Below are 71,338 nucleotides of genomic sequence, written 5' to 3' on the forward strand. Positions count from 1 at the left end.
GCATGAACCACTTGATGGACAATGCGGAACCACATGCCGGGAATGCAGGAACCACATGTCAGATATGCCAGAACCTGGTGCTGGAAGTGCTGAAATCACCTGGACAGGCCTGAACCCACCTGCTGGACACGCATGAACGACCTGCCGGGCACACCGCAACCACCTGCTTGACTCGCTGGAACCATCAGCCAGATAGGCCAAAATTATCTGCCAGATATGCTGGAACCAGGCTCCTAGACGCTAGAACAACCCAACAGACATGCCAGAACCACCCGTCGGACACACTGGTACCACCACTCAGACATGCCAGAACCACCCACCAGACATGCCAGAGCTAACTGCCAGACACGCCAGAAGCACCCACCGGACACGCCAGAACCACCTTCCAAACATAACAGAACCATATGCCAGATACCCCTGCACCACATGCCAGACATGCCAGAACCACCTGTTGGATATGCCTGAACCAGGTGCCAGGTACACTGAAACCACCTGCCGAATATGCCAGAAACAGGTGCTGGACACGGCGGAACCTGGTGCCTTAAGTGCAGAGCCACCTGCTGGACACAACTGAACCACCTGCCAGACTTGTGCGAACCACCTGATGGACATGCTGGAATCACCTGCCAGATATGCTAGAAAAAGGTGTCGCACACGCTGAAACCAGGTGCCGGACATGAGTGAACAACCTGCCAGACACGTTGGAGCCATCTGATGGATACGCCAGAAACAGGTGTCACACATGCTGAAAGCAGGTGCTGCACACGACTGAACCAAGTGACGGAACAGCCTGAACCACCCGCTCGACACACCGTAACCAACTTCAGGATGCACTGGAACCATCTGCTAGACATGCCAGAAGCACCTGCTGAGCACGCTGGAACCAGGTGCTAGATACACTGGAACTGCCTACTGGACATGCCAGAAACACAGGCAAGACACAATTGAAGGACACACCAGACATGCCAAACCACTTGCCAGAAACACCCGGACCACCTGCCGGACACCCCCAAAGCACCTCCTGAATAGGACTGAATCAGATGCCGGACATGCCCAAACAACATTTCGGACACATAAGAACCATGTTTCAGAAATGTGTGGAACACGGGATGGCCATGCCAGGACCAAGTGCCAGATGCAACTGGACCACCTGACAGACATGCTTAAACAACCTGCCGGACACACTGGAACTACCCACCAGACATACTGGTAGCATCCACCAGAAAAACCTGAACTACCTGCCTGACACGCTGGAACCAACTGCTGGGCACATCGGAACCACCACCCAGACACTCTGGAACCATGCACTGGAGATGCCAGAATCAGGTCCTGGACATGCTGGTACCACCTGCAGGAACTGGCAGAATCAGCTGCTGGACACTGTGGACCACCTTCTGGAAACGCCAGAACCATCTGCTGGACACAATGGAACCACCTTCTTGACACACTGGAACCACCCCTGGATATGCTGCAACCAACCACTGGACATGACTGATCCACTTGCCGGACAGCACTGATCCACCTGGCAAACACGGCTGAACCACCAACCGGACACACCAGAACCACTTGCCTGACACCCTGGAAACACCTGCCTGACATGCCGGAACCACCTGTAGGATATGGCAGAACCAGGTGCCGGACACTGTAAAACCACCTGCGGGATACGCCAGAAGCAGATGCCGAACACACCACAACAACCTGCTTGACATGCCAGAACCACCTGCCAGACACGCTGAAACAACCTGCTGGACACACTGAAATCACCTGCTGGATATGCCAGAACCAGGTCCTGAATACGCCAGAACAAACTTCTGCACAGACTGGAAAAACCTGGCATACATGTCGAAATCAACTGCTGGACATGACAGAACCACCACACAGACATGGCTAAACCACCACCCGACATGACGGAATCAGGTCCTGGACGTGACGTAGCCACCTGCCAGACACGCTGGAATCACCCACCGGACATGTGGGAAACAACTGCTGGAAACCCCGTAAGCAACCACCAGACACATTGGAACCACCACACAGAAACGCCAGAACCACCAGCCACACTCGCTGGAACCAACTGCTGGACACCCTGGAAGCACCCTCTGGAAACGCCAGAACCACTTTCCTAATGTAAAAGAACCACTTGCCAGACATACCACAAACAGCTGCCAGACACACCGGAACCACCTATTGGATATGCCAGAAGCAGTTGCCGGACATGGTGGAATCTGGTGCCCTAAGGCCAGAACCACCTGCTGGACACGCCCGAAACACTTGCCAGACTTGCGTGTACCACCAGCCGGACAGACCGGAATCACCTGCCAGATACGCTAGAAAAAGGTGTCACACATGACGAAACCAGGTGCTGGACACGACTGAACCACCTGCCAGACACCCTGGAGCCACCTACTGGATACGCCAGAAACAGGTGTCACACATGCTGGAACCAGATCTTGGACACTACTGAACCAAGTGACAGACAAGCCTGAACCACCTGATGAATTCATCGTAACCACTTTTAGGATGCGCCAGAACCATCTGGTGGACATGCTGGAAGCATCTGCCAAACACACTAGAGCCAGGTGCCAGACACACTGGAACCGCCTGCTGGACACGCCAGAACCCCAGGCCAGACATACTCCAAGGACATGCCGGCCATGCCAAACCACTTCCTGGATACACCGGGACCACCTGCTGGACAACCCCAAAGCACCTCCCGGAGAGGATTGAATCACATGCCAGACACTCCCAAACCATCATTCAGACATGTCAGAACCACGTTTCAGAAATGCCTGGACCATGGGATGGCCATGCCTGGACCATCTGCTGGATGCACCTTGACCAGCTGACAGACACGCCTGACCCACCGGCCGTACATGCCAGAACCACCTGCTTGACTCGCCAGAACCACCTGCCCGACACGACAGAACCACCTTCTGGACACACTGCAACCACCCCGGGATATGCTGCAACCCACCACCCGACATGACTGATCCACCTGCTGGACAGCACTGATCCACCTGTGAAACACGGCAGAATCACCAGCCTGACACCCCAGAACCAACTGCCAGACATGCCAGAATCACCTCTCACATATGGCAGAATCTGGTACCGGATACCCTGAAACCACCTGCCGAATATGCCAGAACCAGTTGCCAGACATGGTGGAAACACCTGGTGGCCACGTCCAAATCACCTGCTGAATACACCAAACCATCTGCCAGACACAGCCAAGCCACCTCTTGGACGCGCTGGAACCATCTGCTGGTTACGCCAGAAACAAGTCCAGGGAAGGCCAGAACCAGGTGCTGGACAAGCCTGAAGCAGCTGCCATACCAGCCTGGACAACCTGCTGGACCAGCGAGGACCACTTTATGGACATTCCAGAACCACATGCCAGACGTGCTGGAACCAGGTACCCGACACACCGGAACCACCTGATGGACATGCCTGGACCACCAGCCAGGCTTGAGGGAAACACCTGCTGGACATGCCAGAAACAGGTGTTGCACATACCAGAAGCAGGTGCTGGACATGACTGAAGCACCTCCCGAACAAGACTGAACCAGCTGCTGGACATGAGTGAACCAACTGCCTGATGTTCCGTAACCATCTTCAGAATGCGCCAGAACCATCTGGTGGACATGCCGGAACCATCTGCCCAACACGCCGGAGCCAGGTGCCAGACACACCCGGACCACCTGCCGGGACCTGATTTTGGTGTCTCCGGCAGGTGTTTGCGGATTGTCCAGGTAGTGGTTCCGATTTTTACAGCGGTTGGTTCCAGAGTGTCTGGGAGGTGGTTCAGGCGTTTCTGGTGGACGCTGGGCGTATGTCCGGCGGGTAGTTTCAGAGTGTCCAGCAGGTTGTTCAGGCATGTTGGGCAACTGGTTCTGGATTGTCCGTAAAGTGGTTCAGGCTGGTTTAGCAGGTGGTTCATGCGTGTCTGCCAGCTGTTTCAGGCGTGTCCAGCACTTGGTTCTGGCCTGTGCTGGACCTGTTACTGGTGTATCCCTCACATGGTTCCGTCATGTCTCGCACATGGTTCTGGCATATTCGGCAGGTGGCTTCAGCGTACCGGGTGCCTGGTTCCAGCATATCTGACAGTTGGTTCCATGGTGTATGGCAGGTAGTTCCTGTGTGTCTGGCAGGTGGTTCTGGTACATTCTTAAGGTGGTACCGGCGTGTCCGGCAGGTCGCTGCTGTGTGTACAGGACCCGATGCCATTGTGTCGGGTTGGTGCTTTCAGAGTGTCTGGGTGTTGGTTCCGGTGTGTCTGGCAGTTGGTTCCCACATGTCCGGTGGGTGATTCCGGCGTGTCCGGCAGGTGTTTCCCGCATTTTATGGAAATTGGTTCTGGCATATCCAGGATGTGGTTCCAGTGTATCTGGCAGGTGATTTTGGTGTGTGCGGCAGATTGTTCCGACATGTTAGGCTGGTGGTTCCGGCTTGTGTGGCAGGTGTTTGTGGGGTGTCCGGCACCTGGTTCTGGCATCTTCGGCAGGAGGTTTCAGTGTATCTGGCACCTGGTTGCGTCATATCCAACAGGTGGTTCCGAAGTGTCTGGCAGGTGGTTCCTTGTGTCTGGCATGTGGTTCTGGTACGTTAGGAAGATGGTCCCAGCATGTCCATTGGGTGCTTCCGGCATGTGCAGGAGTTGGTTCTGGTGTGTCAGAGTCATGGTTCCAGTGTGTCCGGCGGGTGGTTCCAGGTGGATCTGGCGTGTCCAGTGGGTGCTTCATGTGTGTCTGGAGTGTCATTCAGGCATGTCTGTGTGGTGCTTCCAGAGTGTCCGGCGGGTGGTTCCCACGTGTCTGTCGGGTTTTTCTGGCGTCTAAGGGGCCTGGTTCCAGCGTATCCGGCAGGCAATTTTGTCATGTCCGGCAGGTGGTTCCAGCGAGTCAAGCACGTGGATTTGGCATGTTTGGCAGGTGGTTCAGGCATGTCCAGCAGTTGGTTCTGGCGTGTCCGGCACATGGTTCTGGCATATGTGAGAGGTGGTTCCGTCATGCCCTGCATGTGATTCCAGAGTGTCCATCAAGTGGTTCTGGCATATCCGGCAGGTGATTTCGGCATAAGTCAGGTGGTTCTGGCATGTCCTGCAGGTGATTCTGGCGCGTTCTGGACCTGATTCTCGCATCTGTGGTGGGTGGTTCCAGAATGTCCAGATGATGGTTCCGATGTGTCCAAAAGTTGGTTCCAGCCTGTCAGGTGGTTCTGCTGTGTCTGGAATGTCATTCCCTGTTGTCCTGCATTTCGTTCTGGTATGTATGATGATTTGTTCCGGAGTGTCCAGAATTTGGTTACATCGTGTCCGGCTTGTGGTTCCGGCATTTTAGTCACATGGTTCCGTCATGTCTGGAGCATGATTCTGTCTTGTCTGACCTGTGGTTCCAGCGTGTCTGTTGACTGGATCAGGGCTGTCTGTCGGCTTCTTTCTTCCTGTTCAACAGGTGTTTCTGGCATGCCCATGAACTGGTTCCTGTGTGTCTGGAAGGTGGTTGTAGTTTGTCCACCACATTGTTCCAGCACGTTTGGATGGTGGTTGTAGGGGGTCCGGCAGATGGCTCAGGTCTCTCCAGCAGGTGGTTCAGGTTGCCCGGCAGGTGGTTGAGTCGTGTCCAGCACCTGGTTCTGGCTTATCTGGCAGATAGTGCTGGCGTGCCCGGCAGGTGGTTCTGGACTGTCCACCAAGTGATTCAGGCATATCGGGCAAGTGCTTCATTCTTCTCTGACAGGTGGTTCAGGCCTGTCCAGAAGGTGGTTCTGGCGTGTCCAGCACCCAGTTCTGGCATATCTGACTGGTGGTTCTGGCATGCCCAAGCATGTAGTTCCAGAGTGTCTGTCAAATGTTTCAGGCGTATCCGGCAGGTGGTTCTGTCTTGTCTGGCAGGTGGTTCAGTTTTGTCTGGCAGGTGGCTCCAGCATGTCTGGCCAATGGTACTGATGTGTCATTCATGTGGTTCCAGTGAGTCCAGCAGGGGGTTCCTGTGTGTCTGGCATGAGTTGTCGGTATGTCTGTAAGGTGGTTCTGACGCGTCCGGTGGGTGCTTCCGGGGTGTCTGGCAGTTAGTTCCTGCATGTCTGGTGGGTGATTCAGCGTGTCCAGGAGCTGATTCTGTCATGTCTGGTTGGTGGTATCAATGTTTCCAGGTGGTGGTTCTGGCATGTCTGGCAGGTTTTTCTGGCCTGTCTGGAAGATGATTCTGGCGCATTCTAGACTTGATACCAGCTTGACCAGCAGGTGATTCACACAAGTCTGGCAGGTTGTTCAGGCTTGTCCAGCAGGTGGTTCTGGTGTTTCCGGCACCTGGGCCTAGCATATCCAACATGTGGTTCCAACGTGTCTGGTGTTTGCTTCTGGGGTGTCTGGCAGTGGATTCCTACATTTATGGTGGGTGATTCTGGCATGTCCGGCAAGTGGCTACAGCGTGTCCAAGACCTGATTGCATCGGGACGGGTTGGTAGTTTCGGCATGTCCAGGTGGTGGTTCCAGCATTTCTGGCAGGTATTTCCAGACTGTCTGGAATTTGGTTATGGCATATCTGGGACCTGGTCCTGGCACATCTGGCCGGTGATTTCAGTGTGTCCAGCAGGCTGCTGCAGCATGTCTGGCAGGTGGTTCTTGCTTTTCTGGCAGGTGGACCTACTGTGTCCGGCACCTGCTTCTGGCATATCCAACAGGTGGTTCCAGAGATTCCGGCAGGTGGATCCAGGGTGTCAGGCAGGTGATTCCGGCATGTCCAGCCGCTGGTTCAGCCGTGTTTGGTGGGTGGATCAGTGCTATCCAGCAGGTGGATCAGTCGTGTCCGGCGGTTGGTTTCTGCATATCCGGGGGTTGTTCCAGCCTGTCAGTCAGTTGTTTCCGGTGTGCCCAGAAGATGGTTCCGTTGTGTCTGGTGGGTGATTTTCCACTTCCTGTATGTAATTCCAGCGTGTCCAGAAGGTGCTTCCGGCCTGTCCAAGACCTGATTCTGGAGTCTCCAATGTCTGGTTCCAGAGTGTCTGGTTGGTGGTTCCGACATGTCTGGCATTTGGTTCTAGCGTGTCAGGCAGGTGGTTCACTGCCGGGAGCCATCAGCCTACAAGTTAAGCCTCTGCCTTGTGACACGGCCCAGGAGAGAGATGAGGGGACTCACAGCGACCCTCACGGGAATCTACCTGGCTGCCCTTACAACAAGTCTCCCTGGTACTTTTGACTTTCCTGCTTCTGCTTACTCTGTTCTACACCTGGTGTTACTTCAGGGGAATTCAGCCCGGCCCTGGGAATGAGAATGATACAATACAATATTCTAGGGAAAGTTCTGGGGAAAAACATCTTCTAGGGAAAGAACATTCTGACCCGTCCTTCGGTCAGGTGAAGCGATGGGAGTGGAGAGGGAACAAAGAAATCTGTGGCCCCCACAGATCTCTCTGGGAGGACGGTGGTTGCCACAGCCCATTGAGTCAGGAGGCCGCTGGGGGTAGCCTCCTTGAAGTACAGAATTACAGAAGCTTGACTCCCCCCGGGCCTGCACACAATCCATTGCTCTTAGGACTATTGTCTACCTTACAATCAATTACTCTTAGGACTATTGTCTACCTTGCAAAAACCCGCTTACGCAAGCCAAAGATATGTCCTGGGACTGTTTCATGAAATCATCCTTGCATACCCTGAGCCCTATATAAATCATACATACACAAAACTCCTTGTCTCACTGCCTGCTCCCTTGCCGACACCGTCCATCCCTCAGGAGACCCTGTTCGGCTGGGGCTGGACCCCGGCAGTTCACGTGTTTCTGTTGGATGGTTCCGGTGTGTCCAGTGGGTAGTTCTGGCATGTCCGGCAGGTTGTTCAGGCATGTCTGTCAGCTGGTCCAGGTGCATCAAGCACATGGTCAAGGAATGGCCCTTCTGAGGTCCACATATTTCTGAAACGTGGTTCTCATGTGTCCGAAAGGTGCGTTGGGCATGTCTGGCAGGTGATTCAGGCCTCTCTGGGCAGGGCATTCGGGTGTCAGGCAGGTGGTCCAGGTTGGTCTGGCATGTGGTTCCTGCATGTCTGGCATGTCGTTCCAGTATGTCTGGCCTGTGGTTCCAGTGTGTCCAGCAGGTGGTTCTGGAGTGTCCGGTACCTGGCTCTGGCGTGCTGTGCAGGTGATTCCGGCATGTCCAACTGATGGTTCCAGTGCACGATGAATGAGATTATGGTACATCAGGCAGTTGGTCCTGTCGTGCCCACCAGGTGGTTCAGGCTGGTCAGGCAGGTGGTTCAGTCGTGCTCAACACCTGGTTCTGGCATCTCTGACACCTGTATTTGGCATATCAGGCAGGTGGTCCCAGCGTGTCTGGCAGGTGGTTCATGCAAGGCTGTCAGGGGGTTCACGCTTTTCCAGCATGTGTTTCAGTAGCGTCCAGCACCTGGTTCTGGCATGCACGACACATGTTTCTGGTGTATAAGGCAGGTGGCTCCATCGTTTCTGGCAGGTCTTCAGTCGTGTCCGGCACCTGGGTTCAGCATGTGCAAAAACTGTTTCAGGCATATCCAGCATGTGGCTCCAGCATGTCCAGCAGGTGGTCACACTAGGATGTGAGGTGGTTCAGGTGTGTCCAGCAGGTGGTACTTGTGTGTCAGGCATCTGGTTCCAGCATGCCTGGAATGTCGATCTGGAATGTTGGAATCACCACACACACATGCCAGAACCACCCATCACACTTGCCAGAAACAACTGCTGGGCACGCAAGAAGCACCCCCTGGGAATGACGGAACCACCTTCCAAACGTACCAGAATCACATGCCAGACACACATTAGCCAACTGCCAGGCACACCAGAACCACCTGTTGGATAAGCTTGAACCAGGTGCCGGATACACTGAAACCACCTGACGAATATGCCAGAACCAGGTGCTGGATACAGTGGCACCTGGTGCCCTAAGGCCAGACCACCTGCTGGACAGGCTGGAACCACCTGCCAGACTTGTGTGAACCACCTGCCGGACACACCAGAATCACCTGCCAGATAGGCTAGAAAATGTGTCTCACATGCAGAAACCAGGTGCTGGACATGAGTGAACCACCTGCCAGACATGCTGGAGCCATCTAAGCGATATGCCAGAAACAGTTGTCGCACACACCGGAACCATGTGCTGCACACGACTGAACAAAGTGACGGACAAGCCTGAACCACCTGCTGGACATGACTGAACTACCTACCGGACATGCCAGACCCACCTGCTGGATATGCCAGAAACAGGTGTTGAACATGCCAGAAGCAGGTGCTGGACACGACTGAACCGCCTGCTGAGCAAGACTGAACCAGCTGCTGGACATGATTGAACCACCTGCTGGATATTCCATAACCACCTTCAGGATGCACCAGAAACATCTGGTGAACATGACCCAACCACCTGCTGAACACGCCGGAGCCAGGTGCCAAACACACCCGGACCACCTGCCAGACACCCCAAAGCACCTCCTGGAAACGCCTGAACCACCTGCCTGACATGCTGGAACCAATTGCCAGACACATCAGAACCACCACAAGGACACTCTGGAACCACCCACTGGAGACAGTAGAATAAGGTCCTGGCACGCCGCAAGCACCTGCCAGACATGCTGGAACCAGATGTGGGACCGCCAATATTGGGTTGGTGGTTTCAGCGTGTCCATCTGGTGGGTCCAGCGTGTCCGGCAGGTTTTTACAGGACCTGGTTCTGGCATATGCGGCAGGTCATTTGGGCACGTCGAGCAGATTGCTCCAGCGTGTCAGGCAGGTGGTTCTGGCTTGTCCGGCAGGTGGTTCTGGCATGTCTGAGAGGTGGTTCTGGTGTGTCCGGCATGTGATTCCAAAGTGTCCGTCAATTGGCTCTGGCACATCCAGCAGGTGACTTTGGCATGTGAGTCAGGTGGTTCTGGTGTGTCCTGCAGGTGCTTCTGGCACTTTCTAGACCTGATTCTCGCATCTGCGTTGGGTGGTCCAGAGTGTCCAGATGATGGTTACAACGTGTCCGCCAGTTGGTTCCAGCGTGTCAGGCAGGTGGGTCACACATGTCCGGTGGCTGGTTCCGGCATGTGCTACAGACGGTTCCGGCGCATCCGGAAGGTGCTTTCGGCATGTCCGGCAGATGGTTCAGTCTTGTATGGCAGGTGGATCAGTCGTGTGGGGCACCTGGTTCTGGTGTGTGCTGCGCCTGTTTCTGGTGTATCTGCCAGGTGGCTCTGGCGTGTCAGGCAGGTGGGTCCCTTACGTCTGGCACATGGTTACAGGGTATCATGCTGATGACTTACACCCGTCCTGTGGTTTTTCCAGGTGTATCGGACACCTGGTTCTGGTATGTCTGGCAGGTACTTTTCAGCGAATCAGGCGGCTGGTTCCGGTATAGCAAAAAGGTGATCCTGGCGTGTCTGGTAGGTGATTCCGGCATGTGTAGCACATGGTTCTGGCATATCCGGCAGGTGATTTCGAATTGTCCGGCAGGTGGTTCCAGTGTGTGCAGCAGCTGGTTCTGGCGTGTCTTGCAGGTGGTTCAGTCATGTCCGGCACCTGGTTTTGGAGTGTGCGACACCTGTTTCTGGTGTATCTGGCAGGTGATTCTCACTAGGCAGGCAGGTAGTTCAGGCATGTCCAGCAGGTGGTTCTGGCATGTTGGGCACCTGGTTCTGGTGTGCCTGGCATGTTGTTCTGGATTGTCCGTCAAGTGGTTCAGGCTGGTCTAGCAGGTGGTTCTTGTGTGTCCAGCAGCTGTTCCAGGCATGTCCGGCACCTGGTTCTGACCTGTGCTGGACCTGTTTCTGGTGTATCCATGACATGGTTCCGGCGTGTCTGGCACATGGTTCTGGCATATTTGGCATGTGGCTCTAGGGTACCAGGCGCCTGGTTCCGGCATATATGACAGTTGGTTCCCTGGTGTCTGGCAGGTGGTTCCTGTGTGTCTGGCATGTGGTTCTGGTAGGTTTGGAAGATGGTTATGGCATGTCTGTTGGGTGCTTCTGGCATGTCCGGGAGCTGGTTCTGGCATGTCAGAGTCATGGTCCCAGTGTGTCTGGTGGGTGGTTCCAGGTGGTTCTGGTGTGTCCGGTGGGTTGTTCCAGCATGTCTGTCAGGCTTTTCCAGCGTCTAAGGGGTCTGGTCCCAGCATATCTGGCAGGTGGTTCAGGCATGTCCAGCAGGTGGTTCAGGTGTGTCTGGGAGGTGGTTTGGCATGTCCAGCACATGGCTCTGGCATATCTGAGAGGTGGTTCAGGCATGCCTGGCATGTGCTTCCGGAATGTCCGTCAAGTGGTTCTGGCATATCTGGCAGGTGATTTTGGCATGTCTTGAAGTTGCTTCTGGCGCATTCTGGACTTGATTTTCGTGTCTGTGGTGGGTGGTTCTAGAGTGCCCAGATGATGGTCCTTATGTGTCTGACAGCTGGTTCCAGCTTGTCAGGCAAGTGCATCACACATGTCCGGTGGGTGGTTCCAGAGTGTGCCACAGATGGTTCAGGCACATCCAGAAGGTGGTTTCAGCATGTCCGGCAGATGGTTCAGTCTTGTCTGGCAGGTGGATCAGTCATCTGGGGCACCTGGTTCCTGCATGTGCTGTGCCTGTTTCTGGCATATCTGGCAGGTGGCTCTGGTGTGTCCAGCTGGTGGTTCCATTATGTCTGACACATGGTTCCGGGGTATCATGCAGGTGATTTTAACGTGTCATGTGGGTTGTCCAGGCATGTCTGACACCTGGTTCTGGCATGTCCGGCAGGTAGTTTCAACGAATCAGGCACCTGATTCTGGCATATCTAACAGGTGGTCCTGGCATGTCTGGTAGGTGATTCTGGCATGTGCGGCACATGGTTTCCCTGTATCCGGCAGGGGATTTTGACGCGTCCTGCAGGTGGTTTCAGCATGTCTGCCATCTGGTTCTCACATGTCTTTCAGGTGGTTCAGTCATGTCCAGCACCTCGTTTTGGCATGTGCAACACCTGTTTCCGGTGTATCCAGCAGGTGGTTCTCACAAGACTGAGTGGTGGTTCAGGAGTGTCGAGCAGGTGGTTCTGGCATGTTGGACAACTTGTTCTGGTGTGCCCGGCATGTGGTTCTAGATTGTCCATCACGTGGTTCAGGCTGGTCTAGAAGGTGGTTCAGGTGTGTCCGGCACCTGGTTCTGGACTGTGCTGGCCCTGTTTCTGGTGTACCCATCACATGGATCCAGCGTGTCCGGCACATGGTTCTGGTGTATTCAGCAGGTGGCTTCAGCGTACCGGGCCCCTGGTTCCAGCATATTTGACAGTTGTTTCCATGGTGTCTGGCAGGTAGTTCCTGTGTGTCTCGCATGTGGTTCTGGTACATTCTTAAGGTGGTTCTGGTGTGTCCGGCTGTGCCTGTTTCTGGCATTTCCAGCAGGTGGCTCCACCTGCTAGACATGCTGGAAGTCCCTGCTGCGCTCGTAGGAGCCAGGTACCAGAGACACTGTAACCACCTGCTGGACACGCCAGAAACACAGGCAAGACATAATTGAAGGACATGCCAGACATGCCAAACCACTTCCTGGAAACACCCAGACCACCTGCCGGACACCCCCAAAGCATTTCCTGAAGAGGAATGTATCAGATGCCAGACAGGCCAAAACCACATTTCGGACACATCAAAACCACGTTTCAGAAATGCCTGGAACATGGGACGGCCATGCCAGGACCAAGTGCCAGATGCAACTGGACCAGCTGACAGACATGCTTGAACAACCTGCCAGACACACCTGAACTACCCGCTGGACATACTGAAACAATCCACTGGAAAAACCTGAACTACCTGCCTGACATGCTGGAACCAACTGCTGGGCACCTCGGAACCACCACCCAGACAGTCTGGAACCATGCACTGGAGATGCCAGAATCAGGTCCTGGAGACGCTGGAATCACGTGCAGGAACTGGCAGAATCACCCATTGGACACAGTGGACCCACTTTCTGGAAATGCCAGAACCACCTGCTGGACACAACGGAACCACCTTCTTGACATGCTGGAACCACCCCTGGATGCTGCCACCAACCACCGGACATGACTGATCCACCTGCTGGACAGCACTGATCCACCTGCCAAACATAGCTGAACCATGAGCCGGACACACCAGAACCACCTGCCTGACATCCCAGAAACCCCTGCCTGACACACTGGAGCCACCTGTCGAACATGGCAGAACCAGGTGCCGGACACTGTAAAACCACATGCAGGATACGCCAGAAGCAGATGCCAAACACATCACAACCACCTGCCGGGCATGCCAGAACCACCTGCCAGACACGCCAGACAACAGGCAGGACAAGCTGAAATCACCTGCTGGATATGCCATAACCAGGTCCTGAATACACCAGAACCAACTTCAATGTCAAAATCAACTGATGGACATGCCAGAACCACCACCCAGACATGCTAAACCACCATCTGACATGACGAAATCAGGTCCTGGACACACCATAGCCACCTGCCAGACACGCTGGAATCACCTGCCAGACACGTGGGAATCAACTGCCAGACACCCCAGACGCACCAGCCAGGCACTTCAGAACCACCACACAGGCACACCAGAAGCACCAGCCACACACATCTGAACCAACTGCTGGACACCCTGGAGGCACCCACTGGAAATGCTGGAAACAGCTTACCAATGTAACAGAACCACTTGCCAGACACACCGCAAACACCTACCAGACATGCCGGAAACACCTGTTGGATATGCCAGAACCAGTTGCCGGACACGGCGGAATCTGGTGCCCTAAGGCCAGAAAAACCTGCTGGACATGCCCAAAACACTTGCCAGACATGCAAGTATCACCTGCCAGACATGCCAGAATCACCTGCCAGATGTGCTAGAAAAAGGTGTCACACACACCGAAACAAGGTGCCAGACAAAACTGAACCACCTGCAGGACACCCTGGAGCCACCTACTGGATACGCCAGAAACAGGTGTTGCACATCCTGGAACCAAGTCCTGGACACGACTGAACCAAGTGATGAACAAGCCTGAACCACCTGATGAACTCGTCGTAACCACCTTTAGGATGAGCTGGAACCATCTGGTGGACATGCTGGAAGCCGAACACGCTACATCCAGATGCAAGACACGCTGGAACCACCTGTGGGATATGCCAGAACCCCAGGCTAGACATTCTCAAAGGACACACCTGCTATGCCGAACCACTTCCTGGATACACCCGGACCACCTGCCGGACAACCCCAAAGCACCTCCCGGAGAGGACAGAATCACATGCAGGATATGCCCAAACATCATTTGGACACGTCAGAACCACATTTCAGAAATGCCTGGGCCAGGGGACAGCCATGCCTGGACCATCTGGCAGAGGCACCTCGACCAGCTGACAGACATGCCTGACCCACCTGCCGTACACGCTGGAACCACCTGCTTGACTCGGCAGAACCACATGCTGGACACGACGGAACGACCTTCTGGACACACTGCAACGACCCCTAGATATGCTGCAACCCACCACCAGACACAACTGATCCACGTGCTGGACAGCACTGATCCACCCATGAAACACGGCGGAAGCATGAGCCTGACATCCCGGAACCAACTGTCAGACATGCCGGAATCACCTCTCACATATGGCAGAATCAGGTACTGGATACCGTAAGCACGTTCTGGGCACACCGGAACCAGGTTATGGATTTTCTGTCAAGTGGTTCAGGCTGGTCTAGAAGGTGATTCAAGGGTGTCTGGCAGCTGTTTCAGGCGTGTCTGGCACCTGGATCTGGCCTGTGCTGGACCTGTTCCTGGCGTATCTATAACATGGTTCCTGCGTGTGTGGCACATGGTTCTGGCGTATTCAGCAGGTGGCTTCGGCATACCAGGCACCTGGTTCCGTATCTGACAGTTGGTTCCATGGTGTCTGACAGGTGTTTCCTGTGTGTCTGGCATGTGGTTCCGGTATGTTCTGAAGGTGGTTCCAGCGTGTCTGGCAGGTGGCTACTGTGTGTCCAGGACCTGATTCAGTTGTGTGTGGTTGGTGCGCTCACAGTGTCCAGGTGTTGATTCCGGCATGTCTGGCATTCGGTTCCCGCATGTGCAGTGGGGGATTCCAGCCTTTTCCAGAAATTGGTTCTGGTGTATCCAGGAGCTGGTTCTGGTGTATCTGGCAGGTGATTTTGTTATGTCTGGCAGGTTTTTCCAGCATGTTAGGATGGTGGTTCTGGCTTGTCTGACAGGTTTTTGTGGCATGTCCGGCACCTGGTTCTGGCGTATTCGCCATTGGTTTCAGTGTATCTGGCACGTGGTCTCAGCATATCCAACAGGTGTTTGCGAAGTGTCTGGCAGGTGGTTCCTGTGTGTCTGGCATGTGGTTCTGGTACGTTTGGAAGATGGTTCTGATGTGTCCGTTAGGTGCTTCTGGCATGTGCGGGAGTTGGTTCTGGTGTGTCAGAGTCATGTTTCAGGTGTGTCCGGCAGGTGTTTCCAGGTGTGTCTGGTGGGTGCTTCCGGTGTGTCTGGTGGGTCGTTCTGGCATGTCTGTGTGGTGGTTAAAGAGTGTGCAGAGGCTGGTTCCAGCATGGCTGTCGGGTTTTTCCAGCATCTAAGGGACCTGGTTCTAGTGTATCTGGCAGGTGATTTTGGCATGTCTCGCAGGTGGTTCTGGTGAGTCAAGCAGGTGGTTCTGGTGTTTTCGGCAGGTGGTTCAGGTCTGTCCAGAAAGTGGTTCCATCATGTCTGGCACGTGTTTCTGGCATATCTGAGAGGTGGTTCTGGCATGCCCTGCATGTGATTCCAGAGTGTCCGTCAAGTGGTTCTGGCATATTCGGCAGGTGATTTCGGCGTGTGAGTCAGGTGGTTCTGGCGTCTCCTGCAGGTGCTTCCGGCACGTTCTGGACCTGATTCTCACGACTGTGGTGAGTGGTTACAGAGTGTCCAGATGATGGTTCCAACATGTCCAACAGTTGGTTACAGCATGTCAGGCACATGGGTCACACTTGTGCAGCGGGTGGTTCAGGCGTGCACACAGATTGTTCCAGAGCACCCAGAAGGTGGTTTCGGCATGTCCGGCAGATGGTTGAGTCTTGTCCGGCAGGTGAATCAGTCGTGTGGGGCACCTGGTTCCGGCATGTACTGCGCCTGTTTCTGGTGTATCTGGCAGGTGGTTCCGTTATGTCTAGCACATGGTTCCAGGGTATCATGCAGGTGATTTTGACGTGTCCTGTGGGTTGTCCAGGCATGTCTGACACCTGGTTCTGGTGTGTCTGGCAGGTACTTTCAGTGAATCAGGCACCTGGTTCCAGCATGTCCAAGAGGTGGTCCCGGCATGTCTGGTAGATGATTCCGACGTTTGTGTCACAAGGTTCCGTCGTATCCAGCAGGGGATTTTGAGGTGTCTGGCAGGTGGTTCCAGTGTGTCTGGCACCTGGTTCCAGTGTGTCTGGCACCTGGTTCTGGCATGTCTTGCAGGTGGTCAGTCATGTCCATCACCTGGTTTCGGTGTGTGCGACACCTGTATCCGCTGTATCTGGCAGGTGGTTCTCACAAGACTTGTAGGTGGTTCAGACATGTCCAGAAGGTGGTTCTAGTGTGTGGGGCACCTGGTTCCGGTGTGCCTGGCATGTGGTTCAGGATTCTCCATCTAGTGGTTCAGACTGGTCTAACAGGTGGTTCAGGTGTGTCCGGCAGCTGTTTCAGGTATTTCTGGAACCTGGTTCTGGCCTGTGCTGGACCTGTTTCTGGTGTATCCATCATATGGATCTGGTATGTCCAGCACAGCGTTTGGGCGTGTTCAGCAGGTGGCTTCAGTGTACTGGGTGCCTGGTTCCATCGTATCTGACCATTGGTTCCGTGGTGTCTGGCAGGTAGTTCCTGTGTGTCTGGCATATGGTTCCAGTATGTTCTGAAAGTGGTTCTGGTGTGTCTGGCTGGTGGCTACCGTGTGTCCGGACGCTGATTCCTTCGTGTGTGGTTGGTGCGTTCAGTGTGTCCAGGTGTTGGTTCCGGCGTGTTTGACAGTTGGTTCCCGCATGCCTGGCAGGGGATTCCAGGCTGCCTGGCAGGTTGTTCTGGACTTTTCTGGAAATTAGTTCTGGCGTATCCAGGACCTGGTTCCAGTTTATCTGGCAGGTGATTTTGGCATGTCCGGCAGGTTGTGCTGGCGTGTTAGGCTGGTGGTTCTGGCTTGTCTGGCAGGTGTTTGTGGCATGGCCAGCACCTGGTTCTGGTGTATTCAGGAGCTGGTTTCAGTGTATCTGGCACGTGGTCTCGGCATATCCAACAGGTGGTTGCGAAGTGTCTGGCAGGTGGTTCCTGTGTGTCTGGCATGTGGTTCTGGTATGTTCGGAAGATGGTTCCAGCATGTCCTTTGGGTGCTTCTGGCATGTCTGCAAGGTGGTTCTGGCGTGTCAGTGTCATGGTTCCAGTGTGTCCGGCGGGTGGTTCCAGGTGGTTCTGGCGTGTCTGGTGGGTGCTTCTGGTGTGTATGGCGGGTCATTCAGGCATGTCTGTATCGTGGTTTCAGAGTGTGCGGCAGGTGCTTCTGGCATGTCTGTTGGCTTTTTCCGGCTTCTAAGGGGCCTGGTTCCAGTGCATCCAGCAGGTGATTTTGGCTTGTCCAGAAGGTGGTTCTGGCGAGTGAAGCAGATGGTTCAGGCGTGTCCAGCAGGTGGTTCATGTCTGTCAGTGATGTGGTTCTGGCGTTTCCAGCATATGGTTCTGGCACTCTGAGAGATGGTTCTTTCATGCCCGTCATGTGATTCTGGAGTGTCCATCAAGTGGTTCTTGTGTATCAGGCAGGTGATTTTGGCATTTGAGTCAGATGGTTCTGGTGTGTCCTGCAGGTGCTCTGGCACATTTTGGACCTGATTCTCACATCTGCGGTGGGTGGTTCCACCGTTTCCAGATGATGCTTCTGAAGTGTCCAGCAGTTGGTTCCAGCATTTAAGGCAGGTGGGTCACACAAGACCCGCCCGAATCATTCGGCTGAGGCATGAATGATTGTCCTTCTACATGCTTAGGAGGAGAGAGACAATAGGATTTTAACCAACCACTCTTTGGAAGTTAAGAAAAACTCGCTTTCCACAGTGCTCTTACAGCATACCGGCAACCTCTCATGCCGCCTTTGTGCATGGGTGGAGAGAGTGTTCAGAAAGCAGCTATGGAAGAAAGGCCAAGTTTGCTCAGCAGAGTCCTACATTGCCCTAAAACTGCAAGGCACAAAACACTGCCTCCAACCCTCAAGGGGAGATGAGCAATAATCCATCTTGCTTCCAGCTCTTTAGGAAGCTGAGAAAGAACTCACTTTCCACACTGTTCTTATAGTGTACCTTGAACATCTCATACAAAGGCACCTGAAATGCTGTTTATTTGGAGCCCTTAACTCATTGCTTTAGAACTTCTGCTTTTGGGGCATTTCCATCTTGCCAACCCGGCTCAGACAAAATGCCTACATCTTCTCCTTAAGCAAGGAGGCTGAGGCCCGAATGATTGTGCATCCACATGCTTAGGAGGAGAGAGACAATAGGCTTTTAACAAACCGCCCTTGTGCACTGGAGGAGAGAGTGTCAGAAAGCACCTATGGAAGAAAAGCCCCTTTGCTCTCAGCCGTGCCCTACATTGCTCTAGAGGTGGAAGGCACAAAGCACTGCCTCCATCCCTCAAGGGGAGACAAGACACGAACCATCTTGCTTCCAGCTCTTTAGGAAGCTGAGAAAGAAGTCGCTTTCCACAGTGCTCTTACGGCATACTGGGAACCTCTCACACACAGGCAGTTGAACGCCATTTCCTCCCAGCCCTTAACTCGCTGCTTTAGAACTTCTGCTTCTGCCACATTTCCCTCTTGCCAACCTGGCTCAGGGGTAATGGCTGCATCTTCCCCTTAAGCAATGGGGCCAAGGCCCGTATGATTGTGATTCCACAAGCTTAGGAGGATAGAGACAAGAGGCTTTTAACCAACCGCCCTTGTGCACTCGTGGAGAGAGTGTCAGAAAGACCCTATTTCAGAAAGGCCCATTTGCTCTCAACCATGCCCTATATTGCTCGAGAGGTGGATGGCACAAAGCACTGCCTCCATCCCTCAAGGGGAGACAAGCCACAAACTGTCTTGCTTCCAGCTCTTTAGGAAGCTGAGAAAGAACTCACCTGCTGGATATGCTCGAACCAGGCACCTTAGATGCTGGAAAAACCCGATAGGCATGCCAAAAGCACCCGCCGAACACTCTGGAACCACCACACAGACATCCCATAACGACCCACCAGACTCACCGGAAGCACCCACCGGACACACTGGAAACATGAGTCTGACACACCAGAACCAACTTCCAGACATGCTGGAAGCACCTAACGGACAGGCCGGAACCATCATCCGAACCTACCAGAACCACATGCCAGACACACAGGAACCACCTGCCACACACTTCGGAACCACCTGTTGGATATCCCAGAACCAAGTACCAGATACACTGAAACCACCTCCCAAATATGCCAGAACCAGGTGCCGGATATGCCACAAACACCTGCCACACAAGCTGGAACCACCATCCTAACACGCCAGAACAACCTGCCGGACACGCCAAAATCACCTGCCGGATACACCGGAACCAGGTCCTGGATACGCCAGTACCAATTTCTGGAAAAGGCTGGAAAATCTGCCAGACACGCCAGAATCACCCACCAGACATGCGGGAACTAATTGCAAGACAGGCCGGAAACAAAGCCAGGACACTCTGAAAGCATCAACCGGACAGGATGGAATCAGGTCCCAGACACACTGTTGCAACCTGCTGGACATGCCAGAACCACCTTTCGAATGTACCAGAACCATATGCCAGACACACAGGAACCACCTGCCAGACACCATGGAACCAACTGTCAGATACACTGGAAACGGGCTCCAGTTTCCTGCATTTATCAGTTCTAATAGGTGTGTAGAAGTATCTCATTGAGGTTTTATATGAAATTCCCGAATGACCTGTGGCGGTGGTCATCTGTCCTCAGGCTCGTTTGCCATCTGTATGTCTTCTTTGGTGAGGGATATATTCAGGTCTTTTGCCCATTTTTCAATAAGGTTGTTTATTTTTTTGTTATGGTTGACTTTTAAGAATTCTTTACATATATCTTGGACATAGTTTCTTTATCATATATCAGTTTTGCGAATATCGTCTGCCAGTCTGTAATTTGTCTTTTGACTCATCGATTTTGCCTTCCACAAAGCAGGAGTTTTTAATTTAATAAAGTCTAACTTGGGGCCGGCCCGCTGGCGCAGTGGTGAAGTTCACGCACTCCACTTCGGCAGCCTGGGGTTCACAGGTTCGGATCCTGGGTGTAGACCTACACAGCTTGTCAAGCCATGCCGTGACAGCATCCCACAGGCCAAATAGAGGAAAATCGGCGCAGATGTTAGCTCAGGGTCAACCTTCCTTACCAAAATAATAAATAAAGTCTAACATCAGTTTTTTTTCCTAGATTATATTTTCAGTTTGTATCTTAATAACATAATTCCAGATTCGAGTCCACTTAGAGTTTGTTGCATAATCTTTTTAGAAGTTGTATTGTTTTGCATTACATTTAGGTCTCTGTTCCATTTTCTAAAAGTTTGTGAAAGTGTAAATTCTATATCTAGGTTCATTTTTGTAAGAGCTTTAATGAGGTGCAATTGATAGAGAAAGAACCTGACATATCTAATATGTACTATCTGATGACTTCCCCCACATACCAACTGACATATAGGTATAAATTTCTCCTTTAGCCTATGACAGGGTGGATCACATTGATCTAATTTTGGAATGCTGATACAACCTTGCATACCTGAAAAAATTTCCTCTTTGTCCTGGTGTATGATTGTTTTACATTGTTGGCTTCAGTTTTCTAATATTTCGTAGAAAACGGTAACTGCTCATTTCTGAGACTTGTTGTTCTCAAGTTTTTCCTACTTTTAAACTCTAGTTTTGCTTTTAGGGTTCTTCTGGCCTCATAAGATGAGTTGGAAAGTGTTGTCTCTGGTGATATTTTCTGGAACAGATTGTTGGGAGCACTAGGTTTCTGGAGGGAGACCTGGCTGAGGCCCTAAAAGCTGCATCCCACAGCTTTCCCCTTGGATAGACAACAAGCAGGAAATGGTATTTGGAGTCAGGGACCCGAAGCCCAGGGGGATCCAGTCTAGGTCAGAGGTGAACAGGGAGCCCCTAGTGGGCCCGAGAAGGCAGAGTCCTGCCTGCCCATGGTCCATGTCCACAGGACCTTCCTCTGGCCTCATCCTCTCTATGTGCACGTTTTGAGCTTTTGACGGTATTTTCCCCACTTAGAGCTGAAGCCATTCTGGAGACTGAATCAGAAAACAAGGTCCTAATCTGTGTGCAAGAGAAACTGGGAAAATGTTCCCTCTTCCGGCAGAGTGTCGAAAGGCAGCCACTGTCCTGGGCAGGACGTGTGCTAGGGACAGGCACGTGCTAGTTTGACAGACACGCCCAGCTTAGTGGTTGTGGCTCTGCCCGAGAAAACGCCTCCAACCGCTTAGTCCCAAGAGGTCGGAGGGGCCATCTCTGCTCCTGGACAGGTTGAACCACACTGCAATGATCCTGTCCTTGGCGGGAGGGGGACTTGGGCATGTCCTTCAGTAGCCAGGGAGGGGACTGGCACTTCTCCCTTCTCCACATAAACTGAGCTGCTCACTCTGGGAGATTTCTAAATTTGAGGAGGAATGTGAGTTTCTGGATCTGGTTTCCATGAGCGCTGCGAGCGAAAGACTCACACCTCCACTCCCAGGATTAGAAAGAAGCAACAATTTAATATAATACTCAAACGGAGCATTTACCATTGACAACAAAATATGGCCCCGCCAAATAGGGAAATAGGTGCTGGGGAAAAGGGGGGAGGGAGAAGAGGGGTTGGTGCCTTCCCTCGTGGCCAACGGGACCCCAAGAAACAGATCACAAAGTTCTCCTCATCAGAATCAGGGGAGGTGGCCCTGTGCACCCTGAGTGTCAATGCTGTGTCCCCGCTGTAGCTCAGCTGGTCTCAGGAGGGTCATCAACCACCACCACTGGGCCCTTGGTGGAGGGTCTGGTGTCTGGAGAAAGAGAGGCATTTCCTGAGCCGCCTGCCCTGGAAACACAGTGCACACCCCATCCCGGTCCCCACTGCGCTCTGTGCTCCAGCCCTGTGCTCAGTGCTCAGTCAGCCAACAGCACCCCATCTGTCCCTGACACAGGGGCTGATATTTAGCGTCACCCACTTCACAGAGGAGGAAACCAATCCCAGGAACGTGAGTGCAACTTCCCAGGACAGGACTGCTCAGCAGTGGAGCTGGAACCCAGGGCCAGCTGTCTGCCTCCCCAGGCCCACACTCAGCCTGAATTTTTCCTGAGCCCATGGATTCAGCCACTGCCGGTCTAGACACTCACTCTGCCCTGAGCGGTCCTTCTTGTGTTTGAAGAAGAGTCGAATCTTTCTGACCCAGTGGTATCGGGGCTCCAGCTGGCAGGACAGGCTGTAGCTACAGGACAGAGCGGAGCTGGGAGCTCTCAGGAGCCACACATCACATGTGCATCCTGCAGCCTGCCAGCAGCTGGAGTCGAAGGACCCCAGGGGTCGCCATGCAACCAGATCTGAGGCTGACCATGGAGCCATGGCCATGGGCTCTGGAGCTGGTCAGCATAGAGAGTCTGCCCTGCCCTCCCCCAACTCATGACCCGACTCACCTCTCCTCCTCGCTCAGGGGCTCCACGGCCTGGAACCAGGCCCCAAAGTGCTCGTCGGGCTGCACGGTGTACAGATTTGCAGCCTCCTGGAGCAGCTCGATCTCCTCCATCAGTTTGAATTGCTAGGACAGAGCAAGCACAGGATGCTTACAGGGCCTGAGTGGGGGACCCTGCAGGGCTCGTGGAGGGGCTGAGGAAGGGGGCAAGGGGCCAGTCTGGGGCCTTTGCCCACTTGGGAACCCTCCCTCCCTGCTATTCCAGTCAGGACTTGCCTGCTCTCACACTTGGCCCAAAATAGCTCCTCCTCCAGGAAGGAGTCTTTGATGCCAGCCCTTCCCCCACCCACCAATGCCATAGGATCCCTAGCTCTGTATATCGAACTGTGCAAATAAATGTTCCACCCTGGGGATTGGGCCAGAGGGGGTGCTGCCCACTGCTGGGGGGTCTCTGATTTCCAACCCCCACCCTCCCCACCGGGAGGCCACAGCCGCTCACCTCATTCCATTTCCGACAGTTGAGCACATTGCCCTGGAAAGCAGACAGCCGCAGTCCATCAGAAACAGCCCCCTTGGCCAGCACTAGCCCCCGTCCACACCTCTTGCAATGCTGCACTACTGCCAGTGGGCAGGCCCATCCAGAGCCCAGACTTGGACCTGGGCCAGTCTCTGGGCTCCAGAGCAGGGGGCACAGAGCAACTGAGGCAAGAGACCTTGTAACCCAACCCTCTCTGATGACACGTGGGGAGACTCAGGCCTCAGGCAGGAAGAGACAGCTCAGCCACTGATGTGCTTCCTGACTGGGAGGGGCCCGACTTCTCTTCCCTCACTGGCAGGTCCAGAGGGAGACGCTGAATCCAGCTCAGACACCACCTCCTGCGGCCACACAGTCAGGCAGCTCTGAGCCTCAGCAGCCCAGGGAACCTGGACAGTGGCTTATGCAGAGCCTGAATCACCCACTGGGGAGATGGGCCTGACACCCCAACTCCCACACGAGGCTGGAGGCCCTGCTGAGAGGACCTTTGCCAAATGCAGAGAGCTCAGGGCTCAGGACAGGACTGTCTCCTCCCCAACCTCAGGAGCCTGAGCCCCTGGAGCCACCTCCGGGCTCACTCACCTCCACATAATCCTCCATTGTAGCATCCAGCAGCTCCAGGGAACAGAAGAACGTCACCAGGGAGGGGACGACACCCTGTGCCGCCATCAGGATGGGCATGGTGATGAGCTCCCGCTCTCAGGTGCCCCCATGAACCTTCCCCTGAAACCCTTCAGCCCAGCCTCCTGCCCACCCCACGCTCCCACACAGAGCAGCCTAGGATCCTCAGGACACCCCAACACACACAATTCCCTCCCCCGCTCCCCTCCAGGAACACCAAACTCCATCAGTCAAGTCCCAGGGATGGCTGTTGGCCCCTCCCAGGGGCAGTGGCCCCTGCCCTTCCCCACCCCAAATCTGCCCTGCTGCCAGCCCTTCCAGGCCTCCTCCTGCTCACTGCCACTGCAGGCCCGTCATGCTTGGCAGCCACAGCAGATTCGCCTGAGGAGGAAGGCCCCTCTTCTGAGGGAGGTCTCCAGCTGGGAGGGGGAGCCCCCTCTCCTCTGACTCCTACACCCCTCGCCCACAGTCACCCTCTCCTGCTGCTGCTGCCTCTCCTGGGCTCCCTGGCGGGCCCTCTCTGCAGTCTTTAACACAGAGGTCGCCTCCTGTTGGGGCCAAAGACAGGGTCAGTGTGCCCATACTCCCCTCCGCACGTCCCCCAAGGCCCCTGATCTCAGACCCTGGCCATCGGCTCCAGTCCCCTGCTGCCTCTGCTCCACCAAACTGCAGGGTGCTCTGATTCTAGACCAGTCCCAGCTCCAGGACTCAGTCCTATGTGACCTTGGGCCTGCCCAGGCCTCCCTGGCCCTCTTTCCTCAGCTGAAAAGTGTGAGGAGAAAGTCACCTGCTTCCAGGAGTCTCCTGAGGACTCAGAGTCATCTGTGTGTCATCACTGCTCTCCCCTCACCTCTCGAGGAGGAGCCGGCACAAATCTCCTTGCGTTCCTGTCCTCCCTTGGATGGTAGCACCCCGCTGGGAGGCCTGCGCCGCTGATCATCTCCCTCCACTTCCCAGAGGAGGAGACGGAGGCCCCCAGAGGGGCAGTGACTGGCTCAAGGACCCACTGGGAGAGGCTGCTCCCCGTGCCAGCTACAGGCCCTGTCCCCGCTGCCTTCACCCCAGCCCTGGCTCCAAATCTGACCAAGGCCCCGACCTCTGGACTCCAGGGTTGCGTCCAGACCCCAGCTGAACAGACAGGGAGGGGGAGGGCAGGTTGTCTTGGGGGACCTGGCCGAGTGTCCCCGGCCTACCCCACCCTCACAGGGCTCTCTGACCTCCAGCCTGGGCCGAGCCTTGCCATAGCCTCACCTCCTAGGATCCCCTCGGGATGTTCCCCTCCCCCCTCCTTCTGGCCTCCTTCCAGATCTCCAGCCTCCAGGTTACCTGCACTAGCAGCTCCCTGCTCACGCGTTTCTCTCTCCTGACCCACTTCTTCCAGGTTCGAGAACTCTCCCTGCAGGGTGGGGAAAGAAAGCAAGCAAGCAAGCAAGAAAAACTGTGGCATGCTTGAAGGCAAGTCCCATTTGTTTGAGAACCCAGCAGATCCAAACTGCCTGGGGCCTGGATGAGGGATTTCACTGGGGTGTTCTGAGCTCTGGGTCCCCATGGGACTGTGGAGGGGGCCTCTCCTCTTGTCCCTTGGGGCCTCCATTCCCAGATGTCCCAAACAGATCTCCTTGGAACAGTGTTGGTTTCAGCTGCATAGAGGCTTCTGTTGCTGCAAAGGAAACACCTGAGAATCTCCACCTGGGCTCAAGCCAGGATCTGGTCTGGAAGGAAATGAATCCCTGGGATGGAACTGCTGGCCTAAGGGCGCTGAGAGACTCAGAGACCCAGCACCCAGGTCAGTCCCTGTGCCCGGCGTTCGCTGCCTCCCAGGTGGTCTCAGCTGACTTTGGGGGACATGCCAGCCCAAATCAGGTTGCCTGGGCCACCTCACCCTCATGGTGCTTGGCTGGAGAGCAGACCACCCACTACCCACCTGGAAACTTGTTCCCAGGTGTCTTGGAGACGGGCAATGGCAGGGCTCTGCAGGGCAGAAAGGATTGTGTGGAGGGAACAGAAGTTCCCGAGGGCTCGGCACTCCTGGGGAAGCGAAGAGATGGAGCCGTGAGGGGGAGCTGAAGCTCTGCTGCCTCTGGTTTCTGTCACTTCACGGACTTCTCCTGTCCTGGAGGAGACAGATGCCCAGGGAAGCCAGGGAGGGCACACCTGCCACCCGATGAGTAACACTGCTCACAAGGAATTGAGCTTGTCCCCACTGGGACCTCAAGTCAAGGTCAACGTGGCCCTGGCATGAGGGTCAAGGAACAGTCCAGGGACTAAGACCCCAGACTTCAATCCTGAGAGCTGAGAAACAAGAGGCAATTCCCATGCATCCAGACAGGGCGTGCCAAGGCTTACCTCAGCCACCCTGATCCACAGCTCAACCACCCTGGCCGTGTCCTGCGCTGTCATGCTCGCGTCCCCAAGGCAGGTGACGAGGATGCAATTGGCCACGGTGTTGTCGTGCATCACAGTGTCATGGACGGTGGGTGCCAGGGACTCGCGTTCCCTGTTGTCGCGCTCAGACCAGATGGAGCCGAGGCAGTGGGTGGGCACCAACGTCTTGAACAGCTCCTGCAGAAGATGCGGAGTGTCACCCGGTCCTGCCGCACCCCAGCTCAGCATCCACAGTCCCCCATAGGCCCAGCAGGGTGAGATCAGAACTGGAGCTCAGGAAGCAGAGCATGTGGCCTGAGGCTTGTGGGAGTCCCTGGGTTTTGTCTGTGTCCACTGAATGCACCCAGTCCAGGATGACCCCGGATTCAGGAAAGGAGGGGAAGGGAGGGGACATTTGCTCCCAGCCCCGTCTCACTTCCTCCAAGCTCCAGAAGGCAGCCCACACATGCCCACCAGAAGGGCCATCATCGACCCATCCCAGTGCCCCTCGGGTCCCACTCCCCATTCCCATGCACATTCCCCCTGAGGCAGGGACAACCCCCAGCTTTGTTTGACTGTCTCCACTGGAGTCAATACACATCACCTTCCTGATAAGTGCTGAGGCTGTCCCGGCCACCTGCGCAGATGGGGGATCCACCCAAGGACCTGGCAGCACTTCAGTGAGTGCCCATCCCCCACCAAAGGGCCAGACTGCCCACCTTCCACTCTCTCCCACCTCATTCATCGGCACAGCCACCCTGTACAGCAGGTGCTGAGTGTCCGTCTCTACTGTCCCCTGTTCGCTAGGGGACAGCGAAGGCTTGGGGAGAAAGAAATCTGCCCAGGTCACAGTGTTGATAAGGGAGGGAGCAGGGATTTGGACCCAGATCATCGGAATCCGAGCAGGGAATGGCAGGTGTGGGGCTGCTCATGGCACCGGGAAGGCAGGGGCCACCCGCCCAGTGAGCTCCTCTGCTCACTGCAGCCATCCTCGTCAGCTGCTCTGCCACCAGCTGGGGAGGGAAGTCCAAGATGTTAGGCTTCTCCTCCCGCAGCTGGTCCTCGGTGGTCACGGCCCAGGGGCAGCTGGGCTCTGGGGCTGCCTTTACTGGTGGCCCTTGCTCTGGTCCTGGAGTGGCTGACTCAGGGGCTGCTGGCTCCAGCTCTACCACACGTGGTGAGACTGCAGGTGCAGCTGGCTCCAGCCCGGGGGCTGGCACTGGCTCTGGCTCTGGAAGTGGCAGGAGCTTTGGAGCTGGCTCTAGAGCAGGATAAAGAGAAAGTTTCATGCACACACCTGACAGTTTCTGTGCCTTTCCAAAGATAGAAAGGACTCCACTGCCTCTAAGGGAATGCTAGCCCGTGAACCTCAACACAGTCTTCCCAGACTGCAGTCCCCTCACCTTTCCATTCAGCCTCAATGGCCTTGAGATGCTCCAGGTGGCCTGGCAGAAGGTAGGCATGGCCCTCCACGTCGGAGCCACCAAAGCTGACGTGCAGAGTGGCCAGCTGCAGGGTCCAACAGGGAAACCACAGGGGCTCCCTGCAATCCTGCCCTTGGCCCAGCCAGGTTCCCAGCAGGAAATAGATAGCACTGCAGGGAGGCAGATGGGCCAGAGAGTCAGTGGCCTGGCCTTTCCTTAAACACCGGCCTCCCAAGGCAATCTTGTTAGCATCTGCGCACCTGTGCCAGACCCTCCCCCTCCAGAGGAGGGCCCCATCCCAGCCCTGAGCCCTGGCTGGCTGACCTGGCTGTGGCAGGCCTGCTCATCCAGCAGGCTGAACACAGAGTCTGTGAGAGTCTCTTGTTCCCACTGACATTCTCCTCCCCAAGGGTCTGGACAAAGCCCACTCAAGCCCTCCATGTATGTGGGCCACTGGAATGAAGACTCCAGCAGATTTGGGAGCAGCTTGCTCACACACCTCCTACTATGGACCTGGCGGTGGTGCTCACAAGGTGTGGATGTGGAGAAAGGGAGGCAGGAGGAGTTGGGACTCTGCTGGGAGTGGGTCTCTAGGGGACAACGCAGCCCAGCCTCCCTTCCAATTCTTAAGGGGCCTGGGACCCATGCTCAGCTCTCTTTGAGTCCAGTCCTGCTGGAGTGGAAGCCACCAGAAGTCAGCCCTCCCATGGGAATCAAAAGATGGGTGAGAAGCAGGGTTCTCCCAGGCCTGACCCAGCCACAGCCTCCATCCTCGCCCCGCACGCTGTTTGCTAGAGACAGGAGGCCCTTCTTCTCGACCCAAAGACCACTCACTTTGGGAGGTGGTCCTGTCCTCCAGCATCCCGCACGCAATGGGCCAAGCTGCCTCCATGTGTCCCAAAGGGGATGAGGGCATCGCCCGGGATGGAGGGTAGATGGGACCTGTGAATGATGTCAAGTGTGACTGTCTGACTCTCAGAATAGAGGGGAGGCCCAGGGAGGATGTCTGCTTCATTCACTGAGTGACACTTAGTGTGTCCAGAAGTCCTGCTCAGAGTAGGTCCTTCATAGACATTGTTGAATGACCTCCAACCAGAACCATCCCAGGTGTCTGAGTGGGCCTGTGGCCCCTCTGTGACCCTAGAGATCCCTAAGTGGCTACACCAAGGACAAGCACCAGGCCCAGCTGGATGGCATCTCAAACTCTTTGACAGGGTGCTCTCCAGGTGCTTTTCCAAACTCAAAAAGCCACAAGCCAGTGAAGGGAGAGGTGAAGTGAAGACTACTTTCCATGGGGGACAGAGAAATAATCACCACCAGCAACCACAGCATGGCCCACCACCCTCTCTGCAGAGCCGGGCACCAGGGAAGCACCTGGATGGCTGATGCCATTCATCCCTGGGAGAAGCCTAGCAAGTTCATCCTCTCTCACCCCACATTTCAGAGGAGCCAACTCAGGCTCAGAGAGATGTAGTGACATTCCCAAGGCAAGACACACAGCTGGCAGTGGGCAGAGTCACCACTGTCCTGAGGAGGAGGCAGGCAGTCACCTGGGAAAAGGCTGGTCCAGGACCTGGTGGGAAGTGCTGGAGCCTGAGTAGCTGTAGAGGGAGTTGATGACACTGCAGAGGACTCTGCTGGGGAAGGCTGGCAGCACAGACTCTGAGAGCCTCTGCATCATGCCTGCCTGGAGGGCACGCATCCTGCAGGCCTCAGTTACAGACAGAGTGGACTCATCTTCACGCTGGGTGGGATGAGGAGGACACAGGGTCAGGGCCAACACTGCGAACCACCAGCATTATCGAGGTCTGCAGCTGACCCAGGACCTCCTAGCCCCTCCCAGACATGTGCGACAGGAGACACAGGAGCTCCCACACTCAGCAAGGTTCTGGGCTCTCAAAGTACAATCTGACTTTGGTCCTGCGAAGGATTCCACATTGATCTCCCTCGAGGCCATTTGCTTGCTGAGGGACAACAGACCTCCCTCTGTGAAGAGCACCAGCCCAGGGAGTCCTCAACAGACACCCCCTCTCTAGAGAGGAGAACAGAGGCTTAGGTATGCCAGGTAGCTTCTCTAGGTCATGTGGGTCAGAACTGAGAGCTGCCCAAAGTGAGGGCTGAGGGCCAGCCCCTCTAACTGCCTGAGGCTTCATTGGGCCCCAACCTGGAGGGAAATGTTATGTGGCCACCCCACCCCGCCCCGGTCTGGAAACAGTGTACAAGGCAGTGACACACTCTGAGAATCCCTTTGACTTCCAAAACACGCTGATGGTTATTTCTCTTACATTAAAGGGAGTTTGGAGACCCTCGTTATCGAGGTTGCATGTTCCAAAAAAGGCAAAATTCAAAGATACTCAGGGCCTAGTGGGAAGTGACAACGTTTTCTCTAATCTTCCTAGGAAAATGCAAAGAGTGCCCTCCTATCCTCCTATGCAGCTGGTGGGGAGGAGCAGAAGTCCAGATTCCTTTGGGACTGTGGGACACTCATGGGGGACAGCCCTGTTAGGGTCCCAGGAGATGGGCAGTTTGAGGTTGGATTCTGGGCCTGCCCTGGTCATCTCAGGGGCCTGGGTGGGAAGACCCCTCCGTGCCCACTCTCACCTCAGAGCAGCCCTGGTTATTGATGATGGTGCGGTGCAGTTGGCCCCTGTCCAGGGAGATGGAGTACCCGAAGCCATCTGCCAGCTCTTTGACCACCTCCTGCGTGCAGCTCTGCAAAGACAGTGCCCGAGAGCCGTGCCGGGATGTCTCAGGCACCTGCCTCGACTTGGCCACAGGAGGAAACCCCAGCAGGGATCAGGTACCCAGCAGTGTCTGTGTAGAACTCCAGCCAGGAGGGAATGAGATGACCCCTGGAGGGCTCTGGACTGACATATGCATAGAGGAGCTTGGTCCCAAGCACCCACTCTCCCATCCTGCTAGCCAACACCTAGGCTGGGAACACGATGCACTGCCAGGCTTCCAACACCCAGCAAAGGGCTCCTGCCTAGGATGAGTGCCCCCTCAGCCCCGCCGTCCCTCACTCCACTCCCCCCGGACACACAAGGAGGCTCAGAGGGGTGTGGGGTTGGGATTCCATTGTGGCCTAAGGAGGTTGGCCTGCCCTGTGTTACCTGAGGGCTCCTCTTGCCAAATGGCCAGAGGTGGTGCAGGTGAGGGCCAAGCCAATGTGTGTAGCAACTGAAAAGGCTCTGTTTCTTGGCTTTCCTGAAGCCACAGCCTCGACAAGTCAGGAGACAACAGCAGAGCATCCTGCTCTCTTGAGTGTCTCTACTCAAGTGAGCTCAATAGGAGGCTATGTCTAGAATGTGGGCGCCTGGAGACCAGTGTGCTAAGTTCTGTTAGGGTCTGTCACCAAGGAAGTGAGGTCACTTCCTCAAGGTTCCCTTACCTGGGCCCCTTCCTTCAATCACACCCACCCAAAACCCCTCTGGGATCTTGGCTGCTCACCCTCCTTGCCCATGTCATCACCAGAATTGTACACAAATAGCCAGCACAGAGCCCCACACAGGACCTTGAGATGGAACCAGGTTTCCAGCTTGAGGAAGCTGAGTTCAGCTGAGTTCACGCCTCTCTTTCCCTAGAAGCTCTGTGTCCTGGAAACACCATTGTGCCTCGCAAGGCCTCCTCAATCCTTCAACCTGCACGATAGGGACGAGGCCAGAAATAGCTCCCTCAGGAAGTCCTCAGCTGCAGAAGAGACAGTAGTGACAACACCTGTTGTCTGGTTTCACTTGTGTCTGATGCACACACTTAGAGATGAAAGAATGACAAGAAGGGGTGGGCTATCGTGTGGAGTACCCCTTAAAACAGGCCTGTGTCACAGCTTTTGGGCCTTGAGCAACTCCCTGCCCCTCTGGGCCTCATTTACACATCTGCACCTTTAACGGGTTGAAATTAGAGGAAATTCAGATATTGCCAGTCACTGGCATGAAAGATTCCACGGTCTCCTGTTTCCCTTAGAGTCGGAACCAAGTGCCTCATGTCGGCCTATGTGGAGGGCAGCCTCCACCACGGCTCCCGGTGCTCACTGTCTCCTGCTGTGCACATCCTTGTGGAACCGCACAGTCATTAGGAAGTGACTTCTGAATAGAATGCAGCCAAGGAGTTGGGATGGTACACAACCCAGGGTTAAGAACAAAAAACCTGGCCCTTCCTTCTTACTCATTGTCTTTAGCCCCCTCCTTCTTTCCCTCCTCCTGTTTCCATCTCTCTCTCTCTCTCTGCCTCTTATATCTCTGGAACTGGGGGAGCAAGTGCACATGTGTTCAATTTCCCTATGTAGAGGCTCCATAGGAGAGAATGGAGGAAATGATCGGCCAACAGACAGGCAGGAACTCAGGCTTTCCGTCCAAACAAACCCTGTCAACATGCATGTGAGTGAACTTGGGAGCACATGGTCCCCGAGTCGAGCCGCAATAGAGATGCAGCCCAAGCTTCACAGAGAACTTGAGGCAGAGGCACCCAGCTAAGCCGTGCCCCATTCCTGGCACACACACTTTGTGAGAGCTTAAGGATTTGTACTTTCTAGGGGCACGGTCTTAGAGCAATGTCGTCAGAGAGTGACAGGAAAAAGCAGTCTGCCAGTCCTGCCACCCGTCCCTGCCGTACCCCCATCTCCCCTCCTCTCTCTTCTCAGGATCCTTCCAGCCACACCGCCACCTTTCTGACCTTCTCTGCTCAGACTCCTTTCTTCCTGTGAGTCTCTGCACCAGCAGTGGCTTCTCCCTGACACTCAAACTGTTCCCAGACACAGGCAGGCATGCCTCACATCTGTCACTCTGCTCACAGCAAATGTTACTCCTCTGAGGCCTTTCAGGGCCTCCCAGGCACAGTCTCCAACGTCACAGATCTCACATCTGCACAGTCACCTCATGATTTTCTCCTTCTTGGTCTCTTTTGGATAAAGTGAGTCCATGAAGCAGGGCATTCTGCTTGGCAGACGCAGAGGCAGCTTCTTCCGGTGCCCTCAGGAACATGACTGTCTCTTCTGGGTTGAATGTTTCCCCTCACAAGTCCATTCTGAATGGAAACTGTCATTTCACCTCTTTCCTGGGTCTGGTTTCTTCTAAGAACACAGGGAGCCATCCCTTCTCCCTGGAATGCTGCTCCAGCCCCTACACCCACAGCCAGAAAATTAGCGCCCAGCTTCAAACACCACCAATCCTGAAGTCAGTTCCTGCTGAGGCCTCCCATCCATTCTGTAATTCCATGGTAATGGCTGAGGTCACCTTTCCCCTGAGACTCAGCTCCCAGCCTTCCGTTGGCTTCTTAGAGGAACAGTGGGATTTCCCAGAAGCACTCCCAGCCTGGGCAAGAAAGGCTTTGAAATGTTCTCTATGTATTTTCCAGGACATGGGACATGAGGAGAAGTCATTTTGGTGTGTATGTGCAACAGTTTTGATGCAAAAAGTATCTTTTTCAGACAGAGATCAAAGAATGGGGCTACTGGGTGTAACAAGAAAATGGATATGCTGAGCCATCGTCTTCATGGTGTGAAGTCTTAGAGAGCAAAGAACATGCTTAAGAGCAGAGAATATGAAGACAATATCTTATGTTCAAATTCCAGCTCAATCACTTCCTAGATACGGTAGCGGGCAAGTTACTCACCTCATCAGTGCCTCAGTTTCCTCATCTGGTGTCGGCAAGAATGATAAGTGTACCTAATTTGTAAGGACATGGAGAGTATTAAAGGAGTTAATGTTTGAAAACTGTTTGCAACACCTAGCACCTTAAAAGCACTGTACCTATCCATTATAAATGAAATGGAAACATTCTTCTGATGCTATCTTTTTACTCCAGAAGGGAGACTAGTGCCTGGATGGATGTAGACAGCACTCCCTGAGACAGGATGAATCGAAGAATGAACAACACTGTTGAAGGCATTTCCAATGGCACATCCGCCTCCTTATGGACATTCTCTAGCAGAATCACACCCAAGCATCCCTCCTCTCTCCTGCATCATATTCTGGGATTCTATCCAGAAATCATGGGGGCTTCTTGCACCCTGGCACCCACACCCACTACAGGTTCTCTTCCCTCTAGCAGCAAACCTTAGGCCTTGTCCTGATGGCTGCAGCCCAAAGGCTCTGCACTCTGATCCTTTTCTTCACTTGAGGGAGAAGTGCCATCTCCAGAACTGGGCACACACAGTGTGAGCCTTGGAGTGAATGTCTCCCTGGCCGGTTGTAGGTGGAAGAGCACCGTGACAGAATGGGACTTAGGGAGAGTCTTCCAGGTGTGCTCAGAAGGGGCCCAGCCAGGGCATTGGTCAGCAAGGTCTGGTCTGGTTGGTGGACCTTGGTGGCAAATGAGTGGCGGGGCAGCATGTTTTAGAGGTCCTGGCAGGAGACAATTCATAGGATGGTCATGAAGTCAGAATCAGCCTAATGAGCTCCAACTTAATCCACTGTCATCTGTTCCCTGACTGGCTGACTAATCCAGGAGTGATTTAGAAGAGTGATATTCGTGTTCTATCATCTTTTCATTGGTTGGCTACAGCTATTATTCTTTACATAACTTGTATATTTCTAAAAAGGAAAGGAAAGGTTAGTTTTGTTACAACCCTTCTAGCAAAATTCTCCCTAACATATTGAATCACTAACAGAATCCACCGCTGGGAACCTCATATAAGATGCTGACATTTACTCTCTGGTTTCATATCTTCCTGTTTGGTACATTCTCTTGACTTCTGGCTTCTTTCCTGAGGTTCGTCCACTCAGGACAATGTAGGAGTGCAATCTCTTGCTACTTCAGAAGTAGTGGGGCAACTCTATGATGATGTTGCTTTTGTTTTGTGACTGTGTGTGTGTGTGTGTGTGTGTGTGTGTGTGTGTGATGAGACTGTTTTCTGCATCTTGCCGCGTGGGTTGGATTGACTCCTTTCCTTGGAAAAATTGTCCCTTACCACTTTCTCTGGGCTTTATTTTCATGGCTTGAACAGTGCTGTGCAACAGTAGAATCGACACTCTATCTTATGGAATTTAAACTTCTTTTAGTAGCCACATTTCAGAAAGTAAAAATAAACACGTGAAACTAATTTTAATAGTATATTTAAACCCATTAAAACCAAGATATTATCATCTGGCCAGGCAATCTATATAAAAATTATGATAGAGATAGTTGAATTTTTTTTATGATTGGGATCTAAAAATCCATTTACAGCACAGTCTTCATTTGAAAATTGAAATTTTCTACATATTCAGTTTCTGTGTCCCCCAAATCAGAACCTGGGCTGACTTGTTAGAGAGGAAATAAAGCAGAACAGGCATAAGTAACGATCACTGTCAATCCAGCTCAGCATGAACACTCACCACTGACAAAAAGGCTGTCCCTGAGCAGGGAGTAGAGGCCCCTTGGGGTGACACGGTGAGTCAGCTGGTTAAGCTCCCAGGAATGCTGCTGTCACCTGGTGTCTCTGTCATACTCTCCATCACGAGCCATGGGGTCAGGGTGGTAGGTGCAGACAGCTTCCACGCTGGTGGCTGCCCCATCGTCCGCAGGCCTGGGGAGAGAGGAATGTGGGGACTCTAGAGAGATGTCCTGAATCCTCTGATAATGGGGGCCAGAGGGAGGGAGGAGCAAATTGGCAGTCAGTGGGAAGAGTGAAAACTGGGGTGGTCTCTGAAAGTGTTTGTGACTCTCAATGCTCAGAAAAGGGACTTCCCTGAGGGAGATCACTCTGCAACCCAAGGACAAGGGGCCTAGGCTGCTCTTCTTGAACAAGGATCCAAGCAGGGGAGGAGGCAGGAGGAGGATGAGCTGGAGAGACAGCAGGTGGGGTGCGGCTGGCTGGGACTCATCCTACCAGGAGCTGCGGGCACCAGGGTCTCATCCAGTGTTGCAGGACTCTCTCAGTGGAGTTAAATGTCGCTGAGCCCTTGCTCACGTCTGTTGAATATTGGAGGTTGGAGATGCTGAACTTCAGTGTGAGGGCCTTCAGCTCGTGCACCATAGCTTGCAAGAAGAGATGGGGAGAGATGGCCATCACTGACAGCTGGCCTGAGACCAGATCAGAGTCCTGAACTCATTATCATCTGTTGCCTTTGCTCCCAGTGGAACCACCACCCACAGCTGTGCTCATCCAAGTTGAAGCCAGTATATCACTCATGTCTTCCTTCCTCCCCTGCCAGTAACACCCACTGCACTTGAGGATTGCTCCTCAAAACACACCCTATTTCCCTATATAATGCCTACTCCTTCTTAAAGACCCCACCTGGGCAAAACTTCCTCCACAAAGCTCTTCCCACCCAAACAATGCCAGTGCTTCTCCTCAAAACATCCCACCTTCGATTGGAATGTTCTGTGAATTTCATAAGACCAGGTGCTCTCTGAGAGCTGCATCAGATTCGATTATTGGTATAATCTTTGTGATAGGCATGATTGCCCAAAAACCAGAATTGCACACCTCGGCTTTCCAGCTCCAAAGTGATAATTTGGCAGTGTAGGTGTGGGGCTGCAGAGCTACTCTGGGGAAGGAAGAGGGGTCCTCTAGGTCTGTGGTGCCTTCTGGTTGCTCAAGTGATGAGCAAGGAGGCAGAAACTTGCTTCCTGGCTCAGGAGCTGTGGAAAGGGCTCTTGTAAGGGTGGGACAGAGCCCCCATACAGTGGGTGAAGCCCCACAGGCTCATCTGCACTCAGTAGTGGCTGCCCCAGGACAACACTCACAGGTGAGCCATAAATGTGAGTGACAGAAGGAGGGATTGTGTGAGTAGAGGTAAGAGCAAGCTTGTGAAGGAGATGAACCCAAAAGAGTGAGTGTGGTTGAAGAGAGAGATGGAACAAAGAGAGAGGTAGAGGCACAGACAGAGGGGATACCTGGATGGACAGAGGAAGAGCAGACAAATGGAGGGTCAAAAGGAAAGCAGGAAGAATACACACAAGGAAGAGAAGTTGGAGAGATGGGAGGAAAGAGGATGGAAGGAGAGAAGAAGGAAAAACAGGCGAACAGGCAGGAGGACAGTTGGACAGATTGATATCTGGACAGATGCATGGATGGATAGATGGAAGGAAGGAAGGAATGGAGGGAGGGAGTGTGGGAGGAAGGATAGAAGGAAAAAAGGAAGGAAGGAGGGAGCCCGAGAGGAGGGAGAACTGGGAAAATCACCTGCTGAAGTTCACAGGGTGTTTTAAAGGAAGGTTAAGGCTGAGAATACAGGACCCCTAACTCCCAGGCTTGTGTCCACCTGTCCCAATGCTGCCTGTTATTACTCGTAAAGATGAGCATGTGGACGTAAAAGAAACCTTGAGCCCTACCCTCACAATACACAAAACTCAATTCCTGGACACTTTGCCCTAAAGGAGAAAGGTAAAATAATGAAACTTCTAGAAGACAACATAAGAAAACATCTTCAGGATGACAGAGTAGCAAAAACTTCTTAAAGAAGACACACAAATGCACACATACACACACTCTCCATAAAAGAAAAGATCGGTAAACTTGGATTCATTAAAATTTAGACTTTCAGTTCATCATGAGACATATTACAAGAGGGAATTGGCAAGTCACAGGATGTGAAGAGATTGTTCCAATTCGAATGTTCAACAAAGGATTCTCATGCAGAATACAGAAAATCTTCAGCATCACAGTAAGAAAGGAGCCAAACAAACCAATTGCTTAAAACTGGTCAAAAGACTTCAACAGGTACTTCACAACACAGAGTGTCCCAGAGGCCAACAAGCACATGCAAATGTGCTAAAATCAGCAGGGACAAGGGAAATGACAATTCAACCACACTGAGATCTTCTATACAACCAGAGAATGGTTAAAAACAGTTTTGAAATGCTGAGCTGAGGGCAGCAAGTGGAGGGGAGGCTGCAGAGCAACTGGAAGGCTCACACACTGCAGGTAGGAGTAGGAACTCATGCAGCCACTTGGGAAAGCTTTTTGGCAGGATCTATCTGTTAAAGCTGGAGACACACATACAACATGACCAGCAATTCTACTCTTAGATGTGTCCTCAACTAAAATCTAAACATTTCAACCAAGAGGAAGGAGCAAGAATGATTAGAGCATCATTCTCCTTATTCCTCCAAAGTAGAAAGTACTCAAATATCCATCTACAATAGAATGGATAAATCAATTCCGCTATCTAGTTCATGGTGGTTTTAAAAATTGGCCACAAATTCTTTGAGACACATCCCATGAATATGTGAGGTTCAGGTTCCCTCCCCTTGAATCTAGGCAGGCATGAACCTACTTCAATCAACAGAGTAGAAGCGTTGCTCTGTGGAAGTGGTGTGATGTGACTTCCAAGGACATGCCACTCTCAGGAAGCTTGCTCAGCGAAGCCAGCCAACAAGCTGTGAAGAGCTAAGGCCTCATGGAGAATCTCCTCATGGAGAATCTGCAACCAGGGCACAGCCGCCTTCATAGCAACTGCTACGCTGGCGATCAGGTGATAAGACTTCGTTCCCAAACAGAAGATGAACCATATGCACTGAAGAAAATAGACCACCAACACAAGCCCTGACACACACCATGTCCATTTATATTTGGTATCTCAAGACCAGGGGCCAAGATGAGGAGGCAGGAGTTCATCCCCAAATTCTTGAGATTTTATCCAATACCAGACAGACTGTGCTCACCAAGCATTTCCTAAACCTCCTCCCTTCCTCAAAGGAATCTCTGCTTCTGGATACCGACATTAAGTTTCCTCTGGTCATATATGATCACCAGCCCCAGTACAGCCTTTGTATCAGCAATAGGTGAACACTATCTGAACAGGTCACCTGGGTCCCAAAAGTGGAAAAGAAGTACAGCAACTTTCAAGTAGAAGTTTCCATCTCCATTGAAATTGTATTTTAGATGTACCATTGGAAAAATAAAACTGCCACTTTTCAAAACAGGAAATGTAGGTGCCCTTGTGAATGATCCCAGAGGATTTTGGTCTTCAAGACATCCCAGCCAAGGTACCATCCATGTGAGTGAAAGAGCCTCTAAATGATTCTAGACCCCAACCATCAGAGAGCACGGCAATTTCTCCCTACCAAATTCCTAACCCACAGAATCCGACTAATACAATGGTTGTTGTTTCACTCCACTAAGTTTGAATCGGCATGTTACGCAGCTATCAATAACCAAAACTAATGCATTATGCAATAATAATCAGATCTAAAGAGCTTTACAAAAACCAACCAATTACCTGTAACAACATGAATGAATCTCAGACAGGATGTTTAATAAAAGGAGCCTGGTAGAAAGGAGTACATAGAGTATAATTCCATCTACCTGAGCTCAAAAACTGGCAAAACTAAGCTACAGCGATAGAAGTCAGAGTAGTGGTTACCTTGGGTGGGAGCAAATTCTGCAAAGGGTCACGATAGAGGCTTCTGGAGAGCCAGAATAGTGAATGTCTTGATTTGGGGGGTTGTTATGATAGTGTGTTTAGATTGTTAAAAAAAAAATCATTGAGGTAGATACTCAAGACTCGTGTACTTTTCCCACTAAGTATGCTACAATTTAAAACGATATTTTGTCAGTAAAACGTGGCTCACCCAATAGATGTGAGAGTGTGAAGGACAAATAAAAGATGACTCCAAGTTTTCAGGCATGATAGACTAGGTAGTGCCATTAACTGAAGAGTTGAACCATGGAGCAAATTAAAACAGGAGCAGAGGCAGGGACCATATCCTGCTCATTATGTATTCAGGTGTCTACCATAATCCTGAATACACAGTCAGTCCAGCTTCCAGGATACTCCTCTCCTTTTCACCATAAACTATGGCTCACCCCTTCTTGGTGTCTTCTATTGCCTCCTTTTTCCCAGTTGCTTTTTTTTTTTAAGTTTTTATTGAGTTTATGATAGTTTACAATCTTGTGAAATTTCAGTTGGACATTATTGTTTGTCAGTCATGTTGTAGGTGCACCCCTTTACCCTTTGTACCCCCAAGCCCCCTTTCCCCTGGTAGCCACTAATCTGTTCTCTTTGTCCACGTTTAAATTCCTCATATGAGTGGAGTCATACAGAGATTGCCCTTCTCTATCTGGCTTATTTCACTTAACATAATTCCCTCAAGGTCCATCCACGCTGTTTTGAATGGAACAACTTTATCCTTTCTTAAGGCTGAGTAGTACTCCACTATATATATACACATACATACACACACACACACACACACACACACACACACACATATATATATACACACACATAGAGTGTATACATACATATATATACACCATATCTTCTTTATCCAATCATCAGTTGATGGGCACTTAGGTTACTTCCACGTCTTGGCTATTGTAAATAATGCTGCAATGAACGTAGGGGTGCATGGGACTTTTGGAATTGCTGACTTCAAGCTCTTTGGATAGATACCCAGTAGTGGGATGGCTGGGTCATATTGTATTTCTATTTTTAATTTTTTGAGGAATCTCCATACTGTTTTCCATAGTGGCTGCACCAGTTTGCATTCCCTCCAGCAGTGTAGGAGGGGTCCTTTTTCTCCACAACCTCTCCAACATTTGGTACTTTTTGTTTTGGTTATTTTTGCCATTCTAATGGGTGTAACATGATATCTTAGTGCAGTTTTGATTTGCATTTCCCTGATGATCAGTGATGATGAACATCTTTTCATGGTGCCTATTGGCCATCGGTATATCTCCTTGGAGAAATGTCTGTTCATGTCTCCAGTCCATTTTTTGATTGGTTTTTTTTGTTGTTGTTGAGTTGTGTGAGTTCTTTATATATTATGGAGATTAATCATTTGTTGGATATATGACTTGCAAATATTTTTTTCCCAATTAGTGGCTTGTTTTTTTGTTTCAATCCTGTTTTCTCTTGCCTTGAAGAAGCTCTTTAGTCTGATGAAGTCCCATTTCTTTATTCTTTCTATAGTTTCCCTTGTCGAGAAGACATGGTGTCTGAAAAGATCCTTTTAATACTGACGTCAAAGAGTGTACTGCCTACATTTTGTTCTAGAAGTCTATGGCTTCAGGTCTTACCTTTGGGTCTTTGATCCATTTAGAGTTTATTTTTGTGAATGATGAAAAAGAATGGTCAACTTTTATTCTTTTACATGTGACTTGCCATTTTACCCAACACCATTTGTTGAAAAGACTTTCTTTTCTCCATTGTATGCCCTCAGATCCTGTGTCAAAGATTAGCTGTCCATAAATGTGTGGTTTTATTTCTGGGCTTTCAATGCTGTTCCATTAATCTGTGCACCTGTTTTTCTACCAGTACCATGCCGGTTTGATTCCTGTAGCTTTGTAGCATGTTTTGAAGTCAGGGATTGTGATGCCTCCCGTTTTGTACTTTTTTCTCAGGATTGCTTTAGCAACTTGGGGTCTTTTGTTGCCTCATGTGTATTTTAGGATTCTTCATCCTATTTCTGTAAAGAATGTCATTGAGATTCTGATTGGGATGGCGTTGAATCTGTAGATTGCTTTAGGTAGAATGGACATTTTAACTATGTTTATTCTTCCAATCCATGTACATGGAATGTCTTTCCATCTCCTTATGTCGTCATCCAATTCTCTCAGAAAGGTCTTGTAATTTTCATTGTATAGGTCTTTCACTTCCTTGGTTAAATTCACTCTGAGCTATTTTATTCTTTTTGCAGCAATTGTGGATGGTATTGTGTTCTTGAGTTCCTTTTCTATTAATTGATTATTAGAATATAGAAATGCTATTGATTTATGCAAATTGATTTTATACGCAGCAACTTTGCTGTAGTTGTTCATTACTTCTAAGAGTTTTCCAATGGGTTCTTTGGGGTTTTCTATATATAAGATCATGTCGTCTGCAAACAGCGAGACTTTCACTTCTTCCCTCCCTATTTGGATTCCTTTTATTCCATTTTCTTGCCTGATTGCTCTGGCCAGGACCTCCAGTACTATGATAAATAAGAGTGGTGGTAGAGGGCATCCTTGTCACATTCCTGATTTTAGGGGGATGGCGTTCAGTTTTTGCCCATTGAGTATGATGTTGGCTGTAGGTTTATCATAGATGGCCTTCATTATGTCGAGGTCATTCCCTTCTATGCCCATTTTGTTCAGAGTTTTTATCATAAGTGGCTGTTGGATCTTGTCAAATGCTTTCTCTGCATCTATTGAGATGATCATGTGGTTTTTATTCCTCAGTTTGTTGATGTGGTGTATGACATTGATTGATTTGCAGATGTTGAACCATCCCTGTGTCCCTGGTATGAATCCCACTTGCTCATGATGTATGATCCTTTTGATGAATTGCTAAATTCTGCTTGCCAAAATTTTGTTGAGAATTTTTGCATCTTTGTTCATCAGCGATATTGGCCTGTAGTTCTCTTTTTTCGTGATGTCCTTGTCTGGCTTTGGTTTCAGTGTGATGTTGGCCTTGTAGAATGTGTAAGGAAGTGTTCCATCCTCCCTAACTCTTTGAAATAGCTTGAAAAGGATAAGTATTAAATCCTCTCTGAAAGTTTGGTAGAATTCCCCAGGAAAGCCATCTGGTCCTGGGGTTTTATTCTTTGGGATGTTTTTGATTGCTGTTTCAATCTCTTTCCTAGTGATTGGTGTGTTCAAATTGTCTGCTTCTTCTTGACTGAGCTTTGGGATATTGTAGGAGTCCAAGAATTTATCCATTTTCTCTAGGTTATCCATTTTGTTGGCATATACTTTTTTGTAGTATTCTCTTATAATCCATTGTACTTCTGCGGAGTCTGTTGTTATTTCTCCTCTTTCATTTCTAATTTTGTTTATTGGAGCTTTCTCCCTTTTTTTCTTTGTAAGTCTGGCTATGGGTTTGCCAATTTTATTTATCTTCTCAAAGAACAAGCTCTTTGTTTCATTGATCCTTTCTACTGCCTTTTTCATTTCAATAGCATTTATTTCTGCTCTGATTTTTATTATTTCTGTCCTGCTGACTTTGGGCTTTGTTGGTTCTTCTTTCTCTAATTCGGTTAGGTGTAGTTTAAGATTGCTTATTTGGGATTTTTCTTGTTTGTTAAGATGTGCCTGTATGGTGATGAATTTTCCTCTTAATACAGCTTTTGTTGTATCCCATGTGAGCTGGTATGGCATGTTATCATTTTCATTTGTTTCCAGGTATTTTTTTAATTTCTTCTTTAATTTCTTCAATGATCCATTGCTTGTTCAGTAGCATATTGTTTAGTCTCCACATTCTTGTGCCTTTCTCAGCTTTTTTCTTGTAATTAATTTCTAGCCTTATAGCATTATTATTGGGGAAGTTGCTTCTTAGTATTTCAATTTTTTAAAATTTATACAGGCTTGCCTTGTTTCACAGCATATAGTCTATCCTTCAAAATGTTCTGTGTGCACTTGAGAAGAATGTATATTCTGCTGTTTTTGGATGGAGTGTTCTATATAGGTCTATTAAGTCCAACTGTTTTAGCTTTTTGTTTAATTCCACCATTTCCTTGTTGATTTTCTGTCTGGATGATCTGTCCAGGGTTGTGAGTGGGGTGTTGAGGTCCGCTACTATTATTGTGTTATTTTTGATATCCTATTTTAGGTTTGTTAATAGTTGCTTTATGAACTTTGGTGCTCCTGTGTTGGGTGCATAGATATTTATAAGCGTTATTTCTTCTTGATGAAGTGTCCCTTTGATCATTATATATTGTCCCTCTGCGTCTCTCTTTTCCTGCATTATTTTGAAATCCGTTTTGCCTGATATAAGTATTGCAACACCTGCTTTCTTTTGCTTGCTATTAGCTTGAAGTATTGTCTTCCACCCCTTCACTCTGAGCCTGTGTTTGTCTTTGGGGCTGAGGTGTGTTTCCTGGAGGCAACAAATTGTTGGAGGTTATTCTTTAATCCATCTTGCCACTCTGTATCTTTTTATTGGAGAGTTCAATCCGGTTACATTGAGGGTGATTATTGATGCATGCGGGCTTAATGCTCTCATTCTCTCACTCATTATCTGGCTTCCCTGCATTACCTTTGTTTCTCGTCCTGTGTGTTTTAGCCTACCAATTGACTTCTGCAATTTCTTATGCTGGGTTTCTTAGATTTTTCCTTATTTACGTTTTGTGGCTCTGTTCTGTTTGTTTTAGTGGCTACCCTGAAATTTGTATTTAGAAGCTCATGTATAATACAGTCTATTCTCTGGTGGTCTCTTACTTACTTGGCCTAGACTGATTTAGTCCCTTTGCTCTTCCCCTCCTAAATTATTATTTTCACCTCTTATTCCAACTCGTGTTATGAATTTGTAGTTAGAGTGATAAGATTGTCTTTGCTTTGGTTGTTTCCTTACCTTTATCCTAATGCTATAGTTGAATATTTGCTATCCTATTTTGGTTCTATCTATCTGTCTCCCTACTCTGTGGTTTGTGACCCCTTTCTCCCTTTTTCTTTTTTCAGGTATGAGAGCCTTCTTGAGGATTTCTTGTAGTGGAGGACTTTTGGTTACAAATTCCCTTAACTTTGGTTTGTCTAGAAAAGATTTAATTTCTCCCTCATGTCTGAAGGATATTCTTGCTGCATAGAGTATTCTTTGCTGAAGATTTTTATCTTTTAAAGCTTTGACTACATCGCTCCATTCTCTCCTAGCTTGTAAGGTTTCTGTAGAGAAATCTGCTGAAAGTCTGATAGGAGTTCCTTTGTAGGTTATTTTCTTCTGTCTTGGTGCCCTGAGTATTCTTTCTTTGTCTTTCATGTTTGCCATTTTTACTACTATATGCCGTGCACTAGGTCTCTTTACATTGGCAAATCTAGGAGATCTGAAAGCTTCCTCCACACACATTTCTCCCTCAATCCCTAGATTTGGGAAGTTCTATTCCATAATTTCATTAAGCACACTTTCTGCTCTATTTTCCTTTTCCACGTTCTCAGGAATTCCAATGATTCTTAAATTCGTTATCCTCATTGAATCTGCTATTTCTCTGATATTTTCCTGCTTCTTTTAAATCCTTAGTTCTTTCTCTGTCTGGAGCCATTCAGCCTGTCTATCTTTGAGCATGCTAATTTGCTCCTCTATGGTGTCTCCACAGGCATTCAGAGAATCCGTATACTGTTTTATCTGGTCCATTGTATTTTTCATGTCTAGTATTTCTGATTGATTCTTCTTTATAGTTTCAATCTCTTTTGTGATGTAACTCCAGAACTTGTTGACTTGTTTCTCTATCTTTCCCTCAACCTCATTGAGTTTTTTGATGATAGCTACTCTGAACTCATTTTCACTTAGTTAATGTATTCCCAAGTCCTCAGGACTTAATTCTGTGTTTTTGTTGTTTTCCTTTTGGTCTGGAGCTTTTATAAATTGCTGGATGATAGAGGAGTGGTTTTTTCTCATGATGGTAGTATTTGGTTGCACTTACAGCCTGTCACCACTAGACGGTGGTCGAAAGTCCTGCGTTCTGAGCTCTCCACCTTCAGGGAAGATGGCAGCGCCCAGCACGGGTTCGGGGAGGAGGGGCACTTTCTTTCGTGTGCCGATCTGGCTTCCCATCTGCTCTCGTTCTCTGGTCTCCCGGGGCCCTGCCTTCATGGGGTCCCCATGCACGGAAGCTTTCCCCCATCAGCGGGTTTCCACTGAACTGGTGGCGGTAGTCCTGGTTCATCCCCTGGTCATGCAGCCCCTCTCCCACTCCTTCCTTCACCCACAGCAGATATCCTAGTCTCTAGAGGAGGGAGTGAAGTTCTCTCCTACCCTGTTCCAGGACCTCCGAGGGTGGTGCCAGCCTCTCCATCCTCCGTCGTATTGTTGCTATAGTTTTCTGTTTGTCATTAGGATTATTGGTTGAAATTCAGTTTTTCCAATTCCTTGGTTGTAGTTTGGAATGGAGAGAGAAATCTGCTGAAAGTCTGATAGGAGTTCCTTTGTAGGTTAGTTTATTCTGCCTTGCTGTACTGAGTATTCTTTCTTTCTCATTCACTTTTGCCAGTTTTATTACTATATGCCTTGCACTAGGTCTTTTTACATTGACAAATCTAGGAGATCTGAAACTTCCTCCACACACATTTCTCTCTCATTTCCTAGATTTGGGAAGTTCTCTGCTATTATTTCTTTGAGCATGCTTTCTGCTACATTCTCCTTTTCTTTGCCCTTGGGGATACCAATAATTCTTATATTGCATTTCCTCATTGAGTCGGTTATTTCTCGGAGGTTTTCTTCATTCCTTTTTAGACTTAGGTCTCTGTCTTCCTCTATCTGGAGCCCTTCAACCTATCTTCAGTTACGCTGATTTGCTCCTCTATGGCGTCCACACGGGCATTCAGGGAATCCATATTATGTTTTATTTCTTCCGTTGTATTTCTCATCTTTAGTACTTCTGAGTGATTCTTCTTTATAGTTTCAATCTCTTTTGTGAAGTAACTCCAGAACTCTTTGACTTCTCTATATTTTCCTTTACCTCATTGGGTTTTTTCACGATAGCTATTCTGAATTCATTGTCATTTAGTTTACTTATTTCTGAGTCATCAGGACATAATTCTGGGTGCTTGTTTTCCCTCTGGTCTGGAGATTTGATGACTTGACAGATGCTGGAAGATGGACAGATGCTGGAAGATGGACAGGTCTTCCCCATTGTGATATAATTTGGTTGCAGTTACAGCCTGTTGCCGCTAGATGGGGGTTGAGAGCCATGTATTCTGAGCCCTCAACCTTCAGCCAAGATGGCATGTCATAGCACAAGTTGGGGGTCGGGGGGCACCTAATCTTGCATGCAGACCCAGGTTTCCCAATCAGATCTATCTGTTCTCCTGGGGTATTGGCATAATGAGGTCACCGAACGAGAAATCTTTCACCCAGTTAGAGGGCTTCTGTCTGGGCTGCAAGGGCACTAGGGAGTCCTGAGTGATCCTGCTGATGCACAGCCCCTCCCCCAGTCCTTCCCTCATGGAGCCTCCCATGGCAGCGATCCCAGACTTTAGGGGAGGGAGCAAAGTTCTCTCTTACCCTGTTCCAGCTCCTCTGAAGACGGGTACAACACCACTGACCTCCCTCATTTGACTACCCTCAGTCTCTGAGGATTCCTGTGCCATCAGGATGTTTTTCATTGGACTGTGGTTGCTCTCTTTTGTTGTATGTTGGAGGGGAGAGAGTCCTGGGCAAGCTCACTCCACCATGTTGCTGACATCACTCCTTCTCCCAGCTGCCTCTTAATATTGGGATTCCTCAGGCTTCCATCCTCAGTCCTCCTTTCATGCACGCACGCATGCATGCATGTACACAAACTCCTTTCTCCTGTATTTTCAATCTCAGCTGATGGCATAATCACCTACTTGTTCTTTTAAGCTAGAAACCTTAGAGTCAACCAAAATCAGGATTGTACTTAAACCCAATCAAAAGAAATATAACAGGATAAACATAAATTCCCAGGCTTAGCCCCAAAACTAATGCATAAAAACCGGATGAATGTATAGTTAGACAGATCTAGTGCTTTTCTTTTTTCTTTAACTCAGTGTATGATGTGGTCATCACTGTATGATGTGCCCATCAAAAGGATAGAGTTGTAATCATATACAGTATGCACAAGAAGAAAGGGAATACTCTTACCTAAACTAATAGAAGAAAATTGCTCTAATATGAGACATGAGTCTTTTGCTAATCAAGCCATGCCTAGAGTAGTGCATTTCCTTCCAAATTCTACAGCTTAAAAATGAATTAAAAACAAAGAAACCACCAATGTGGTGACCTGACATGAAGTCATGTTTTGTAAGGGATGGCTGACGAACTGGAGGTGTTTCAACTCAAAAAGACTGAGAAGACTTGATGACCATCTTTGCATATTTCTAAGGATATTCTGTGGAACTGGGATTCAGCCTGTACTATGTGTCTCCAAAACACAGGATGGGTAGGAGAAATAAGAAAGTACACTTCCACTCAATGCAAGAAAGAACTTACTAAGAAACAAAAGTGTATGAAAAACAGGACAGGGTGCAGGAAAGGGATGGAAATGGCTTAGGCTAATGGAGAAAAGAGGCTGTCAGAAAATGGACTATCTCACCTATGAGATGTTTTATACAAATGTAACAGTAACCACTAAACAAAAAATCAGAGCAGAGCCACAATTCATAAATAAAAAGAAAACTGACAAAGTCACCACAGAAAACTTCCCAAGTGAAGTAGCAGTCAGACATACAAGGGAAGGGAAACAGTGAACACATAGAACAACTGGAAAACAACAGATAAAATTGAAGTATTATGCCCTAAAATATCAATAATAACTCTAAATGTAAATGGATGGGATTCTCCAATCAAAAGACACAGAGTAGCTGGGTGGATTCAAAAAGAAGACCCAACAATATGCTGCCTCCAGGAAACACATCTCAGCTGAAAGATAAACACATGCTTAGTGTGAAGGGATGGAAGACGATACTCCAAGACAACGGCAAATAAAGTAAGCAATTGTTGCCATATTTATATCAGACAAAGCAGACTTCAAGATAAAAAAGACAAGGAGAGACAAAGAGGGGCAGGAGACAATGATAAAAGGGATTTTCTGCCAAGAGGAGATACTATTAGTGAATACATACACACCTAATGCAAGAGCTCCAATGTACATAAAGCTACTATGAACAGACCTTAAGGGAGAAATTCACAGCAACACAATCATAGTAGGGGACATCAATACCCCACTTACATCAAGAGATAGATCATCCACACAGAAACTCAACAAGGAAATAGTGAATTTAAGTGAACCACTTGAGCAGATGGACTTAATAGATATATCTAGAACATCCCATCCCCAAACAGCAGAATACACATTCTTCTCAAGTGCACATGGAACGTTCTCAAAGATAGAGTATATGCTGGGAGAAATGGCAAGCCTCCGTAAATTTAAGAAGACTGAAATAATAAAAAGCCACTTTTCTGACTACAATGCTATGAAACTAAAAATCAACTACAAGACAAAAAGCTGGGAAAATCACAAATATGTGGAGACTAAACAACTTGCTAGTGAAGAACAATTGGATCTAAATAAACCAAAGGAAAGGATTTTTAAAACCTGGATAAATATGCACAGGAAAACACATCATCCCAACTCTTACGGAAAGCAGCAAAAGTAGTTCTAACAGGGAAATTCATAGCAATACAGGCCCAACTCAAGAAAAACAAGAAAAATCTCAAGATGACACCCACCAGAACTTGAAAAAGAAGAATAAACAAAGCCCAAGGTCAGCAGAAAGAGAGAAGTAATGAAAATTTGTGCAGAAATAAATGAAAAATAGGCTAAAACCTCAGTAGAAAGGATCAATGAAACTAAGTGCAAGTTCTTGAAGAAGAGAGACAAAATTGAACAAACCCTTAGCCAGACACACTAAGAGAAAGAGAAGGCTTAAATGAAGTTAGAAATGAAAGAGGAGAAATTTCAATGGATATCATAGACATACAAAGGACTATATGACAATTCTATGAAAAACTATATGCTAGCCACCAAATTGGATAACCTAATAGAAATAGCAAATTCTTGGAATCGTACGAAGTCCCAAAACACCCACAGACAACATTATACTTAATGGTGAAAAACTGAAAGCCATCCCTCCAAGAACAGGAACAAGATAAGGTGCCCACTCTTGCCACTCGTATTCTACATAGATATGGATGCCCACTTTTGCCACTCCTATTCAACATAGGTGTGGAGGTTTTGACTACAGCAATTTTCCAAGAAAAAGAAGTAAAATGTATCCAAATTGGAAAGGAAGAAGTGAAACTCTCACTGTTTGCAGATGACATGATTCTACATATAGAAAACCCTAAGGAATTCATCTGAAAACTATTAGAAAGAATCCACAACTACAGAAAAGTTTCACGGTAAAAAAATCAACTTACGAAAATCAGTTGCATTTCTATACACTAAAAACAAACTGGCAGAAAGACAAGTCAAGAATAGAATCTCATTTACAATTGCAACAAAAGAATTAAATACCTAGGACTAAATCTTACCAAAGAGGTGAAAGACCTATACACTGAGAACTATAAGATATTACACAAAGAGACTGAAGAAGATATAAAGAAATGGAAAGATATTCCATGCGCATGGATTGGAACAATAAAAAGTTAAAATATTCATATTACCTAAAGCAATCTACAGATTCAATGGAATCTCAATCAGAATCCCAGTGACATTCTTCACAGAAATAGAACAAAGAATCCTAAGTATATATGGAGCAGCAAAAGACCCAAAATAGACAAAACAATCCTGAGAAAAAAGAACGAAGCTGGAGACTTCACAATCCCTGACTTCAAAATATACTACAAAGCTCTAGGAATCAGAACAGCATGGTACTGGCACAAAAACAGACACCCAAATCCATGGAACAGAACTGAAAGCCCAGGCATAAAACCACACATCTGTGGACAGCTAATCTTTGACAAAGGAGGCAAGAACATACAATGGAGAAAGGAAAGTCTTTTCAAAAAACAGTGTTGGCAAAACTGGACACCCACAGGCAAAAGAATGAAAATAGACCATTACCTTACACTGTAGACAAAAATTAACTCAAAATGGATTAAACACTTGAAGGTAAGACCTGAAATCATAAAACTCCTAGAAGAAAACATTTCCAGTACACTGTTTGACATTGGTCTGGGAAACATCTTTTTGAATACCATGCCAGCACAGGCATGGGAAACGAAAGAACAAATAAACACGTGGGACTACATCAAACTAAAAATCTTCTGCAAGGCAAAGGAAACCATGAACAACACAAAAAAACAGCCCAACAACTGGGAGAAAATATCTGAAAATCATATATCTGACAAGGCGTTAATTTCCAAAATATAAAAAGAACTCAACGACAAAACAGAAACAACCAGATTGGAAAATGGGCAGAGGATATGAAAGGACGTTTTTCCAAGGAAGATATACAGAAGGCCAGCAGGCACAAGAAAAGATGCACGACATTGCTAATTATGAGGGAAATGCAAGTCAAAAATACAATGAGCTATCTCCTGACACCTGTCAGAGTGGCTATAATGATGAAGACAAAAAATAACAAATGTTGGAGAGGATGTGGAGAAAAGGGAACCCTACTAGACTGCCGGTGGCAATGTAAACTGGTGCAGCCACAATAGAAAACAGGTGGAGATTTCTCGAAAAATTAAAATCTGAAATACTATACACTACTGGGTACGTATTCAAAGAAATGGAAAACAACAACTCAAAGAGATTTACACACCCCTGTGTTCATTGCAGCATTCTTCACAATAGTCAATATGTGGAAGCAACCCACTGTGCTTCAACTGAGGAATGGCTAAAGAAGATATGGTACATATATAAAACAGAATACTACTCGGCCATTAAAAAAGACAAAATTGTCCCATTTTAAACAATATGGATGGAGTGTGAGGGTGTGACGTTAAGTGAAAATAAGACAGACAGAGAAAGACAAATATCCCGAGGTTTCATCCATATGTGGAAGATAAACAGATGGGTAAAGTGAACAGATTAGTGGGTACCAGAAGGGAATGGGGTTAGGGGGTGAGCAAAAGGTGTAAAGGGGCACATATATATGGTGATGGATAAAAATTAGACTGTTGCGGGCGAGCACGATGCAGTCTCCAGGGAAACTGAGAAGCAATCATGTACACTTGAAATTACACGATGTTATAACCCATGATGACCTCATTTTTAAAAAAAGAAACAAAGAGGATATGCTGTCTCTAGAGCAGTGGTTCTCAATTGTGGATGATTTTGTCCCCCTAGCCAAGTTTGGTGCTAAACATCATTCAATTCAGAGAACACCCCTCCACCACAATGAATGACCTATCTCAAATGTCATTACTCCCATGGTTGAAAAACACTGTTCTAGAGTTGCTGAGTTTCCTGTCACTGGAGGCATGCGTGGTAGACCAGACCAGACAGTGTGACGACATCTAATACCTGGCTTTTGAGATCAGTGGGAAATGAGTTGAAAAATGTTTTTTGTTTCAGATCACTCTCCAGAGAAAAACACCTTAAGGGATGCTCAAGTGGTGAGGATGACAAACATTTGTTGAACACGGACTGTGGGCCACACATTATAGCAAGTGATTCATGTACACATCTCAGAGTCAATTCTGACAACCCTACCATAAAACAGGTATGATTGAACCTCGATTGGATGGTAAAATCAGGTTGCCCTAATGTCACAGAGCAGTCAATACTGCAACTCAGATCTACCTGACTCCACTGACATATGTCACTGTCAAAAGCACAAACAGGAAATTACTTTCAAACTTCTGTGCTCTAGAAAACAAAATGAAGTGTCACATATTCCAGAAGTGTTGGCACAAAGTCTGAACAGGTTTTTTCTCACTGCAAACCTAGCTGGCCAGGAGAAAGGGGAAAGGATTCTTTGAAGCCATCCTGTGATGAAGGAGAGAACAGTATCTGGATTGTCCCCAAGTGCCTTCTTCTATAAGAGCCACACAAAATATTCATCTATTCATATATTCATGGAATCTCAGTCAGAAGCTGAGCCAGATAATGACATCCCTTTAGCATGAAAGTTCAGTATGGCAGACTTTTGGACATCCCTGACTGGGAATCCTGCCCTTCACAAAGACAGTAAGTGCTGACCCATGCTTTCTAGGCTGCTTACACTGACGCCCATTGGTCAGGATGCCGTGGCCCCGCTTACACGTTGGTCGAGCAGTCACTAGGGCACAGTAGCCAAACGATGATAGTTTAAAATGAATAGAGCAGGTTGCATAGCACTGTAAGAGCTTGCTCTTCTGCACATAAAAACCCCACAAATTCTGTGATGATACTGAATGGCAGCAAACACAAGTGAAGTATTCTTGATCAATCTCCACATTCAGTGGAAAATACTTCTAGACTGAAAGGGAAGAATTAGCCCAAGGAAGTCAAATCAAACAGAAAAGGCACTTTGAAGACAAAGAAGTGGTTGCACTAGAGGTTTCCAGACCACCAGTCTTTCATTAACATGCGTCATGGGAATCTCTTAGGCAGTAAAATCCTTTGCTCAGCAAGTCATCATTTTTTTTTTTTTTTTGGAAAAACAAGATGTTATGCTTTTCCATGTTCTAAATAAAGAAGCAGAAATGCTTTGATATGTAGTAGTTTGTCTGACATTAAATAAATTATATTTCGTAGTGGTCTTAAAAAAAGGACAGAAGCCTAAAATATATCTAAGATCAACTTCTAAATGCACAAAAAAAAGCAGAAGCCAAATCGGATTCCCAGAGATGAATTGGAAAAAAGCATAATTTTCTCCAAGTAAGAAATCAAGAAATGAAGTGGGCTCTAAGAAAAGAGGAACTGAGTACGTTTAGTCACAAATTAAGAAGTTAGGGCTCGAGGGCTGTCACTTGTCACATCCCGCTGACTATAAGCGAAGTGTTCGTATACTATTGTAGGTTCCTATTCTATTCTTGAAGATCTTCTGGATCACTGGCAGGAAGTACACGATGTCCTCACTGACTGGAAATGCTTCCCTCAGAATAAAACCCTGAATGCTGCAATTAGAGCCATGTGTCCCTGTCAGCTCCTCAGTGATTTGGAAGGACCCTGTTCCTCACCATTTTCTGTATAGTTCTTCACATACAAGTATCAGCACATGCTGATTAAATCAAAATAAAGAAAAGTGATCTGTTAACTTTTCCTCATTGGGCCAATTCATGAACTCTGTGTGTTCTTCTCATTTCAGTTGCTTACCTCTTAGACAGTTTAGAGAAGAAACGTCATCCACATCAGCAATAAGCCAACAAAGGACTCTTCTTCTGACATGTACAACTTACTAAAAGCAGTGTTCCTAGCTTCAAAGTCCAGCGGAGTCCTCAGTGTCCATCACCAAAGTCATGACAAAGATCTGAAATCTACCATTATCCCTCTAGGAAAGCCCAGGTACTTCAGATCCTGAAGGGACACCACTCTTTTAGCTTTTGGGAAGACAGTTGTAACACAAAGTGCTAAATCAACATAAGGGTCAAGGTTATACCTTGTTCTTTCTACCAACCCATCACTGCCATACGTGATCCTAAGACAACGTTCCTTCAAGACCATTTCTCCAATAGCTTTTTCCTGCTCAAGAACTTCCACTGAAACTCATTAGTAATTCTACAACCTAGCCAGCAGTTTTCTATCCTCATGAACCACTTATCCTTCCTTTCCTTCCCTCCTCCTCATCACACACGTGACTCCCTGAAACAGCCAGTTCGGACCTATCTTCTCTACCACCTGTCTTGTCTCATGTTATTCTCTGGAACGTTTTCCCCTTCTTCTCAAATGCACACATGCTCTCTTCAAGATTCGAGCCATGTCCTACCTTCCCAAGTCTGCATTCATTTTCATACCTAAATGCTCACTCGTTTCCTCCCATCTTCATTTTGGAATGCTGTTTGCAGTGTAAGCCAACTGGTTTTCAATGAAGACAAAAAAGATGATCCAATGAATCCATTTAACATTAATTTTTGCAGAAGACATGAGGTTTACACCTTGGTTTTCTTTTTTTTCTTTTCCTTTTGCCTACAGATGTCCAACTCTTCCAAAACCATGTAGAAAACAACACTTGCACTCCTGGGCATTTACACTAAAAAAATGAAAACATAGATTCACGCAAAAGCTGTACATGAGTGTTCAGAGCAGCTTTATTTGTAATAGTCAAAAACTAGAAACAACTCACATGCCCTTCAATGGGTGAATGGTTCAATAAAATGTGGTAGAGCCATACAAAGGACAAGCACAACACAGTGATCTAAACCAGGAAATAGACACGGATAAAGCATTAGTCATTCAACTACTTAGTAGAATTTCAGTTTGGACTGAAATTCCCTAGATGTGTGTAGAGTTCTATGATGTTTTCTCATGCATAAAAATCCTTGTAACCATGAGAACAATCAGGACACAGAACTGTTCTATTACCCCAGAGAAATTCCCTCAGGCAACCCCTTTAGAGCCACACCCCCTCCACCCCCAGTTGTGACCGTGGAAAAAATGGATCTCTTCTCAATTTCTATAATGTTGCCATTTTGAGAATGCTGTGTACATCGAATCAATCACACAGCCTTTGCAGATTGGCTTTTTTCACTCAGTACAATGCCTTAAGCTCCATTCAAATCATTGCCTATGTCAACAGTTTGTTCCTTTTTCTTATGACATTTTATAACTAGATATAATCTGTACGTTGATAGCTCTGTGGCCACATTACATAGTACACTGTCAGGAGAAGTCAAAAAAAGCAACACTGCCTGTTGAAACCATAAAAGTTTCTGTTTCTGGGTCTCCCAGACGTAGCCTATGAAGACTAAAGGTTTAAGGGCACTTTCTAACACTTGGTATTGTGAAATGTGCTCACAACACATTCATATACAGAATCACCCAACGGTGGCAATTGTTCAGCTGTTCCTTGAGAAACAGCAATTAACCAGAAACAAAGCTGTAGTGACCTTAGCTACAAGACTTCTAACTTTATGACTTCATGCAAAATTTCAGATACAGTTCACAGTTAGATAGAGAATGGAGTCTCTTTTGGTTCTGAAACAAGGTGCTAGGACCGGAGCAGAATATCTGCCCTACAAGCCAACGGCAGCTAGACAGACAGTTTGCAAAGAGAAAATGACATAAATGCATAGGAAAGTATGAGAAAGCCCCCAAAAGTGTGGGATGGTGCTGCCCTGGATCCTAATGACTTTCCAGTTGTCATTTAGCTCCTTGCAGGACCAACTATCTTGTTCCAGATACTGAGCTCCATAAGACAAATGTGTCTTTCCAACAAAGTCTGCTATTTGCTTAAAAAGTATACAACAGAACATTCTGAAGTCTCAAACTAAGAACCTTGTCATTTAATTACATGATTCCACATAGTACATCCTCCCACTTTATGTATATGGCTTTTTTGATAAACATTTTCCTGTGTGTACATGTTTAATATTCACCCTAAATATCTACCAGCACGAACAATGTCTAACTTAATTTTCAGACCCTGCCGTACTCGTTCCCATGCTATGGGCCAGGGAGCCAGGAAAGGACAGGAGTTCTGGCAAAGAATCATCAAAGCCCAAGTACCTACATGAAGACGAAATCAAGAATATGATTCACAATAGATGTTTCCAAGATGACAAAGATGCTGTGGCTAAGAATATTCTTAACAAATTTACTGAAGAAGATTAATGAAAAGTAGAATAGTTTCCTGTCGTTAGTATTTATTGAATATTAAACATCTAATTCCTATTGGGGGAAAGCACACACCTCCTACCTCTCTAGGCTCTCTAGAGAGCTTTTCTTTTTCAAAGGGCTGTCCTTATGTCATCCAGAACAACAACAGTAAGGAGAACGTGCTTGAGTTGGAGTGCAAAGATTTAACTCAACGTTGGGAGAGATGGAGCAGGAATCACTGGAAAAGTGCCTAAAATGAGGGCAAAACAGCAACCTTCAAATGTCAGGTCCTTAACTATCATTCAGGAGCCAAGGGGAAACAATCCAAGGGCATGGCCCTTTTTGCATCTTTATAATGGCAAGTGGGAACATCCTGCCAGGAACTGTGGTCAAAAGGGCCAGAGACATCCTAGGGCACAAACACATCATGTTACACCACCTAGCCACAGGCTTTGCCAGGATTCTATCAGCTTTCTAATTAATCTTGCATCCTTACCAAAAATTCCATATTGTCTTCAAACATGCCCTACACATTTATTGACCTCTTGTGTGCTGGATGCTAGATAACTGCAGTCAAAAAGAATGATGTCTATTAGTTTAAAACCATGACAACTTGCTTCTAAAAAACACTACAGTAGCAAGAACAGACTCTGCTCCCAGCACAGTCCCCGACATTGAGCAGGCCACCGACATCTGGGGCACAAATCAGACCACTTCTGCTCACGCGGAATAATAACCTCACCCGGCATGTCTGAAACCTACTCTCCAGACCTATACAGGTACCAACCCATTCTCAAAACCCATCAACACCAATGTCATGAGAGCCTCCTCCACATACACACAGAGGCAGCATTTATTCTTGTTAGGTTTGCTGCCTCAGGTATCGAGACAGAAGCGCCGGCACTTTGGCAGGAATCCAGGACTCATTCTTCATTGTATAGAAGGTCCACTTAAAAGCTTTGCTTCATTTCCAGGAAGCTTTATTTTTCAAGTCAAAATTCTATTCAAAGTACATTATACTTTATTAAAGACGACTTTAAGGAAAAATATATAGTTGTCAACATAAAAATCTTATTTTTTCTTTTTCAGATATCAGGGACATTCATATAATAATAATAATTGTAATTATTTCACAGTAGTTCTCAAACACAAAAAAAGCTGCCCTATTTAAGAATTTAATTTTAGGGACTCCCAACACTTTGAAAGCATTACTGCGACTTTTAAAATACACACTGCATCTTGCTAGACAACTTAGCACAAGCTTTCTGTATGATCATCTCCTGGGCACTTTCTCACTTGCTATCTGCTAGGTTCTACGCTTGACACATCCCTGCATCATCTCATTGGTTTAACAACTTTTGCAGCACTGAACACAACAGGAGGTCGTTACACTATAAAAATTCATGTAGATTATTAATATAGATATTAGCGCTAAAATGACAGCAACGCTTAACACAGTTTACTGTTATTGAGGTTGTGTTGCTGTGTTAACTCAGAATCTGATCAGCACTGTCCCAAGGCACAGAGAACACCATCTGTGGCCCGTTCAGCAGAGAAAGCCATTAAGCGACCTTCCCTTCTACAGGGAGCAGATGAACATCACCTTATCTACTCAGAAGTTTAATGCCAATCACTACACGCCAGTTGGGACAGCATAAACAGGCGCAGAACAAAATGATTCTATGAAACACTCTTGCTTCCCTCTGAAATTGCTTTAAGATTGTAGATCAAATTCTTCCCCAAAGAATCCTGCTCTGCATGTCATAAAAAGTAAGGTGCCTATGTCCTGCTTTGAATTCTTAAAAATACATACTGTCCTGCACTTTCTTTGATGCTTGCAAATTTCAGACTCAATAGACAGGCAATCCCAGTAAGAAAGGGAAGAAGAACAAGAACTCAGGAGGCTTTTCCACAGTTCCCAAACCCAGTGCACTCCCACAGCAAACCGGTAGGTCCATGTTGTTCCAGGAAAGGGAGATGGGGAGAGACAGGAGGTGTCCACACCAGGCGAGACAAAACCAGGTGAGTCCAGAGGAGGCAGGTAGAGAACCAGGCGGACTCCCAGGAGCCAAGGGTGGCCTCCCCCTCCCTCCGGACCAGGACGAGGCCTGCTGTCCCTCCCCCTCCCTCCGGTTGTCCCTCTCCCGCATCCCTGAGAGCGGGGAGTGGAGACACACGCGGTGTGCACAGCAGGCAGCCTCTCTGAGCCTGAGACAGCTGCCTGGACTGTCTTCCATCGCTGGGGAGCGGGGACAGAGGGGACGGAGGGACCGAGGAGCCCTGTGCAGCCCGCGAGCCACGCGCCCCAGCCCTCGAGGACAGAGCCCGGCAGGCCTCAGCGGACACGGCGGGCCAGGGCCGCGCCGCCGCCCGGAAGGCTGTCCGGGACCCGTGCCCGGGCTCAGGGCGCGTCTCCCCTCGGAGCGGCCCTCCCGCCCCGCTGCGGCCCTGCCCGCCGTCCTCCGAGGGCCTCCTCGTCTCCGCGGAGCCCCATCAAAGCGCTCCCGCCCGGGCTCCCCGCGGAAGCGACGCCCGGACCCCGGCCTCGCGGGCCAGGGCGGCACAAACCGCCCTCCGCCAGCGGAGCGCCCGACGCGGCGCGCGTTGGACCGGCCGCCCCCGCCCAGGAGGGACGAGGCCTGGCCGGGACAGCCCCGCGGGGCACTGGGCTCAGGGGGACCGCTTTGGAGGGGATGGCCGCGCCCTCTCTACCGCTTGCCTCAGGCGCATCGCTGTGCAACAGGCAGGAACTTCCCGCCACATTCGCCTACTCCAAGCTGAGGCGGCATCGCCCCGCCTGACCCGGAAGTCTGCGGCCTCCCCATTGGCTCAGGAAGAGCAGGACTTGGGGGGCAAGCGGGTGGGCGAGTGAGTGAGAAGGCGGAGCCAGGGAAGTGCGGGGCGAGCTGGAGGGGAAGGGCGGGGTGAGTGGGAGGGTGGGGCGAGCGGGTGGTGGGGCGACCTGAAGGGGAGCGGCGATTGGAAGGGCGGGGCGAGTGGGGAGGCTGGTGAGAGTGGAGGCGTTGGCAGCAGGGAGTTGGGGCGCCAGAGGAGCTGGGGCAGCCACGTGCCACTGCACTGCACGTGGGCAGGCAGGGCGAGCTGGGAGGCGTGGCAAACGGGATCAACCAGCAGGAGGTGGAGACTGTACTGGTCAACTGCCAGCCAAGGAAAATCAGGAGCCATGCTCCTCCCACCCGCTGCGTGATGGGAAATGGAGTCTCTTTACAGGAAAAGTAAGAGGCCAGTCTCCCTGCCTCCTGCCCTTTGGGAAACGTAGTCCACAGCCTCTAAGTCCTACCTTCTGATCTGATGCTTCAGCTCTCAGTGCCATAAAAGCCAAAGAAACATGGCGAAATTCACATTGAGGTTGAATGTTACTCCACAAAATTGAGTTTCAGCACCAAAGGTAACATTAATATTTTCTTTTTCATATTTTTTTTTTGAGGAAGATTAGCCCTGAGCTAACCTCTGCCACCAAACTTCCTCTTTTTGCTGAGGAAGAGTGGCCCTGAGCTAACATCTGTGCCCAACTTCCTCTACTTTATGTGTGGGACGCCTGCCACAGAATGGCTTGACAAGCAGTGCGTAGGTCTGCACCCGGGATTGAAACTGGCAAACCCTGGACAGCAGAAGCAGAACATGTGAGCTTCACTGACAGCCCCACTGGGCTGGCCCCAATATTTTCTGTATTATTCCTACAGAAACCAAAAAACACTTGTTTGGGGAGGTTTTCCAGGTTTTGCTTGTAAATCAAGATGAGGCAGTAGGGATCTCATCAAGATGGCAGCATAGGCAGACTCTGAACTCACCTCCTCCCACAAACAGAACTGGGTTACAACTGTTCTTGGAAAAATTACCCTGGAGAGAAAACTGGAAACTGGATGAAAAGAACCCCCACAATAAGGGACAGTCCTGACTGAGGCGGAAGAGGCAGAAATTCCTTCTGGAGAGAAAAAGCCACCTTCACAAACCACAGACCTTCACAGCCAGTAGGGCAGGAGCCACCCTAAGGTACACAGCCCTCCCTGGAGAAATGGGGACCTGAGCAGGGGCCTGTTACTGCCATAAGCATGCTTCAGACTCAGCACAACTGAGATGAGTGCCCTACTATTTGGCTTGGCTGCCTATTAACTGCAATGGGGCAATACCCCCAGAAAAGCTATCAGATGAAAGCAGGAAAACACCGGGTCTTAAAGGGCCCAGGCACAAATTCAGCCATATCAGAGAGAAACCTAAAATCACCAAAAAGAAAGCTGCGCAGTCCTTTGGTGAAAAGAGACTCACCTGGTAGGCTCTGGGTGTGTCTCTGTGAGAGGCGAGACGTCTCCAGAGACAGACATTGGTGGTGGCCATTGTTGTGACCTAGTACAGGCATGCTGACAGGTGCTGGCAGACAGCATTGAAGTTCTTCCCCTGCCCGACAGCCCGGGGGTCGGCCAAACCAACTAGAGCACAGAAATAATCCAGATCAGCCAGGGCAGGCAGCCTGCCCTAGGGAACTGCCCTACACAAGAGCAAGCCCTCAGGCTACTTGTCAGCCTGCATGGACTGGGTGCTTTGATCCTCTGCAGGTAGGAGAGTGTGTCCACCTCTATGGGGCAGGGACTGTGTGAGGAACAGGTGAACTGTGGGGGGTACTGTTGGAGAGTTGGGGACCTCTGCAGTGGGGTGACAGGTACATCCCAGGGAGTCAGGAAGTGTGCACGAAACAGGGCTTTGTGATGGGGGGCACAGAGGAGCTAACGCCAGCGACCTCGTGACCCAACCCTCTCTGATGACACACAGGGAGACGGAGACCTCAGGTAGGAAGGAAAAGCTCAGAAAGTGATGTGCTTCCTGACTCAGAGGGGCCCAACTTCTCTCTCCACATCAGCAGGGCTAGAGGGAGGGACTGAGTCCAGCTCAGACACAACCTCCTGCAGCTCAGGGCCTCAACAGCCCAGGGAACATGGACGGTGACTTACGCGGAGCCTGCATCACTCATCACTGTGTTGGGCCTGATGCCTCGGCTGCCACAGGAGGCTGGAGGCACTGCTGAGAGGACCTTTGCCAAATGCAGACAGCTCAGGGCTCAGGGCAGGACTCTCTCCTCCCCACCCTCAGGAGCCTGAACCCCTGGACCCACCTCCGCGCTCACTCACCGCCACATAATCCTGAATCGTAGCGTCCAGCAGCTCAAGGGAACTGAAGAATGTCACCAGGGAGGGGACGACACCCTGTGCCGCCATCGGGATGGGCATGGTGATGAGCTCCCAATCTCAGGTACCCCCATGAACCCTCCTCTGAAACCCCTCACCTGAGCCTCCTGCCCACCCCACACTCCCATACACAGCAGCCTAGGATCCTCGGGACACCCCAACATCCACAATCCCCTCCTGCCCTCCCCTCCAGGAGCACCAAACCCCACCAGTCATGTCCCAGGGCTGGCTGTTGGTCAACGCCAGGGGGTGTGGCCCCTGCCCCTCCCCACCCCAAATCTGTCCTGCTGCCAGCCCTTCCAGGCCTCCCCCTGCTCACTGCCAATGCAGGCACTTCAGGATCTGTGGCTATAGGAGACGCCCTGGAGGAGGAAGGCCCCTCTCCTGAGGCAGGCCTCCAGCTGGGAGGGGGAGCCACCTCTCCTCTGACTCCTGGGCACCTCCACCACAGGCACCCTCACCTGCTGCCGCCGCCTCTCCTGGGCTCCATGGCGGGCCCTCTGTGCAGTGGCCAACACGGAGGTCGCCTCCTGTCAGTGCTGAGGACAGGGTCAGAGAGGTCCTTCTGCCTTCCACATGTCCCCCAAGGCCCCTGACCTCAGACCCTGGCCATCAGGTTCCAGTCCCCTGCTGCCTATGCTGTTTCCACCTCCACAGTGCTCTGATTCTAGACCAGTCCTGGCTCCAGGACTCACTCTTCTGTGACCTTGGGCCTGCCCAGGCCTCCCTGAGCCTCTTTCCTCATCAGGAAAGAGTGAGGAGAACTCCACCTGCCTCCAGAGCTCTCCTAGGACTTCCTGTCATCTGACTGTCATCACTGCTCTCCCCTCAGCTCTCGAGGAGGAGCCAGCACAAATCTCCTCCCATTCCTGTCATCCCTTGGACGGTATCACCCCACCGTGAGGCCTGCACCACGTCATCTCCCTCCATTTCCCAGAGGAGAAGACCGAGGCCGACAGAGGGGCAGAGACTTGCTCAAGGACCCACTGAGGAGAGGCCACTCTCTGTCCCAGCCAGAGTCCCTGTCCCCGCTGCCTTCACCCCTCGCCCTGCCCCACCACTGACCACGGTCCTGACCTCTGCACTCCCAGAGTGTGTCCCAACAATAGCCAAACTGAGACATGGAGGGAGAGGGCAGAGGGTGTTGGTGGTGGCTGTGCGGCATCTCCTTCCTGCCCCACCGACAGGGGTCTCTGAACCCCAGGATGGCCTTACCATAGCCTCAGTTCCTAGGATGCCCTCAGGATGTTCCCAGCCCCCTCGCTCACCCCTCCTCCCAGATCTCCAGCCCCAGGTTACCTTCAGGAGCAGTCTCATGCTCACGTGCTGCTCTCCCCTGCACCACTTCTTAAAGGTGTAGGATCTCTCCCTGGGGGAGTGGGGAAAGAAAGAAAGAAAGACTATGGGATGGTTGAAGGGCAAATCCCATTTGTTTTAGATCCCAGAAGACCCAAACAGCCTGGGGCCTGGATGAGGGATTTCACTGGGTTGCTCTGAGCCCCGAGGTCCCCATGGGACTGGGGAGGGGCCTCTCCTGTTGTCACCTGGGGCCTCCATTCCCATATCTACCACACAGATCTGTTTTGAACACTCTTGGTTTCAGTTGGATGGAGATTTCTGTTGCTGCAAAGGAAACACTTGAGAATCTCCAACTGGGCTCAAGTCAGGATCTGATATTGAAGGAAATGAGTTCCTGGGCAGAACCACTGGCCTAAGGGCCCTGAGAGGCTCAGAGACCCAGGAACTGGATCAGTCCGTGTCCCAGGTATTCACTGTCTCCCAGGTGGTCTCAGCTGACTGCGGGGGCCATGGCGGCCCAATGCCGGCTGCCAGGTCCACCTCCCCCTCGTGGTGCTTGGATGGAGGGCAGCCTACCCACATGGATACTTGTCCCCAGGTGTGTTTGAGACGCTTAATGGCAGGGCTCTGCAGAGCAGAAAGGATCATGTGGAACGATGAGTAATTTCTGAGGCCTAGGCACCCCTGGGGAAGGGAAGAGATTGAGCTGTGATGGGGGCTGGAGCTCTCCAGCTCTGGATTCTGTCCCCTCATGGACTTCTCCTGTCCTGGATGAGACAGATGCCCAGGAAACCCAGGGAGGGCACACCTGGGACCTGAGGAGTAACACTGCCAGGCACAAGGATTTTTAGCTGAACACAAGGAAGGAGCACAGGAAGGAAGTGAGCTTGCCACCACCAGGACCTCAAGTCAAGGTCAGTGTGGCCCTGGCAGGAGTGTCTAGGACCAGTGCAGGGATTCAGACCACAGACTTCAATATCGACAGCTGAGAAACAAGAGGCAATTCCCATGATTCCAGACAGGGCCTCCATGGGCCTCCCATGACTTACCTCGGCCACATGAATCCACAGCTCCACCACCCTGGCCCTGTCCTGCGCTGTCATGCCCAGGGCCCCGAGGCACGTAGCGATGACACTGTTGGCCAAGGTGTTCGTGTGTGCCACAGTGTCATGGATGGTGGGTGCCAGGTACTTGTGGTCCCTGCTGTCTCGCTGGGACCAGATGGAGCCCAGGCAGTGGGCAGGCACCAAATTCTTGAACAGCTCCTGAGGAAGATTCAGAGTGTTGCCAGCACTGCCTCACCCCAGCTCGGCATCCATGGTCCCCCACAGTCCCAGGCAGGTTGAGGACAGAGCGGGAGCTCAGGAAGCAGAGGATGTGATCTCTGAGGTGTGTGGGATTCCCTGGGTTTTGTCTGTGTCCACTGAAGGTGTCAGCACAAGATGACTGGGACACAGTGCTGTGCAGAAGGGAGGGCATTTGCTCCCAGCCCCATCTCACTTCCTCCAAGCTCCGGAAAACAGCCCTCACCGGCCCACCCCAAGGGACATCTTCCACCCATAGCAGTCCCCTTCGGGTCCCACTCCCCATTCCCATGCACATTCCCCCGAGGCAGGGAGAAGCATCGGCTTTATGTGATTGTCTCCGATGGAGTCAGTACACATCACATGCCTGATGTGTGCTGAGGATTTGAAGGCCGCCTGGGCACACGCGTGATCGGCCCAAGGACCTGGCAGCACTTCCGTGAGCTCCCTCCTGCACCAAAGGGCCAGACCCTGCCCAACTTCCTCTCTGTTCCACCTCATTCATCGGCACAGCCACCCCGTGCAGCAGGTGCCCTTAGTGTCCGGCTCTGCTGTGCACGTGGGGACAGCGAGTGCTTGGGGTTAAGAAAGTGCCCAAGTTGCAGTGTTGGTAACAGGGGAGCAGGAATGTGGACCCAGATCATCAGATTTTGGATCAGGGAATGGCAGGTGTGGGGCAGCTCATGGCACAGGAAGGCAGGGCCCCCCTGCCCTGCAAGCCCAGCTGCTCACCGCCTCCATCCTTGTCAGCTGCTCTGCCACCAGCCGGGGAGGGAAGTCCAAGATGTTCAGCTTCTCCTCCCGCAGCTGGTTTTCAGTGGTCACAGCCCAGGGTCCAGTGGGCTCTAGTTCAGGAGCTGGCACTGGGGCTGAAGCTAATGGTGCCCCTTCCTCCAGCCCTGTAGGGTCCGATGCAGGTGACGCTGGCTCCAGCTCTGCAACGGGTGGTGGGGCTGGAGCCGGAGATGGCTCTAGCCCAGGGGCTGGTTCTGGCTCTGGCTCTGGCTCTGGATGTGGCAGGAGCTTTGGAGCTGGCTCTGCAGTAGGATAAGGAGAAAGTTTCACCCACACACCTGACAGTTTCTGTGCTTTTCCAAAGACAGGAAGGACTCCACTGCCTTTAAGGGAGCTCTAGACCATGAACCTCAACACAGACAGTCTTCTCAGACTCCAGTCCCCTCACCTTTCTGTTTGGCCTCAATGGCCTTCAGGTGCTCCAGGTGGCCTGGCAGAAGGTAGGCATGGCCCTCCACATGGGAGCCACCAAAGCTGATGTGCAGAGTGGCCAGCTGCAGGGTCCAGCATGGAAACTGTAGGGGCTCCCTGCAATCCTGCCCTTGGCCCAGCCAGGTTCCCAGCAGGAAATAGATAGCACTGCAGGGAGGCAGATGGGCCAGAGAGTCAGTGGCCCGGCCTTTCCTTAAACACTGCCCGCCCAAGGCACTCTTGTTGGCATCTGGGCCCCTGTGCCATCCCCTCCCCCTCCAGAGGAGGGCCCCATCCCAGCCCTGAGCCCCCGCTGGCTGTCCTGGCAGTGGCAGGCCTGCTCATCCAGCAGGCCGAACACAGAGTCTGTGAGAGTCTCTTCTTCCCAGCGACACTCTCCTCCCCAAGGGTCTGGACACAGCCCACCCCAGCCCTCCATGCAAATGGACCACTGGAATGAAGACGCCAGCAGATCTGTGAGCAGCTTCCTCACGCACCTCCTACTATGGACCTGGTGGTGGCGCTCACAAGGGGTGGATGTGGAGAAAGGGAGGCAGAAGGAGCTGGGACTCTGCTGGGATTGGGTCTCTAGGAGGCAACTCAGCCCAGCCTCCCTTCCGGTTCTCAGGGGGCCTGGGACCCATGCATAGCTCTCTTTGAGTCCAGTCCTGCTGGAGTGGAAGCCACCAGAACTCAGCCCTCCCATGGGAATCACAAGATGGGTGAGACGCAGGGTTCTCCCAGGCCTGACACAGCCACAGCCTCCATCCTCTCCCCGCACCCTGTTTGCTAGAGACAGGAGGCCCTCCGTCTGCACCCAAAGACCACTCACTTTGGGAGGTGGTGCTGTCTTCCAGCATCCTGCACACAATGGGCCAAGCTGCCTCCATGTGTCCCAAAGGGGATGAGGGCATCGCCCGGGATGGAGGGTAGATGGGACCAAGGAATGATGTCAAGCGTGACTGACTCTCAGATTAGAGAGGAGGCCCAGGGAGGCTGTCTGCTTCATTTATTGAGTGACACTTAGTGTGTCCAGATGCCCTGCACACAGTACGTCCTTCATAGACATTGTTAAATGAACTCCAACCAGAACCACCCCAGGTGTCTGAGTGGGCCTGTGGCCCCTCTGTGACCCTAGAGATCCCTAAGTGGCTACACCAAGGACAAGCACCAGGACCAGCCGGATGGCATCTCAAACTCCTTGACAGGGTGCTCTCCAGGTGCTTTTCCAAACTCAAAAAGCCACAAGCCAGTGAAGGGAGAGGAAGACTACTTTCCATGGGGGACAGAGAAATAATCACCACCAGCAACCACAGCATGGCCCACCACCCTCTCTGCAGAGCCGGGCACCAGGGCAGCACCTGGAGGGCTGAGCCCATTCATCCCTGGGAGAAGCCTAGCAAGTTCATCCTCTCCCACCCCACGTTTCAGAGGAGCCAACTCAGGCTCAGAGAGATGTGGTGACATTCCCAAGACAAGACACACAGCTGGCAGTGGGCAGAGTCACCACTGTGCTGAGGAGGAGGTGGGCAGTCACCTGGGAAACAGCTGGTCCAGCACCTGGTGGGCTGTGCTGGAGCCTGAGTAGCTGCAGAGGGAGGTGATGACACTGCAGAGGACTCTGCTGGGGAAGGCTGGCAGCACAGACTCTGAGAGCCTCTGCATCATGCCTGCCTGGAGGGCCCGCATCCTGCAGGCCTCAGTTACAGACAGAGTGGACTCATCTTCACTCTGCGTGGGATGAGGAAGACAGAGGGTCAGGACCACCACTTCAAACCACCAGGATTATCAAGGTCTGCAGCTGACCCAGGAACTCCTAGCCCCTCCCACACGTCTGCAACAGGAGACACATGAGCTCCCACACTCAGCAAGGTTCTGGGCTTTCAAAGTACAATCTGACTTTGGGCGTGTGAAGGATTCCAGACTGAGCTCCCTCGAGGCCATTTGCTCCCTGAGGGACAACAGACCTCCCTCTGTGAAGAGCACCAGCCCAGTGAATCCTCAACAGACACCCCCTCTCCACAGAGGAGAGCAGAGGCTTAGGCATGCCAAGTGGCTTCTCTAGGTCCTGTGGGTCAGAACCGAGAACCACCCAAAGTGAGGGCTGAGGGCCAGCCCCTCTAACTGCCTGAGGCTTCAGTGGGCCCCGACCTGGAGGGAAACGTTATGCAGCCACCCCACCCCTCCCATGTCTGGAAACAGTGTACAAGGCAGTGACACACTCTGAGAATCCCTTTGACTTCCAAAACACGCTGATGGTTATTTCTCTTACATTAAAGGGAGCTTGGAGACCCTCGTTATCGAGGTTGCATGTTCCAAAAAAGGCAAAATTCAAAGATACTCAGGGCCTAGTGGGAAGTGACAACGTTTTCTCTAATCTTCCTAGGAAAATGCAAAGAGTGCCCTCCTATCCTCCTATGCAGCTGGTGGGGAGGAGCAGAAGTCCAGATTCCTTTGGGACTGTGGGACACTCAGGGTGGACAGCCCTGTTAGGGTCCCAGGAGATGGGCAGTTTGATGTTGGATTCTGGGCCTGCCCTGGTCATCTCAGGGGCCTGGGTGGGAAGACCCCTCCATGCCCACTCTCACCTCAGAGCATCCCTGGTTATTGATGATGGTGCGGTGCAGCTGGTCCCTGTCCAGGGAGATGGAGTACCCGAAGCCATCCGTCAGCTCTTCGACCACCCCTGTGTGCTGCTCTGCAAAGACAGTGCCCAAGAGCCGGGCCGGGAGGTTTCAGGGACCTGCCTCGGCTTGGCCATGGGAGGAAACCCCAGCACAGATCAGGTACCCAGCAGCGTCTGCATAGACCTCCAGCCAAGGAGGGAATGAGATGACACCTGGATGGCTCGGGACTAACCTATGGGTAGAGGAGTTTGGTCCCCAGCACCCACTCTCCCATCATGTTAGCCACCACCTAGGCTGGGAACACGACGCACTGTCAGGCTTCCAACACCGAGCAAACGGCTCCTGCCCAGGGTGGGTCCCCGCTCTGCCCCGCCATCCCTCACTCCATTCCCCCCCGACACACAAGGAGGCTCAAAGGGGTGTGCGGGTGGCACCCAGCTGTGGCCTAACCCTGTTGGCCTGCCCTGTGTTACCTGAGGGCTCCTCCTGACAAATGGACAGAGGCGGTGCAGGTGAGGGCCAAGCCAGTGTCTATAGTGACTGAAAAGTCTCTTTTTCTTGGCTTTCCTGAAGCCACAGCCTCCACAACTCGGGAGACAACAGGAAAACATGCTGTTCTCTTGAACGTCTCCACTCAAGTGAGCTCCGTAGGACACTATGTCTAGAATGTGGGTGCCTGGAGACCAGTGTGCTAAGTTCTGTTGGTGTCTGTCTCCAAGGAAGTGAGGTCATTACCTCCGGGTTCCCTTACCTTGGCCCCTTCTTCAATCACACCCACCGAAAACCCCTCTGGGATCTTGGCTGCTCACCCTCCTTGCCCATGTCACCTCCAGAACTGTACACAAATAGCCAGCACAGATCCCAACACAGGACCTTGTGATGAAAGCAGGGTTCAAGCTTGAGGACATGCAGCTGAGTTCCGACCTCTTTTTTCCTACAAGCTCTGTGTCCTGGAAACGCCATCGTGCCTCCCAGGGGCTCCTCAATCACCCAACCTGCACGATGGGGACAATGCCAGAAATATCTCCCTGGGGACATCCTCAGGTGTAGAACAGACAATAGCGACAACACCTGTGGTCTGGTTACCATGTGTCTGATGCACACACTTAGAGATGAATGAATGACAAGAAGGGGTGGGATGTAGTGTGGAGTAGCCCTCAAAACAGGCCTGGGTTCCAGCTCTGCACCTTTAAGAGGTGGAAATTAGGGGAAACTCAGATATTTCCATTCACTGGCATGAAACCTTGCATGGTCTCCTGTTTGACTTAGAATCAGACCCAAGTGCCTCGTGTCGGCCTATGTAGTGGGCAGCCTCCACCATGGCTCCCGGTGCTCACTGTCTTCTGCTGTGCACATCCTTGTGGAACACACAGTGGTCAGGAACTGGCTTCTGAACAGAATGCAGCCAAGGTGATGGGATGGCACGCAACCCAGGGTTAAGAACAAAAAGCCTGGCCCTTCCTTCTTACTCATTTTCTCCAGCCCCCTCCCTCTTTCCCTCCTCCTGTTTCCATCTTTCTGTCTCTCTCTCTGCCTCTTAATTCTCTGGAACTGGGGGAGCAAGTGTGCATGTTTTCAGTTGCCCTATGAAGAGGCTCCATAGGAGAGAATGGAGGGAATGATCGGCCAACAGACATTCAGGATCTCAGATTTTCAGTCCAAACAAAACCCATCAACACGCATGTGACTGAACTTGGGACCAAACCCTCCCCAATAGAGACACAGGCCCTGCTTCAGAGAGACCTTGAGACAGAAGCACCCAGCCGAGCCGTGCCCCCTTCCTGGCACACAGAATTTGTGAGATGTTAAGGATTTGTACTTTTTGGGTGCAAGCTCTTGGAGCAATGTCATCAGAGAGCGATGGCAAAAAGCACAGCCTACCAGTTCCCACCACCTGGCCCTGCCGTGCCCCCATCTGCCCTCCGCTCTCTTCTCCGGCTCCTTCTTGCCACACCCCCACCCTTCTGCCCTTCTCTGGTCACACTCACTTCTTCCTGTGAGTCTCTGCACCAGCGGTGCCTTCTCCCTGACACTCAAACTGTTCCCAGACACAGGCCGGCGTGCCTCTCATCTGTCACTCTGCTCACAGCAAATGTCACCTCTGTGAGGCCTTTCAGAGCCTCCCAGGCACGGGCTCCATCGTCACAGATCTCCCACCTGCAAGGGCATATCATCATGTCCTCCTTCTTGGTCTCATCTGGATAAAGGGAGTCCATGAAGGAGGGCTTTCTGCTTGGCAGACGCAGAGGCAGCTTCTTCCAGTTTCCTCAGGAACGTGACTGTCTCTTCTGGGCTGAATGTTTCCCCTCCCAAGTCCACTGTGAAAGGAAACCCTCATTCCCTCGCTTTCCAGGGTCTGGTTTCCCCAAGAACACAGGGAGACTCCCATCTCCCTGGAACGCGGCACCAGCCCCTACACCCAAAGCCAGAAAATTAGCACCCAGCTTGAAACACCACCAGATCCTGAAGTCAGTTCCTGCTGAGGCCTCCCATCCATTTTGCAACCCCATGGGAACTCCTGAGTTCACCTTTCCCCTGAGACTCAGCTCCCAGCCTGCCCTTGGCTTCTTACAGGAACAGTGGGATTTCCCAGAAGCACTCCCAGCCTGGGCAAGAAATGTTTTGAAATGTTCTCCATGTATTTTCCAGGACATGGGATATGGGGAGAAGTCATTTTGGTTGTTTATGTGCAAGAGTTTTGATGCAAATAGCATCTTTTTCAGACAGAGATCCAAGAGTGGGGCTACTGGGTGTAACAAGAAAATGGATACACTGAGCCAACGTCTTCATGGTGTGAAGTCATAGGGAGCAAAGAACATGCTTAAGAGCAGAGAATATGGAGCCACAACTTATGTTCAAATTCCAGCTCAATCACTTCCTAGATATTGATAGTGGGCAAGTTACTCACCTCATCGGTGCCTCACTTTCTTCATCTGTTGTCGGCAAGAATGATAAGCGTACCTAATTTGTGAGGATACGGAGAGTATTAAAGGAGTAATGATTCAAAACGCTTGCAACATCCAGCACATTACAAGCACTGTGCCTATCCATTATAAATGAAATGCAAATGTTCTTCTGACGCTGTCTGTTTGCTCCAGACAGGAGACTAGGGGCTGGAAGGATGTAGACAGCACTCCCTGAGACAGCACGTATCGATGAATGAACAACACTGTTGAAGGCATTGCCAATGGCACATCCGCCTCCCTACGGACATTCCCAAGCACAATCACACCCAAGCATCCCTCCTCTGTCCTGCATCATCTTCTGGGATTCTATCCAGGACTCATGGGGGCTTCTTCAACCCTGGGACCCACACCCACTACAGGTTCTCTTCTCTCTGGCAGCAAACCCCAGGCCTTGTCCTAATGGCTGCAGCCCACAGGCTCTGCACTCTGATCCTTTTCTTCACTTGAGGGAGAAGTGCCATCCCCAGAGCTGGGCACACACAGTGTGAGCCTTGGAGGGAATGTCTCCCTGGCCGGTGGCAGGTGGAAGAGCGCCATGAAGGAGTGGGATTTGGGGAGAGTCCTCCAGGTGTGCTCAGAAGGGGCCCAGCCAGGGTATTTTTCAGCAAGGACTTGTCTGGTTGGTGGACCTTGGTGGCAAAAGAGTGGCAGAGGCAGCATGTTTCAGAGGTCCTGGCACAAGACGATCCATAGGATGGTCTTCAAGTCAGAATCAGCCTAATGAGGTCCAGCTCAATACACGTTCATCTGTTCCCTGACTGGCTCACTAATCCAGGAGTGATTTACAAGGGCGATATTCGTGCTCTACCATCTTTTCATTGGTTGGCAGGAGCTATTATTCTTTACACAACTTGTATATTTTTACATAGGAAAGGAAAGGTGAGTTCTGTAACAACGCTTCTTACAAAGTTCTCCCTAATGTATTGAATCACTAACAGAATCCACCGCTGGGAACCTCTTGAAAGATCCTGACCTTTACTCTCTGGTTTTAGATCTTCCTGATTGGTAAACTCCCTTGACTCCTGGCTGCTTTCCTGAGGTTCGTCCACTTAGGACAATGTAGGACTGCAACCTCTTGCCACTTGAGAAGAGTAGTGCAACTCTATGATGATGTTGGTCTTGTTTTCTATGTGTGTGTATGTGTGTTTGTGTGTGCATGTGTGTATGAGACTGTT

The 71,338-nt window shown here is 50.4% G+C and overlaps 1 protein-coding gene across 33 annotated transcripts; it reads right to left on the reverse strand.

Annotated features, from left to right (window-relative positions):
* Positions 1-21,703: 21,703 nt before the first annotated feature.
* Positions 21,704-58,416, reverse strand: LOC106839451 (ral guanine nucleotide dissociation stimulator-like). 33 transcript variants are annotated; one of them, XR_011506742.1, is made up of 23 exons: positions 58,280-58,416; positions 54,089-54,160; positions 53,760-53,995; positions 35,384-35,532; positions 34,890-35,080; positions 33,630-33,917; positions 33,187-33,239; positions 32,248-33,078; positions 31,027-31,266; positions 30,178-30,288; positions 29,127-29,320; positions 28,411-28,518; positions 27,556-27,746; positions 26,889-27,413; positions 26,135-26,350; positions 25,713-25,901; positions 25,115-25,184; positions 24,126-24,336; positions 23,750-23,824; positions 23,132-23,164; positions 22,637-22,758; positions 22,340-22,431; positions 21,704-22,005 (listed from the first exon to the last, which is right to left on the reverse strand). XR_011506742.1 is itself a non-coding variant. In XM_070520262.1 (12 exons), exons 2-12 carry the CDS (start codon positions 28,490-28,492, stop codon positions 21,944-21,946), a joined length of 1,122 nt encoding a protein of 373 aa, XP_070376363.1. In that variant the 5' UTR covers positions 28,493-28,518; positions 29,127-29,264; the 3' UTR covers positions 21,704-21,943. The 33 variants fall into 33 exon arrangements, 6 of the variants coding, with proteins under 6 accessions (XP_070376363.1, XP_070376362.1, XP_070376361.1 ...); XR_011506746.1 differs by lacking the exon at positions 58,280-58,416 and adding an exon at positions 55,661-57,683; XR_011506748.1 differs by lacking the exon at positions 58,280-58,416 and adding an exon at positions 55,654-57,683.
* Between the last annotated feature and the right edge of the window lie 12,922 nt (positions 58,417-71,338).

This window comes from Equus asinus, chromosome 11 (genome assembly GCF_041296235.1).
Source record: "Equus asinus isolate D_3611 breed Donkey chromosome 11, EquAss-T2T_v2, whole genome shotgun sequence".
NCBI classification, from domain to species: domain Eukaryota; kingdom Metazoa; phylum Chordata; class Mammalia; order Perissodactyla; family Equidae; genus Equus; species Equus asinus.

Coding starts and splice junctions, on each gene's coding strand:
- LOC106839451 (XM_070520259.1), bottom strand. CDS start 28,492: ATGCCCTCATCCCCTTTGGGACACATGGAGGCAGCTTGGCCCATTGCG. Junction 26,351..27,555: donor CATTGAGGCTGAATGGAAAG/GTGAGGGGACTG, acceptor CATCTTCTGCAG/GAGCTGTTCAAGACGTTGGT. Junction 25,449..25,712: donor ACCTGGGAACAAGTTTCCAG/GTGGGTAGTGGG, acceptor TTTCCTTTGCAG/CAACAGAAGCCTCTATGCAG.